Source organism: Talpa europaea, assembly GCF_964194135.1.
Source record: "Talpa europaea genome assembly, chromosome: 12".
NCBI lineage: Eukaryota > Metazoa > Chordata > Mammalia > Eulipotyphla > Talpidae > Talpa > Talpa europaea.
In genome coordinates, this window is record NC_140079.1 from 81368722 (window position 1) to 81440810 (window position 72089).

General features: G+C 42.8%; 3 protein-coding genes across 5 annotated transcripts; all 3 read right to left on the minus strand.

Annotated features, from left to right (window-relative positions):
• Positions 1–7715: 7715 nt before the first annotated feature.
• ZSCAN25 (zinc finger and SCAN domain containing 25) lies at positions 7716–12565 on the minus strand (the record flags this gene model as incomplete). The annotated part of the gene is made up of 4 exons (XM_084251453.1): positions 7716–8487; positions 10142–10233; positions 10823–11024; positions 12179–12565. 4 exons carry the CDS (start codon positions 12563–12565, stop codon positions 8233–8235), a joined length of 936 nt encoding a protein of 311 aa, XP_084107579.1. The 3' UTR covers positions 7716–8232.
• Positions 12566–31783: 19218 nt separating this feature from the next.
• LOC311182582 (uncharacterized protein) lies at positions 31784–34910 on the minus strand (the record flags this gene model as incomplete). Of its 2 annotated transcripts, XM_084251454.1 has the most annotated exons (4): positions 31784–31980; positions 32973–33099; positions 33494–33579; positions 34775–34910. In XM_084251454.1, the coding sequence occupies 4 exons, from the start codon at positions 34908–34910 to the stop codon at positions 31784–31786; spliced, it is 546 nt and encodes a 181-aa protein (XP_084107580.1). The 2 variants fall into 2 exon arrangements, with proteins under 2 accessions (XP_084107580.1, XP_084107581.1); XM_084251455.1 differs by lacking the exons at positions 32973–33099; positions 33494–33579.
• A 15120-nt stretch (positions 34911–50030) lies between these two features.
• ZKSCAN5 (zinc finger with KRAB and SCAN domains 5) lies at positions 50031–65252 on the minus strand (the record flags this gene model as incomplete). 2 transcript variants are annotated; one of them, XM_084251448.1, is made up of 5 exons in its annotated part: positions 50031–50670; positions 55946–56081; positions 56339–56421; positions 60646–60784; positions 64839–65252. In XM_084251448.1, 5 exons carry the CDS (start codon positions 65250–65252, stop codon positions 50051–50053), a joined length of 1392 nt encoding a protein of 463 aa, XP_084107574.1. In that variant the 3' UTR covers positions 50031–50050. The 2 variants fall into 2 exon arrangements, with proteins under 2 accessions (XP_084107574.1, XP_084107575.1); XM_084251449.1 differs by lacking the exons at positions 55946–56081; positions 56339–56421.
• Positions 65253–72089: the final 6837 nt, after the last annotated feature.

The window sequence follows — 72089 nt, forward strand, 5'->3', positions numbered from 1 at the left end:
CTTATGTTACAGGGTGGAGAAGGGATTTGAAATCAGTTTATTTTTTAAGAAACAATAGCTCTTCTATTCCTAGGCTGGGATAAAGTAAGCACTGAATGTATTTAAGCAGTTAGTCAGGCTGCAGACAACATTCATGGCATACATTTTGAGAGCAATTTTTTATTGCAATAGCTCCCTAGGACATACCTTGGGCGGCCAAGTTAGTTAGTTCTGTCGTCACTCAGGGAATAGGAAGAGATTTCTTTTACAAAAACCATACCTCTGGAAATGGCGCCCTCGTCATCACAGCATCAGGCACATGCAGCCAGGCCCTGAAAGTGCACTGCATTACCCCCGTGTGAGGGAACTGCAGACACCTGGCCACATATGACTGCTATAAGGCGAACAAAAGTCCATTTGCCTTGAAGTCCCGGTTTACCCCATTGTCCCAACATAATAGCACTAGCCTTCATTCTCAAAAGGGGTAGATAATATACTAATGTGTTTCAAACATCTGTCATACCAGAAAGCAAAAAAGCTATCAAGACGACTGGGACTGTGTAAAAAGGAGCCCCCTGTCAAGTGTAAGAAGCTCCCACTGTCCAAAAGTGAAATGACCTGCACATTAATAACATCTGCAATAGCTTAACCAATATCAAACATTTAAATCTATAAATGCTTCTTGATTTAAGAAATAACTGAACACTCTCACAGGAAGCAAAACAGTCAGTTCATCATTGTGAAAACAAGTAACTAAAAGGAAAAACCAAGAATTTCCCTTTCTGTCTGAATTGTATCTAAGTGTAATCTGAGAGCTAATGAGTGGAAATCTCTTACAGAAGCATTCCAAAAAATGAAGAATTATTTACAGAAATAATGAAATAATGAATTGAGGCAGCTAACATCATATAAAAACAACCAGTTATCTATGTGTTCTTGCCAAAAAATGTGAGATATGAAACTACTTATACTTCTAGACCTGTTATTTTTTAGTTAATACAGAATGTAGAGATATATTGCGACATCACGGTTATTACCATGCAACATCATCACATTAAAATTATAATGTACAAATAGCAAAATATAACATGTAAGAAACCCTATAGGATAACCGAGCTATTTAAATGAATGAATTTTAAGAGGGAAAAAATGGACAGAAACTATAAATTAGGCTTAGAGAAAGCAACCAATTACAAAGTATAGAGATCTCAACTTGAAGACTTCAGAAAATTATGCAGGTTTTTAAAAATTAATTGGGAAACATGGAATTGTTCATTTTTTTAGGTATGAAACTAATATTGTGATAACAAATATAGGTGATAAATGACATTTGAATAGATATCAAAAATAAGGCCATTATAATTCCATACGAAAACTCTCTTAATTGATACTTTTTGAGGCATTATGCATAAAGTTGGGCCTCAAAGTGAGGGAGCCAAAAAGGAGAAGATGGGGTCTCCCGGGTGGCGCAGTAGGTTGAGTGCAGCACTGTGAAACTGTCTGCAGCCTTTGCAGCATGGGTTCAATTCCCGGCCAGCCAGGGAGAGACCCACATGGCGCGGCAGACCTCTCCTGCCTCGCCCGCTGCTCCCCTCAGTAGTGTATTTCGTTAGTCTGCCTGTTCTGTTCCTCGTCGCTGTGTCTCTGGTGAATTCTCTCACCCTCCCGCGCCTCTGACCTATACCCCGGTTCTTGTATAAATAAATAAAATCTTTAAAAAAAAAAAAAAAAAAAAGGAGGGCCTCCCAGGTGGCGCAGAGGTTGAACACTGGGTTGCAAGGCTGCCCACAGCCTCTGCAGTGCTGGTTCGATTCCCAGCTGCTCCCCGGCCACTGGAGGAGGGTCCCACATGGCGCGCAGACCTCTCCTGCCGCCCGCTGCTCCCCTCAGCAGTGTACTTCGGTCCTTCTGCCTGCTCTGCTCCCTGCTCTGGCTCTGGTGAATTCTCTCACCCTCCTGCGCTTCTGACTGTACCCAGTGCTTGTATAAATAAATAAATAAATCTTGAAAAAAAAAAAAAAAAGGTCTGGCTGCTACTGAAACTTCATCTAAAGAGATTCCAACCAGCTGCAAAATGAGTCCTGTTTTGGTAAGCAAATGATCAAAGAGAATTAAATTCAGGTAAACAAAAGAACTACCAATGAGAGACTCCCGTCCCTTAGTGGTCCCATGCTCCCTGCCTTGCCCTGGAACTCCCAGAGAAGGGCGAACTCTGGCCAAGGCAGCCTCTGCATCCTACAGACCAGAAAGTAGAAGCCAAAGAAAAGCTTCCCACTAGGTTTGGCTATCAGGAGGTTCTAGGACTTTCCTGGCTGGTCTGGGAAGCATAGGAAAAAAAGAACTGATTTGCATCAGAATTTCACATGACTGAGAAGGTGCAGCCCTGGTTAGTGCAGCCTTGTAGGGACAGCTGAGGGGGCATGAGGACCAGGAGGTCATTTGCTAATTCAAAATTAAACACCTTTGTTTTCTGCCAAGAATTGGGTGATAAATTGTGTTTCAAAGTTGACTAAGGAATGCAACTCTCCGGTTAGAATCATTACCATTTATGTTATTTACACAGGAAAATGGAAACAAAAATCCCACTAAAGCAGTATTAAGAGGCGCCACAAGACAATCACATCTTGCAATTATAATACTGTCCACAAAAGACAAGCTACTCAGCAGCTAACATTCAAAGGCAACACTGCAGTAAAGTCCATTCTAGTTAAGCAGTTTCCAAAATTTTAAACAGAAAAGAAACCTTTTAGTAACGGTAAAGTAATATAAGCTTGAACACAGTTACAAATATTGTATCTTCTCATTTTTAGAGAAATGTATTTAAAATGCCTACAAACGTGGTTATTTTTTCTGAATGGACACGCATGCAAAATAGGATGCTCCTAGCGCATCATCTCCGGCTAACATCTAGGACCCCACCCCCTCTCAGATAACAGGGATCTCGAGCACGGAGGACAGACACTATTCAATAACAAGAGGTAGGTGGCAAATGCCTTTTAGGGCAGAAAGTTGACAGGAGCAAGGACAAGGCTCAGATTCCAGGTCCAGAGGGCTCATGGAAGCATCCACAGTTCCATCTCAGGTGGTTCTGAAGAGCAAATACATTCAATGAAATGGAAACTCCAGAATGGCAGAAACTTCCCCTCTATCTTATTCAGAGATGCAGCGAGAGGGTCTGGAAGAGCACATGACACATGCCTGGGTCTTTTAAATATTTGTGGGATGAATCAAGTGAGAAAACAGAGAAAAGCATAATACTGTAAAGTGCCATCAACATAGGGTATTAATATTAGTTCATCTTTCAGACTCGTTGAATTAAACTTTATACAGAATTGAATATTTTTTAAAATACTCTCGTTTATTCAGTGATCAATAGCAAAATATTAATTTCCTAACAGAGGTCTAAACAGTTGTTATGGTACAGAGAAAAATGGAATGGGGAAACTTTACAGATGAGGGTAAACATTACAGAGAAAAAGGAGGGCTACAAATAGAACAAGGCTGCCCGAAAGATCCCAACCAATTGAGAAAGGAGCTGATCCAGCACCCAAGCAGGCAGGGCAACAACTGAGCACAAGAACATTCCCCTGCACAGCACTTACCACAAACGTAACTGAGAACAGATGGTTATCAACGGTTCTGTGCAGGTTCTGTGCTAATTCCCAGGCCCTGAGGGAATGAGGTCTCAGCCATCTCACTCATGGCACTTCCAGGTGTTCAACACTTGTCAACTGGAAGTGGGGGTTAGTGAGAGTTAACAGCCCTCCAGAACAGCCCTTGGGAAAATGAGGTCCAAACTGCCAACATGGAACAAAATTTGGCCTTGACTATCAGACTCTGGAGGTGGGTATGAACATGCCACTGAAGGAGAAATACCTTGACCTGAACTGAAACAGGGTATCTTTCCCCCAAAAGATGGTAAGAGAAACTGTCAGCACCACTTGGGTAAGAGAGAGAGGAAGCTGAGCTCTCCAGAAACTCAGCCAGGTCTTGCTCTTCTCCTGTTTGAGAATGAATGGCAGTAGATTAGGGTGCCTTTCTGTACCTCTTCATGCCTCAACTTCCCCAGGCCCCAAAGCCCTCAGGGAATCCAGATGAATGACATCTCCCTTGAGCTCTCCCTCTACTTGATGGTCCCCCCTCCTCCAGCACCTTCTATTAGTAAAAACAGGTGTTTCCACAGAGCACCCTTACTGCACTGGGGCCTCCTGGCGATGCTGAGTTTTCTGGTGCCGATTGAGGATGGACCTCTGGTTGAAGCTCCTCCCACAAGCTGGGCAGTGGTAAGGCTTCTCCCCAGTGTGAATCCTCTGGTGTCTGACCAGCCGCTCCCCTTTACTGAACCGTTTCCCGCACACCTGGCAACCATAAGGCTTCTCCCCTGTGTGTGCCCGCCTATGCACAGCCAGGTTGGCATTCCTGCTGAAGCTCTTGCCGCACTCGCAGGTGTAGGGCTTCTCCCCGGTGTGCGTCCTCCGGTGCACCTGCAGGTGCTGTCTTCGGCTGAAGCTTTTCCAGCAATCAGCGCACTTGTAGGGCTTCTCCCCAGTATGACTCCTCTGGTGCACCTCAAGGTGGTGCCGCTGACTGAAGGTCTTCCAGCACTCGCTGCACACATAGGGTCTCTTTCCCAGGTGGGTTCTCTGGTGCTTCATAAGGTACTCTCGCAAAGTGAACCCTTTCCCACACTCGACGCAGCCGTAGGATTTCTCCTCTTCATGGGTTCGCTGGTGTCTGACGAGATTTGAGCTCCTACTGAAGCCTTTTCCGCACTCAGGGCACTGAAAAGGCTTCCAGAAGGAGCCATGGGTCTTGAGGTCATCAGGCAAGGGTATGACACCCTGCTGTGGAGGAGGCAGCCCTGGCGTGTTTCCCACAGAGCCACCCGGCTCCGGCTCACAGGTTCTTCCCAGTGCAGGGCTCTGGAGGGCACCTTCCCCAAATCTCTCTGATGTCATTTGAACAAGCGCCCCTTTGAGATCTGCCGGCTGGGTTTTTGCCTCCTTTTCCTTGTTCCCAATTCCTATAGGACAAAGGAGATATAGACTGATTCTGAAGTAGCTCTGAGAGAAAAAGTACCTGGTTAGAACTTGTCTTCTAAGGATATCCCACCAACAACTCCTCCTTCTTCCCTTTAACCAACAAGCTCAATACACTGTGCTTTCACTGGCTCTAAAATCAGGCTTTCCTTTACTTCTTTCCATCTCTGTTATGTACAGAATGTATGTGTTCCTCCCAAATTCAGAGGCTGCAGCTCTAAGTCCCATTTGTGATGCCATTAGGAGGCAGGTAAGTAATTAGGCCCAGTCTTGAGGGTGGATCCTCATGATGGATTTAATGTCCTCATAAGAGGAAGCAGCCAGAGTTCTCTCTGCACGCACCCACAGGTCACGTGAGTATGATCCTTCATGATGGGATAATGTCCTTAGAGGAGGAAGAGAGACACAACTACTCTCCAACACCAGCACCCATGAGAGGACAGGGCAAAGGGGTGGCCACCTGAAGAGACCCTCACCAACTCCGCTGGCACCTTGAGCTTCTCAGTTTTCTGGGTAGTAAGAAATCAATCTTCTTGCTCAAGCCAACTAGTTTATGGCATTTGTCTTCAACCATCTCCATGCCTTTTTACAGAACAGCCTACCAACTGTAATGCCCTCTTAAACTTTGTATTAATTCAGACTTTTATTTCCTTTAGGCCCCAACTCACACCCTGATGACTCTTGCCCCAGGTCTCTTAGGACACATGCATTCACTAGCATTGTTAATTCTGCAAATCATCCGCCTCAGGAGACCTTGTTGTAAATGCTCCTCTACATTCATTGAGATGCTTCCTCTTTGCTAATGATTATAACCTATTCCAGCATTGGTGAAATATCTGCAGTTCTCTGGATCCTCCACCCACTTGCTCAACTGCTGTCTCTGCTCAGGTTGCTCCCTCCACCTAAATTTATTTCTTAATCTGGGGCTCCTGGGAGCCTGGAATGGGAAATGACTCACGGATAAAGCTTAATGACTGTGGATGAAAGCCAGACTGTCACTGACATACTTGCACCATTCAGCCTCTACAATGGCACTGAAATAACTTAGTCCTTCCAGAAGCTCTTCTATAACCACTCTCACACTCTCTCTAAATTAACAGAACAATTGTTGTGAAAGAATAAGAAAAGGAGGAGAAAAGATAAGAGGGAATAGAAAGAGCCAAGAGGGAACTGACAAATGTGCTTAAAAGAACAACACAGCCTTTCAGTCAAGGTCATTTTAAGATAAGAAGAGAACAGATATATTACATGCCTCCTGACTTGATAAAATTTGAAGGGTACAGTAATCACTTCTCATGTGTTTTTCCGTAAACTTTCATAAAGGTTAAAGTGTACAAGACACAAATGTAGAGTTCAAAGAATTTTCATAATGAACAGTCATGTAAGCTGCATCCAGTTCAAGGAACGTTACCAGTCTCCAGAAATCCCTCTCCCACCCCTTCCAGTGACAAATATCCTGTCCCAGGGTAACATGCTACCCAGACTTTTAGCACCATAAAATATCTCTTCCTGCTCTTGAGCATGATGTGACTGATTCATACACCGCCTCTGGCCTCTTCTGCTCAAGATTCACCCAATTGTGCATAGCTGTAGTTACACTACATTCTTTTTCACCGGTGTACAGAACAACACTGTAATATATTACTGATATTCATTTGGGTAGTTTCCAGTTTTGAGCTGGTATGACCAATAAAATTAAAACTAATTGCAATGCATACCTGGACACTGGGAAAACGTGAATATGAGCTAGATATTACACGTAATGGAACCTGTATTTACTGTCTCAGGCTCAATCCCATACAGCTGTCAATGCAAGAACTGCAAGTACAAGGGAATGGAGCTAAGGGAAATGTGAATGAATGTGCTGACTGACTGAAAAGAAATGCTTAACATTTACATAAATAATAAAAAGTATCTAGAACTGCCATATTTATCAAATGTTTAGATTCATTATCTCATTTAATCCTCACGTCATGAGATGGTGGTTTGTATATATCCCCATTTTACAACGAAGGAAACTGAGTCCTAAAAAGGTCAGGTGAGATGCCTAGGGACACAAGGAAGTGGTGAAGTCATGATGGGTTCTCTGTAGGAAGCATGACACTCTCACACCTCTCTCAACATATTTCAAGATGAAAAAAGGCCAGGTGAGTCAGGACTTATGAGTGGTCGGTACACAGCTTACAGCGTGATGAGAAGGGACATGCAGGAACGTAGGAGAGGGGCCTTCCCAGCCACGTTTCTTCTACTCTCCCAGTTATTCTCCCCATTCAGCCCAGAGACTTCCCACACTGCTCTTCATTTGGCTAGTTCCTAGGTGCCTGTAGTGCACCCTGCTGGCTTTCCCAGCTGGGCCCTCACCCTACACTTCCCTTCACACTCCCCTCCCAGTTTCTCTCGCTGCTGCTGCTCTTTCTGTGAATGCCTTTCACAGCAGTGTCCTTTCAGAGTGTCCTGCAGCTCCAAGCCTAGCTGAAGCCCAGATACCACTTGAGACATGCAGGTGATGCTCTGCTTGTTCTTACAGGCCCACACCCATCCCTCCTACTTCTACAACCCTACCGCAGCGACCTTGTGCCACCTGTACCCACACTGCATGCCGAGATTTCACGTTCTTTAGCTCTGCTTTTACACAAAGATACCAACTTGGGACCTGTACACAGGGGGCACTTAATAAACACCTGCTAAGCAAATGACCCAGAGAGCTCAGCTTTTGCTGTTTTTCTCAGGCTCTCAAGTGCTCAGCATGCTTCCATCATGGACAGACCAGGTACCTGGGTAGTCCTAACAAATGACCTGTCTCATCAGAGCCGGAATAGCTACCTCGTGTTTTCTCAGCCACTGTCCTCTCCCTCTCTTGATGAAGAATGCACTAGACATGGGTCTCCCTGGTGGTGCAGGCAGTTGAGTGCCGCACTGTGAAGCTGTCCACAGCCTCTGCAGTGCGGGTTTGATCCCGGCCGGCAGGTGAGAATCCCACATGGCGTGGCAGACCTCTCCTGTCTCGCCCGCTGCTCCCCTCAGCAGTGTATTTCGTCAGTCTGCCTGTTCTGTTCCCCGCTCTGTCTCTGGTGAATCCTCTCATCCTCCTGCGCATCTGGCCTGTACCCCAGCTCTTGCATAAATTAAAAAAAATCTTTAAAAAAAAAAAAAAGAACGCACTAGACAGATGCTTACACCCCTCAGACCATGACCTTTCCTTAGACCCATTTACTCATCTGCACGAAACCACTGTCTTTGTCAATAGCACCAACTTCTGAAATGTGGGACAAGGGCAAGTGTCCTGACCTATAGCTTTCAAAACTCCTCCATTTCTTACCTGTGGGATGGAAACAGTCTTACCTGGATGTGCGATCCCACAGTCCTGTGCTTCCACATATTCCCCAAAGCAGTCTATCTGGGTTGGGGTCACATGTCTCCACTCCTCCTCGGGGAAGGCCAAGGCCATATCTTTAAACGGTCCCAATGCCTGAAACAACAGAAGTTATTTCTTTATAGCAGAAATAGTCTAAAGGCAGGAGAGAACTTAGAGAACAACAGGGAAGAACAGAACAACAAGACAGAGGAATTGGAGTCCCCAGGCCCTTGGTCTTAGGCACAGAGGTGCCTAGCTCTTGAAAATTTAATGACACGTAACAGATTTGTTTGAGTCTTTGCAAGTTTGAGTCTCTGCTGCTGGCACTTAGCTTGTAGCTAAAACCACAGAATCCAATTTCCACTTTTCAATAACCTCTGCTCAATCCTCAAGCTCATTAGAGCCTGGAGCTGCTGTCTATCCCCCAATCTAGAATTTTCTCTCAGAGACCAGGAAACATTCAAGCAATCCCTGTCGTAAGAATGATGCCCCATTAAAATACAGGCTTTGTTAAAAAAAAAAAAAAAAAAATACAGGCTTTGTCATTCACCACACCATAAAGAACTATTGCAGCAGTGGGAGGATCTGACCAATTTAAAAATGCTACTGTCCAATCAAAAAAGATAAACACATGCAATTTGCAGCAACATGGATGGAGCTGGAAGGGATCATGCTCAGTGAAATAAGCCAGAAAGAAAAAGAAAAATACTCGATGGTCTCGCTCATAGCAGGAATCTAGAAAACCTAAATAAGGGACCAGGAAAAAGAGTAACTATAAAAAGGAAAAAATCAAAATCAACAAACAACTATGAACCAGAGACACACTGGGGGCAGGGGAGGGGGGGAGGAACGAAGGGATTGGAGTCAAAAAATAAGGGGGTTGCAATTGTATGGGGAATATAAAAATAAAATTTAAAATAAATAAATAAATATAAAATAAAAATAAATAAATAAATACAAAATTAAAAATTCAAAGAAATACTGAAAAAAAAAATGCTGCTGTCATTCTGTATCTTCTTTAAACGGCACCCTTGGAAAACAGGAAAAGGAAGTGACACAGGCATCAAATTTTGTCCAATTACTGTTTAAACTAGATCAGACCTGACTCACTTCTTGTTTCTGCCAAGTGACAGCTTTCCTTCTATAAGGATTGCTTTCCAAAAGGTTGACGCACTGGAAATTCACATCTCCCTAGTAACACTCAGCATCCCATGATATGGCAAGAGAGCCCCTTCAAGGCTTTAGTTGTACTGTTTATGGCAGGCTAGGAAGTACTAACAAGACCAAAACTCCTGGTGTGGTCAGAGCAGGGGCCAGAGAAACCAATCTGCTCAGCAACCCCCGGAACCCCCACTTGAGCCGGCTATATTCCTGCTGATATGGCAGGAAGAGGAGGTACAAAGGAAGAAGAGCAGGAGGAGTCATAGAAGTACTGGCCAACCACCACAGCCTAGTTCACACCTACAGGGTTTCTATCAGAAACGTCTTCCTCCTCACAATTATAACACTGAGTCAATTTAAAAAAAATTTCAAGACTAATACAACTGACCGGATTGAGCCTTACACCTAAACCCAAAGGCATAAGGCTCAATTCAAATTAACAATGGAATGGTAAAGTGAAGAAAACAAAGCTGTCATGTTCACAGAATAAGAAAAATAAAGTGATTTAACTTTGGGGATGGCACTCTGTTGTGCAGAGAAATCCATGGGAGAGTGACTCTCATTCAAACAATGTTATGATTCACAGAAGGGCAGAAGCACAGCTCACCTGGGATCCAGTTGTGAGGAACCCAGCTGCCATCTCTTGGTCTCTGGTGTTCACTGCAGGGAGTCCAGGACCAGCTTGAAGAATAGGCAGAGCTGAGCAGGGGAATAAAGCATGAGAAGGATTAGTGCTGTTGTACAGTTAGCACGTTCAGAGATGTCCACTGCCTGAACAGAAGCCCAAGAGTGGTAAGAAGACTCCAGACAGACAGGGGCACAGGTACATCCTAACCTGTTCTCAGCTGGGAAGATGGCCTCAACCCAATATGCCTTGTCCCTTCAAGGTTATGCAAGCCCCTAGTCACACTATGGGCATAATCCCTTTTGAGATTCAGTAACACAATAGTCACAGATGATTTTTAGGGATATGGTTTGTCTGACCCCTTAAAAAATATCCCTATACATCAATTACATATAGCTTAGAGATTTCTGAAAGGGATTTAAGGGAAAGGAGAAAAGAAGATATGAGAACATGATCTTCCCTGCAGAAATCAGGAAGTCAAGCTACAGAAAACAATGTCACTTCATCTGTTTCCTACTGAGGTCAAGGAAGTAGCCAGGAAAATTCAGAATTACACCTTGGAGGTAACTTAGCTATCAATTGCTGATTTTGTAAAAGGAAGTGGAGGGGGAAGGCAAAATGCATCATTTCCTAGATTCTTGCTTGGGTACTGCTGCAGCTTACCCTGCTCCGGGAAGGCCTGTGTCCCATCTCCAGGGTCTTGACTGAGTTGCTCCTCAGTGCCTTGGTCTAGGCCTTGAACTCCTTCTCCGTGAGGCATCCCCCATTCAGGCTTGACCTCCACTGGCCCCAGATGGCCACTTGGTTCCCAAGGGGTTCTGCAAAGTGTTACTTCCTCCTGGTCGCCCTGCATGTGGCATGGAACCTATGAACAGTCCCCAACACCTATTAGAATATGGCCTGGGGAAGGCTGTTATAAAGGAAATTAAATCCTAAAAAGAAAGCCAAGAAAAGAACCATTCCAGCTACAAGACAGAGGATGAAAAAGCTGGCTCAGTTCTTCCCAGGCTATCAGTGAGAAGGTAAAAAGGAAGTTAAGCTCACTTTATCAGGTTCTCAGCAACTTCTATGTGTCCATGCCTTTTACAAGGGCTCCATTCTGTCTGCCTCAATACTGATCAATTGTAAAATGAATATCAGAGCATCTAAATATTATTTTGTTGAGATTTTGCTCTAAAACACTCACTGCTAGAAAAAAAATCCCCAGTTACAGAAGCTGAAATAAAAAACACAAAATGCAGTGAAGTAGCGGAGAGAAAAACACGCCCTAAAAATAGGAAGAAAAGTCAAAAGGACTCACAATGCAACTTATTCACAAAAACAAGGCAATTCCTGACCCACTTCTTAATTCTTGAGTTGGAAGTTTAAAAAAAAACAAAAACAACTCTCCTGGGATTATACAAGAAGTCAGGGTAACTGCAGTGGGGAAAAAAACTGAAGAATGATTGTTATTTGCAAGCAAAACAGTAACATTTGGTGATGCACTCTCAATCTCCAGCCAACATCCAGCAGGGAGCAGCAGAGATATGGGCAGAGTCCCCAGGAAGCAGCTGAGACACAGTTACTTGGTGTGACCAGAACAATACCACAGAATCACTGGAGCATAGGAGCTGACATGCAGATGTGGAAACAGCACTGTCACGGACAGCTCTTCCAAGTAAGAATATTCACCAAGTGGAATTCCCTGCATTTCCACACATTTCTGCCCAAAGAACGAGTCTACTGGGGACCTTGAAGTCGATTACATCTGCTCTCCTTGGCAGGTTCACAGAAACATGACAGGTCTCTGCGCTGATGACCAAAGAGAAGCTAAAGGCCCTTCCACAGATTTTGCATCTTCCCTGGGAATGGCTTTTCTTGCTGAATATGCCACTGCCCTTCAAAAATTACCTCAAGGAGTCTGGGAGCAGAGGAAGGAGATTCTACGCCACATCTACTGCTTCCTTAAATCTTCCAATTTGTTAAATCTTCCCTTCCCACACCAACAAAATAAGACCCCAATACCCCCTTCTCACCCACCGCCTTGGCCTCCAATGCTCTCTCTGTGAAGTCCTCCACCATGGCGACCAGGGCCTTGCCACTTTCCAGGCCATGCTCTCGAATCCAAGCATAGAACTCCCGGGGTAGGATGGTCAGGAACTGCTCCAGGACCAGCAGCTCCAGGATCTGCTCCTTAGTGTGCAGCTCAGGCCTCAGCCATTGGCGACAGAGCTCCTGGAGTTCCCTGAGGGCTTCATGTGGACCAGCTGCCTCTTGGTAGCGGAACTGCCGAAACCTCAGACGAAAAGACTCAGGGCTATGGTCCTCCCTTCCCTTGCCCCAGGGCAACTCTTTCTCCAGTTTTACCACAGGAACACCCAACTGCTGTTGAGGATCTTCTGCCATCCCTGGACGCTCTTTAAGCATCTTCAAGTTCCCTCACAGAAGACTGAAGATCTGTTGGGAAGATAAGACAGACAATGATGGCAGCACAAATGAGACAAAAAAAAAAAAGAGTCAGTCCATCCCAGTTCTATCTCTGTAGCAATGAAAAGTTTGCTGGAGCACATAGTAATAAGGTACCTTTAAAAAACTGAACATAGGGCCTCCCTGGTGGCGCAAGGGGTTAAGCATTGCACTATGAAGCAATCAGCAGCCTCTGCAGCACAAGTTTGATCCTGGGGCCAGCCAGGGAGAAACCCACATGGCGAGGCAGACCTCTCCTATCTCGCCCACTGCTCCCCTCAGCAGTGTATTTCAGTCAATCTGCCTGTTCTGTTCCCCACTCTGTCTCTGGATCCTCTTACCCCCTGCATCTCTGGCCTGTACCCCAGCTCTTGTATGCACATACATTCTGAAAAGCATGTCAATTCAACTCAATAAATATATGCGCACCACTTATTATGTGCGGAGGGGAAATTGAAAATATATAGCTTCCACCCACAAATAACATACGATCTCATGAGGGAGCTAATCCTATCGTCAGAAAATAATGTAAGATGGGTTATAATTAGGTCGATCACAAGAGCTCACCCTTCTAACACTAAAGGAAATATACATTGAATACATACATATATGCCAAGCCCACAGAAACAAGAAATAGGTAACAAGATAAGCAAGGCCCTTACTATTTCATACTCATATACTAGCACAGAAGACAGAAAAAATCAAATGTAAGCAAACAAAATTATAAATAGAGAAAAATTCCAGTAAGTTAACAAGTAGGGTATTAATATGGGATGATCTACTTAAAGATTTTTCTGAAGAGCTAAGACCCAAAGGATGAGAAACAGCCAAACATTCAAAGCGCATTCCAAGCAAAAGTTTTAAAGCTAGAAATTACTCTGCAAGCCTGTCAAAGCCAAAGCACAGAGCAGCTTCAGTAGAGGGAGGGAGGGAAATGGTTGCACAAGAGGAGGCAGAAGTAGGCAAAAACAAATTATTCAGAAACCAATTATGAACATTACTCTTATTTATTTCAGTAAGAAGCTACATATTTTGCAAAGGTTAATTCTGCCTGTTGATTAACAATAGAGACTAGATTAGAGGGGATAAGAAGGCAAGTAGCACTTACAGGGGTCCAAGCAGGAGATGATAGGGGCTTAAATAAGGGTAGTGGCAAAGTAGCCAAGTCAAGACTTTTTTTCTTTTTCTTTTTGGTAGGTAAAACCAATAGACTTGCTGGCTTGGATGTGAGGATGTATTCAACCTAAAGAAAACAGAGCAACTATTATCATAATAGATTGAAGACTTTGTAACTGGCAAAGGTTTGACCATTTAGAAAGCAGATAAACACTTCCATTTAAAACTTACAATTATTTCCGTGAGTACTACTCCCCCTACTTTTCACATGGAGACCGAAGATATAAGCAGTTAAATGCTGGCCACGATCTACCTCCTGAAAAATGTGGTGTAGATGAGAAAAATGGGAAATCAAAGGGAGAAAGAAAGATTAATGAGGTTCAAGTACTGATGAGAAAGAAAAGGCAAGTACTAGACTGGAGGATGAGTACTATTTAATTGCTGGGGTGAAGAAACTTAGACTGGGAGGACATGTTACGGAGCAGCCCCGATATAAAACCCCTCTCCCTGTCCTGTAACAGACAGACCTGAAGTCCAAAGACAGGCAGGGACTTGGGTTTTAGAGAGGGATCACCCTAAATCGAACAGAGAATGAGGGAAGCCCAAAAATGCTGCTTAATGTTCTACCGGTATTTGTGTATTTATCTACCCTTCCTAAACCTATTTTACATTTTCCATCGACTCATTTTCTCTGCCGCATCAACGGAGATTTTGCCTTCAAAACTTTCCAACTATTGCATTAATTGCCTGCGTTACTGAATCCATCGCACTGTAGTGGGATACGTCCCCGTCTACCGGATTCCCTGAATGAGGTCCTCATTCAATCTTTTAATGCTGGCTCTTGACAATTAGGCTATTCTTTAAATGAGTGTTGTACGTCTCGCTCTAAAAAGACTACTTTCACTTTCCAGAGGGTTCTGCTGCAATTCAAGGTCTCAGGTGGGTGGACACCCAGCTTTAAGCCAAGCCTGGCCGAGCGGGATCAGCCTCGCTCCTACCTGAGCCTACCGCTGCGTGGCCCCACGTCCCGACCCCGAGGGCCTCGGCGCAGCGGGAGGCAGCTCCGGGGAGACACGCCGCCCGCACGTCCAGCTCTGACGCCGCCCAGACCCGCAGCGGCCCCACAGCCCAGCTCCGGGCCCCGGTCCACCCCGCCAGCAGCCTGCCGCAGCCCAGACCCGGCTCTCCGACCCGCGCCGAACTGCCGTGCCCTCGACTGGCCGGAAATGGGTTGCAGACGCTGTCAGACAGGTGCGCCAGAAAAGGACGTTTCCGTTTCCTCTCTAGGACGCTTGGAGGTCAGTACGTCTCTATGGTCGCTTGTCCAGGCCGACTCAAACGAGCAGGCTGCCGCGAGGAGCTCTTCCGCCGCCAGCTGTTCCCCTTAGGCCGCTCGGCCGGTGGCAACTTCCACCTCCCTTCCTGCTCTCCCCTGTGGGAAGGCTCTTCCAGACCCAGTGCGTCGCTCAAGGGGCTGTGGAGCCCAGTGGGTCAATCAACATGTGTTTATTCCAGTCCCCGTGGGGCCCCGTGCACGGCGTAGGGACCAAGGGCTTCGGAGAGGAGCACCAGCATTAGGAACTCACCTAAGAACGCGGGGCCTGCAGCCGGTGTGGGAGGGGTGGAGGAACGGGCACCTGAACTCAGATTTGAAGGTGGACCCAAAAGGTAGGTAAGAGAGCCCCCAGCAGAGGGAGCAGGACCAGCGCAGTGCGTGGCGGGGAATTGATGCATGCCCGAAACCAAGGCCAAATGGTTAAATTGCCTTCAGACCAGAACAGCACAAGAGAAAGAAAAAACGTATCTTTCCCTGAGACTTGCTTTTACTCACACATCAAAGCCTGGAGGCTTTTAGACTAACCTTAAGCTGTGCTCCAAGGCCAGGTGAATTTTCCTTGTAAGGCCTAGCCAAATGAACTTCAGCCAAGTCCACATTTCTTTGCCCCTACCCCACTCCTCAGGCAATAGAATTGAAATCCATTGTTTTCAACCCCAGCCCCCACATAAAGTGCAACATTGCTGACCACAAGAGGAGTGATTTGAGAACTTTTCTCCTGTCTTTTCGGTAGGTGTCTACTCACATAAACTTTCTCTGTTCCAAGAACCAGTGTTTCAGTGATTTGGTCTTAACTGTACGATGGACACAACGTGGGGAATTGGGTAACACTGCCACATTAGAGTAGCTCAAACTACAGGGTGGGAGGTGTGTTGTCCTGCCCACAGTTCAAGGCTGCAAGGACCCCTCTATGTAAGTTGCCCTTAAAAAACTTTAAATGTGATAAAATTTGTTGCACATGGTAAAGTGAAGAATCACATCTGAACTGGTTACACTAAGTTGCCAGTAGAAAAGCAGAATTTTGCGAGGTCAATATGTTCCAACTGCTGCAGGCAACCCACACACTCCTATTTAATTATCCCACTGTTATTAACAGAATGAAACAAATAGACTCCAGAATAGCAGAGCCAGAATCTTGGTAACAGGCATGATTACTGTTAGCATGACTCCAACTCATGTTAAAATGAGTTTGAATTCCCTCCTCAGCGTGAAGGGATGGACAGCTGGGGGTGGGACAAAGAGACAGATGTGGAAGGCCTAGGTATTTTAGAATCTACCGTTGGGTTAAACAAGTGGTCCTCCAGTGGGGACCGTTGTGCCCCCCACCCCTTAACAAAGAGGATATTTGGCAGTGCCAGGAGATAATTTTGGTTGGCACAACTAAGGAGGTAGTGGTGCAGCTGGCATCTAATGGGCAGAAGAGAGCTGAGGTGCTATTAACTTTCCTGCAAGAAACAGGAGAGCCCCCACAATGGAAATTATCCAGCCCAAAAGGTCAGTAGTACCAAGTCTGAGGGACACTGGGTCAAAGAGCTTACATGGATGGTCTGACCCATCTTCCCCCAAGTGACTTTTCCTCTCCTACTACCAGAGATAGGCCCGAAGTCTCCTGGGGTCACCTCTTTAATGCAGGCAGTTGAGGTGGCAACTTTGCTGATAATGTACTCAGGACTGCCAGCCACAATTTTGAGGAAATGTGCATAAATATGAGCATGGAGGGTTGTGAAGACCCTCTAGGCCATGTTTTGCAAGGAATTTTGGAAGGTCAGGAGGATGCCTACGCTCTACCCAAAAGGTGCTGTTTGTATGAGCTCATGACAGCCCTGAGAGGTGGCTAAGCCCTACAGGCTAGTGCAGGATCCCCTCCCACCCTAGAAATAAACTTTGATGCTGACACACTTGCTCCTGACTCTGGTGGTCAACATGACATTGGCCCCCTTTCAGCCACCTACTTTCCTTTCACTGCAGGTGAGTGAAGACTCAGTGAATATGCCCTTACAGAATGTGCCCTGTCATCTCTGCCCCCAAGCAGTCCTCTGTCCCCACCTCCATCCCTCCTTACTGGATAGAGGCTGAAGCTTCCAACATTTGACATGGAAGCAGTTCGCAAACAGGCCACGGAAAAATATTCCTCGGACCCATTGTGCTCAAGTTGCACCCAGAAGGGAAAGATGGAGAGCAGCAATATGAACAAGTAGCCCAGGGAGTTCAAGGCGGGGGCTATGGCCCAGGTGAACTCTTATGTCCTGTCCTCTAAAGTCAGCATCACCTGTGCAAGGGAAAAGTGAGTGTGAACAAAGAGGAATCTTCACTAAATCTCCACAGCCTGAGATGAGGTCTGCAGAAATGTGTTTTTTTTTTAAAGATTTATTTATACAAGAACTGGGGTACAGGCCAGAGGCGTGGGAGGGTGAGAGGATTCACCAGAGACAGAGTGGGGAGCAGAACAGGCAGACAACCGAAATACACTGCTGAGGGGAGCAGAGGGCACAACAGGAGAGGTCTGCTGCACCATGTGGGATTCTCACTGGCCAGCTGTGAATCGGACCGGTGCTACAGAGGCTGCGGACAGCTTCACAGCACAGTGCTCAACCAGCTGCGCCACCGTGGAGGCCCAGTCTGCAGAAATGTTAACCCCTCAGTGAGGCTCTGAAAATGTCGATTTCTTTGTTCCAATAAACTTTACAGTGTATAGACCTCTTCAGTAGACTTTAAAAATGCATAAGGGCTTCCCATGTAGCCTAGGGGTTAAGTCTCAGCGCTATCAGTGCTATGGCCTGAATTCGATCCCCAGCCAAGGAGCTAACCCACCTTTCCAGCAAAGCTCACTTTGGTCCCATCCACTCCATGCCACCCCAGCCACCAGCCATCAAATATTCCCTTCACAAAAATGAACATGCACTTATTGGATACCCCATGCCCAAGTGTGGCCACTCTGCTCCCCCATTCTGACATACTAAGAAGTACAGACTAAATTCAGTGGACACACTGAACTAACATGAATGAATATTTTAGGAAGGCAATATGGCCACTTCTTGTAAAGACTAGCAGGGAGCCTGTGGTAAGGGCCTATGCCTCTCATCTAAAATCTGATTCCTTTCAGGCCTCCCTGGTGGCGCAGGGGGTTAAGACACAACCTATGAAGCTGTCCTCAGCCACTGCAGCATGAATTCGTTCCTCTGGTCCGCCAGGGAGCAACACACATGGCGCAGCAGTGTACTTCGGTCAATCTGCCTGTTCTGTTCCCCACTCTGTCTCTGGTGAATCCTCTCACCCCTCATACCTCTGGCCTGTACTACAGCTCTTGCATGCATAAATAAATAAATCTTAAAAAAAAAATAAAATCTGATTCCTTTCTTCCTCTAAAGTTTTCAAGGCCAAATTCATACATCTTTCCAAGGCTTCCTGGGCCACTGTCCAGTTCACAGGACTCTTCTTACATTGTTAATTGTCCCAGAGTCTCTCTTAGTCAACTATTGCAACTTAACTCTAAGCCTATTGGTGGGTGGGAGGTTTTCTTTCAACTTAATCTCAGCACCTCATAACAACTACTTTACAAATACTTGTTGAGTTAAAAATTAGCCTGAACACATAATTAGAAGGCCAAATGAATGAAGGAACCCCCGTCCCAACAAAGGCCATCTCAAAGTCATTTATGAGATTATCTAAACCTTTGTCCCCAATTAGATTATTCAAGTCCATTTTTTTAACATACCAGATAATAATGAGATGGCAATGAAATTAAAATGTGGATATTTCTAGTTTAACCTCATTCTCCATCAGCAGGTGGCTGACTTGTCTATTGTATTTCACAGGCAAGATACTCTCTTGCAGTTCTGACTTTTAGTGGAAAATATATCTTCCCTAATGATAACGGGGCCTTCCTGGTGGCACAAGGGGTTAAGATGCAACCTGTGAAGCTATCTGCAGCCACTGCAGCACGAGTTCGATCCCCAGCAAGGGAGCTTCCCACATGGTGCAGCAGACTTCTCCTGACTCGCCACTGATCCCCTCAGCAGTGTATTTTGGTCAGTCTGCTCTGTTCCTACTCTGTCTCTGCTGAATCCTTTCACCCGCTACACCTCTGGCCTGTACTCCAGTTCTTGTATGTATAAATAAATAAATCTTTTTTTAAAAGGGAGGGGGAGCTTGGCTAGGGTGACAGGAGGAATCTGCTCTTTTCCTGGTATTTGGGGGTATGGGTCACTCTTAATTAGGTTCATTCATTTGTTTATTTACACAGCATTTACTGAGCTGCTCCAAGAGCCAAGAAGTTTAACAGATGCTGGAATGACAGATCTTCAAGACAGCGCTATGACAGTGTTGCTGCTGGTCAACAGTCAAAGGAAACATTAATCACAGGCTTTATATATACTAGAGTTTTGGCTAAACAAAAAAGTAGTTTTGCACCCAGACAATTCTAAGTGTAAGACTAAAGTATCTATCTGATCCAGGGCCGCGGCTGAAGGACAAAATATAGATGAAGATTAACCAGCGAAGTCAGCCCCTCGCCCTTGCTGTCCTGCTGTTGGGAGAGGGACACGGGCTCCCGGGACATCTGCTCAGGCAACTCCTCCATGACGTGGTCCAAACCCCGGAGCTGCTCCAAGGCCAAGGGCTTCTTTTAAAATGTCTTCTGAGGGGCAAACGAGGTGGTGCAGGGGTTGAGTCTCCGCACTATCCCAGTCACTGCAGCACGAGTTCAATCCCCTGCCAGGGAGATGGTGCAGCAGACCTCTCCAGTTGTGCTCACTGCTCCCCTCAGCAGTGTATTTCAGTCAGTCTGCCTGTTCTGCTATCCACTCTGTCTCTGGTGAATCCTCTCACCCTCCACACCTCTGGCCTGTGTCCCAGTTTTTGTATGCATAAATAAATAAAAAATCTTTTTAAAAACTGTCTTCTGAACACCACACAAAAGAGGGCAATCATTTAAGGAAAGTCAGGGAGAAGGCACTGATAAGGGGGAAAGCGTAGGTAACACTTTCTCACGAGAGGCTCCCAATCTAGAAGGTATTAGAAGCCTTATTACCCTTGGAGGCTGGCTGGGCGCGGCCGTTGGGGAGCAGCCAGGTTAAGAGCTTCGAGAGGCTGCCGTGGAAGCGGGCGCCGCTCCCGGACCGCAATCCAAGGCAGGGCGGCCCCAACACTAGCGGGGTCCTGTGCCTCACCCAGGGCGCCGGGCGCCGTCGCACCCTTGAGCCCGACTCCGCCGCCGCACAGAGAGTCTCCCATCGCGACGGCCGGGCTACCCACCCCTTCTCCCGTGGGGCCCGGGATCGCTGAAGCCCGACACTCACTCGCTCAAAACGCGCTGCTGTATGGACTCCGGCCTCCCACAGACAAAACTGGAAAATACTAGGGTCCCAGGTCGTGCGCTTCCGGGTCCCATCTAGGAGCTCGGAGGCCAAATCTCTATTGAGGGTTCTCTAGGAGCCACTGGGGAGCCGGGGCCCAGAAGGAGTGGGGCTGGGGTCGTCAATCAGCGTTTGTCCTTCCCCAAGGATGGCTTGAAAGACTATATACCAGACTTCTGTTTGCACATCGTCTCTAAGTGACCTGGGATCTAAATTAGGTTCCTGCTTCCTCATCTTCACTATTCCTTGGACACCCCATTTGCCTACAGCGCTGTCTCCTTCCCTATTTTGCCACACACTTCCATCTCCCTGCTTGTCGATCACAAGGTCAGGCAGACCCTGCCCCCCATTCAGCCAGTCTGCTCCATCTCTTCAACCCAGTCCCTCCAGGTCTTGCTTGGCACATGTAAACAAGCAGGGGGAATTGCCACCGGTGGACTGAAAGAGGAAGCCTTAGAAAAAGGGGCAAGATAATCAGGCTATTGCGCCTTGGGTATGGATTTGTCAGAAGCACATTTGATATGTTGAAACAGGAAAAGAGGTGAAGCAAATGAACTGTTCATAAGGGGAGTTCCATACTAAACTCGTAAATAACAGCTACTTGTTAGGAGCACTTACCTGAGCATCTCTTTAATCTTCACTAGCCCATGAAGTTGGTACCTTTTCTCTTACATGCCAGAAACTGCAGTTCGTAATTAAATGCAGTATTTGAACCCTGGCCCACTCAAACTAGCGCCCCTGTTCAGCTGCAACCAAGAAGTCAGTGGAGGAGCCTGGGTGGAAATTTGTAATATGGGCACCTATAGAAGACAGGCACCTGTAATCATGTCCAAATTATAAGTTCATAAACATGAAATACAACCGGCTAATCATTTTCTCAATGTGAAGAGAGTGAATGGGCTGAGTCAGCAAAATTTTAAATTTCGTCTTTATTTTCTTGTTGATCCGATAGGGCACCATCTATTTGAAAGTATTCTTACAGTCTTGAATTAAACACTAGTTCCCCTGTGCACTCATATGTTAATGCCATATCATACAAATGTTAGAAGTGTCTGGTTCCATGAACTCTAGCAGGGAGCTCTTACTACAGTCAAGGATGCCTGATGATTCCTCTATCATCAGAGAAAGTTCTCCAAACCCAGGGACAATGCTATAATCTTGCACTGCAAAATGCCTTCTCATTAATTCCCTTTTTCAGATTTTATACTAAATCCTTATTTATAACTTTGAGCACTTATGACCAGTACCTTTTGTATCATTAAATTTTCATGCTATTATTCTTTTCTATTGTATAGGCAAGAAAACTAGTGAGGTTAACTTCCACTTAATCAGGAAATAGTTAAGTTTAAGCCATTGTTTTGACAACTACTGAAAACTGTTTATTCAGTGGATGGTTTGATTCTCATTTGATTAGGTGAACTGTTTCCACTGGTTAGCACTGAGTATCATAAAGCCTGGCAATTTGTATTAGTGAATGAATGGAAGGGTGAATGAACTTACATGTTTAGAAATGGGAATCCCATTGTGCCTTGCAGAGATTACACCTTATGGGCCTCCTTTAAATTCCCTTCTTGCACTTCCTCAGTCAACAAATTGAAGGAAGGCATTCCTCCAGAGTTCATTAATTGATTAACTTGAAAAGGCCATACTCTCTCATCCACAAGCTTTCTGCCATATTCTTTTGCCTGAATTAATCTCCATGTTCCTCTTTCAATACCTTTCCAGGATATCGCCATCTACTCAAGCCAAAAATCTAGGAACCTAACTTGATTTTCCAATTACCATTTAGCTCTGCTGTTATAATCAGAGGTGACAGTAAATCTTGGTAAAATAAATTCACCAGTAAGTTCTAGCCAGCAGAAACAATTAAAATTACATTTGGGGAACTAAAAAATGAAAATGTAAATATACTGATGGGGGAAGGGGTATCCTGACAGGAAATAGAAATTTGGGAGCTTTGAATAGTGGTTTACCATTGTCAAAACTGTTTCAAGGAAGAGAATCTTATTAACTCTCAAAAGACAAGAGGATATTTTCTCCTAGTACCCCACACATCTGTGGGAGCATTTAGGATCATGCTGCAAACTGATGACAGTGAATCACTGGGGATATAACAGAATAAAGAGCTATCAAAGAAAACTCTGGGTTCTGGGATGTGTCTAATATATCATGATGGAAAGCTTTGGATGCAAACAGATCTTTGATTTACTTTACCATTAATTTACATATGACTAACAGGTTCAAGCTCTCTACACCTCAGTTCCTCTTTAAAATGGAGAAAGTTCCCTTGAAGAGTTGTGAGGATTAAGTTTTAATATGTATAGATATACATGGGCATGTAGACAAGACAAATAGTTAGATCTTCCTCAAAGATTATACTTCTTCCCTTCCTGAATCCTCCAGACTAAAAAGACTAAGAACACAAACTCATGTTACATTGGACAATTAAAGAGTGGCAAGTTTAAAGGGGTAAATTACTTGCCTTCCAGAACTGTTCCTCGTTTAAATGTGTTTACTTAAAAAACACATTCTTTCCAATGAAACCTTAAACTTTTTACTCCTATTTTATGCACTAAACCATCCTAATCAAATAACCTTTTAAATCCTAAATATTCATACTTTGTTTCAGAAGTATGTAGAAGAGCAAATTTTTTGTGATCAGTACAAAGGAGATTGACTGATTCACTCTTCTGAAGGTTTCTGGGAGGAACTGAGTTGTAGCCAGGAAGGTAATTCCAGCACTTTTAAATGCCCTGGCTGTGGTCTTCAGATTTTATTTAAAACAGATTCTCATAGTATCAAACACTTTTATTCAAGTGTTTTATTCAAGTGTACAAAAGCACATTCCTAAACCAAATGCATACATGTGATTTTTACATATTCTGCTATTTAGGGATTATGTAATCCTGTTTCATAATCACTGCAGATGACCATCAATCTCTCTATATGTTAGGGTATACACATTCATAGATTGGAGAATTTTTCATTTGCTTTTACATTTAGATCAATTCCATTTAGATTCTTACCTTGCCCTGATAAGATCCTATGCTTGCTGATGGCTAAGAGGTAACATACAGTGGTAGACTATCCTAGAGGTTAGCCCTAAGAGACTTAAAGTGAACAATAAATTTTCATGTATTTTTTTAAGGGTCCCTAATGATTATAACATCTGAATATGAAGGCCTCAATTGCTGAAATGACAATCAGAATTTTTAATAACAAATATCTTATTCACAAAATGTTATGAAGCTTAAGATGGAGAATAGAATAAGATGCTTTCACATTATTTGAAGAATAAACTCTTGCTTGGTGATATAACAGCGACCCTGAACTCTGAAACCAGTATCCATGGTCACGTTTATCAATCAATAAAACCACGTTCTTTTATATGGCCATGTTCTTTTAGATGGTCTTACATATGGAATATAGACTCTAGTAATATACAAAAAAAAAAAAAAAGATGATAAACCAACAATTATACAATGCTCCCATACTGTCCTGGGTTGATGAGGGGACACTGGGGGTAGAAACCAGATACAAAGCAACCACAACAGTTTACAATTTTACCAGAAAAAACTCTCTTGAAATACTCCTAGAGATGTTCCGTGAGAACAACATCTGTGTTGGAAGGCTATAGTTCCTTAGTGATATTTTTTGATTCTTTAGTGTGTTCTTTGATTTGCCCTATCAAAACCAGAGCTAAGCATTTTGTAAGCCTTCAGTGGAAATATATAAATCACATCTAAACTAAAAAATATTCTAAACATAGACATGCAGAGTAGGTGCTAAATGTAGCTTGGCCACCTGGAGTCTAATTAAAAGATTCCCTGGTGACCTTATCATATCTTTTAGATGCCAGTGGATCGAGAGAAGGCAGCTAAGAACTTGGGCATTATTTGAATAAGTCTAGCTGCATGCCACAAACACAGTGGAGCTAAAATCCCTCATAATCATGGAGGGACAGGATGTGGAAATCCAATTCCTCTAAAAGATGTTTCACTTTAGAAGATATCAGAACATCTTTATCAAGGACAGGAAACTTGTTGATGAAAAGCTTAAAACTAGGAAACTATCACTTGAAGGTACTTAATGAATGAAGAAATCAACAGGAATCCAAGTTTCAGGCTAATATGGAACAGAAAGTAAGAGACCTCAGCAAAGATTAGGCCTACGAGTCTGTTTTGGAGAGAAGTTGGCCTCAGAACAGAAAAAAATTAGCTACTTTTCCAGAGTTATGTTTTAACAATTTGGTGTATTAATGATAGCTTAGGGAAGCAGTGACCAACAGAACCAATTTCAGGATAAAATAAAAATGTTTATAGGCCATATTAAAATAAAAATAGCTTGAGTTCCATAAATAAAATATACATAACTACTTACAACACCTATCATATTAAATAAAAGAATATCATGGGAAGACAGCAATGCATTCTCCAAGTCACTCCTCAGAATAGGTTCTTCTGCAATGAAAAAGACTGGTACTATATATTAGCAATTTCATATACAAATAATCAGCCATAATCTGCAATAATTGATATCAAGCATGAAATGGTGATACACTTTTTCACTTGCATCATATCAGATTCTGGTCTAGTGTGGAAACTCTGATGGTGAAAAAGACTTGAATTTCTACTGAAAGATATGTCACATTTATACACTCAAATGACTTCTTGGGTATAGATTTTTTGATACTCAATGACTTAGAATATGACTGAATCTTCCCACACACATACATATTCATAGGCTTTCTGCATGAAATGAATCTGATGAACAAGACTGTTTGGTGGCTTTCTCACATTCATTATAATGGAATTTTATTCCAGTATGAATTCTCCAATGGTGACTAAGGTATGAAAATAGCATGAAACGTTTACCACATTCAGTATATTCATGGGTTTTTTCATTGTTATTGGCTTGCAGGTATTAAGCGTTTAACACTAATAGCTTTCCTACATTCATCATCACATTCTGAGAAATGGTTTCCCTCTGGTATGGAGTCTCTGATGCTGAAAAGTTTGAGCTAAGAGCAAAGACTTTATCACACTCAGTTACAGACATAATTTTTCTCTGCTGTGAATGCTCAGATGTTAAATGAGGCCTGAACTTGACTAAATGTCTTCCCACGTTCAATACATTCATAAGGTTTCTCTTTGGTATGAGTTCTTTGATGTTTAACAAAGTGTGCTCTCTGACTGAGGTTCTTTTCCCATGCATCACAATCAAAGGCTTTTTCTCTAGTGAGGACTTCTTGTTGCAGGACAAGATCTGAGCTATGATCGAAACTTTCCTCATAATCATTACACTCACAGGATTTCTCTCTCCTATGAATTTTGTGATGCTGAATAAGGCATGCGGTTTGTCTGAAGGCTTTTCCACATTCATTACATTCATGTGGTTTCTCTCCTGTGTGAATTCTTTGATGCTGAATAAGATGGGAATTCAATCTGAAGTCTTTTCCACATTCATTACATGTAAAGGGCTTTTCTTTGAGACGAAATCCTTGATGTTTGATAAAGGTTGGTCCACATTCACTGTATTCATTGGACTTCTCTTCACAGTGGGCCTTTTGATGCTCAGATAGGTATGAGGTCCGACAGAAGTCACTGCCACGTACAGCACACTTATCAGGCATCTCTCTGTGAATTCGCTGATGCTGAGTCAGGTGTACACTACGACTGAAGACTCTTTCACAATGGCTACATTTAAAAGATTTTGCTCTAGTATGCATTCTCTTATGCTGAATTATGCCGGAGCGCTGACTACAGGATTTATCAGATGCTTCATGGGATTTATCAGATGCTTCACATTTATAGGGTTTTTCTCTAATATGTATTCTTTTATGTCGACTAAGACTTGAGCTCTGACTGAAAGATTTTTCACATTCCTTACATTTGTAAGGTTTCTCTCTAGTATGAATTCTCTGATGTCTAGAAAGGGCTGAGCTCTGATGGAAGACTTTCTCACATGCATCACATTTATAGGATTTCTCACTGGTAGGAATGCTCTCACATTTATTCAGGGGGGAAAGATCCATTAAGCTTTCTTTATATTCACTACTCTGAAAATCCTGTGTTAGATTTATTTTTCCATGTTTATCAGCAGCTGAATTCTGGTTGAGGCTCACGTCATACTTATCAATATCATCAATATTCTGTATCCTAAGAACTCTCTGATCAGTATCAAGGGAAGAGTCCAGACTGAAGCTTTTTTCAGAGTCATGATATTCACTGTTCTTCTCACTGGTGAAAGTTTTCTTGCTAATTGTTATTTGCCTAAATTCTCTCTCCAGGAAAAGAAATTTTCTTAGAATTTCCTGAAGCCTTTCTAATCTGTCCTCGGATTTATATACTTCTATAGTCTCAGGAACTTGGGCAATATCCTTTTTGAGTCTTCCTACTCTCACTTTGTATGACTGTACTTCTTCCGAAATTTTCTGCTTAGGAATCAACAGCTTGTTCTCTTCTCTGGTCTCTCCATCTGATTCAATATATAAATAGAAAATGCAAATGTAATCTGCAAATGTACCCTGTGCTTAGAAAAAGAAAACTGAGGGGGAAAAACTAAATAATCTAACATCTACCAGGATCAAAGAAGTTTATTTACTCTGAAACACAGCCACAAAATCTCAACAGCTTATGTATGGGCAAGAACAGGAGCAGCGAGGTAGTATCCAAATCATTCAGGGTGTGGTAGAAACAAAGGGCATGTTCAACAGGGTAGGAAAATAAGCAATTAAGGTATTACAAAAGCAGTAATAGGGAAGCAGTTCAAAAGAATTAGATCAGTAACTTGACCTAATATAACTTATAAAACAAGGGACAAAATAAATATTAAAACTTAAAGGAAAAGAAAGGAGCTCTCCAACTCGGGGGAATAGACAGAGCTCTTTATTCTGACTGCCAAAGCAGTTAAAACTTGGGTCAACAACTTAATTATACTTCGCTAATTCCATCTGTTGATTCTGCCTTACTCACCTGAGCAGGTATCTCTTAAGACTTCTCTATTCTTAGTTTCCAGATCAAAGACCTGTAGATCTTGTTCCAGCTGGAAGATCCCATCAGGCTTGGAAATTGGAAATCCTGCTCATAGAGAAGGAAATGGGATGTGGCAATTTATCCCCAGATACTTTAACAGCCACCTTTTTTTTTTTTTTAAAATAGTTAATGGAGAGAGAAAATAAATTCTTAGAAGACATTAGAAAGGCCTGGAGAGTGAGGAAGGCAAAGATCCTCTATGAGGAGCTCATATTTATACTCTAGAAAGAGGTGTGTGAACAGGTAAGTTGATGACTTTTGAGAGAAGTGTTCACTTAAACATTATTCAGAAAAGGGAATTTGTGCATGGGTGTGTGACTGTCCTCACAGAAATTATTACCATTACTCTTTATCTGCTGCCTATCGATCAATCTTTGTATAAGACCAGGTCTACAAAGATTAGATCTGGTCAAATTAAGGTCACCAAAATATAACTGCTGGGCTGGAGAAAGGTGAAAACTCACTTGTGAACACTAAGCGAAACTGTAGCAACAGAATTAGTGAGAACTGAATAAATTGGTCCAAGGGCCAATCTCCAGAAAAAATCGGTTTAAAGTACACATGAGGAAACAAATAATAATATACCACATCCTTGCCCATTAGGAGCTTACTTTTGTTTAGTCAACATTATAGAGTGCCTCCTATATGAAATATGCAAAGATGAAGAGTTGAGGCAGATAAGGTGCATCCCCCCCACCCCCCGCCTCCCAGGGACCTTAAACTCTAACTGCAGAGACATATAAACTAACTGAAATATGATACAGTGAAGAAAGGACAATACAAGTGCTTCTTCACAAAAACTGGTCTTTCTTTGGTTTGGATAATGGACTGCTGGGATCTAATCTCTTTTAAAGCAAAAGCAAAGGGAAGTTTGTTTTTGAAAGGGCAGAACTATTATGGTACCAAAGGGGCAATTTTTATACATGTTCAGCCCAGAAAGATTCTACCAGCACACAAACAAGGTCTAGTTCAAGCCACATCTCCAAAAGCCTTTCTCTTCATTTAAATGCCTATAAAACTACTCCTCTTATCCTGACATATTACTGCATAAGAGTTTATAGATTTTTTTAAAAATTGGTTTCAGGTATTATCATCTCTATTGTATTTATAAACTCTTTTGAGAACCAGTGACCATGTGTCTTGTATCTCACATTTCTTTGGATTCATTCATGTAAGAGCTGCTCAATCTTGTGTCCCAGATAGCCAGTATTTTTAAATTGGGCCTGAAAAAACACAATGATCCACAGCTGCCTACCTGGAATTCCCTGTGAGGGAGATTAGGGAATATGAAAGCCATTTATTGTGTTTCTAACTTCCTGTTGGGTATTAATAGAGTCAATTCTCCTTTTGGACACATATTAAGTTAAGGTTCTCCGTAAAAAGTAAAATAGTTTCACAGGTTTGAACATAATTTAAAATTTTTAACTCTGATATATTAAGGTGTTTCTAAATATTTGATAATGAAACAAATACTGGTTATTTACTATGTATCTATACTTAAACACAAGCATAACAAAAATATTTTCATTTGGGACAAAGGATTTGACTTATGTTTAAGGTAATATAGAAAGGTATAAGAAAATCTCTAGCAGACAGAGATACAAGACTGCAGTTTAGAAATAAAATCACCTGTATCATCAAAATATTAAGCTAAGATTTACTAAAGAATTTGGTAGGTATGCTAAGATCTTTACAAGCTTTCACTCACTTAATACTCACCATAACTTAAGAAGCAGGAACTATTATAGTGCCCATTTTACAAATGGGAAAATTACTATTCAGAAAGGTTAAATAAATTGCCCAAAGTCATAATATCTGTAGAAGTTAGGGCTCAAGTTTCTTTCAGACTTTGAAAAATGTACTAGTGAAAAAATAATGATCAAGAATAAAATCTATCTCATCCTCCAACATAGGTACACAAAGAAAACAGCAGGCCAAACATATTAACAGAGTAAAAGATGAAAATAATAAAAAGAATAGAGAAACAGTGACTAGAACAATTTATAGACAGCCAAGATTCAACAGATTTGGAATCACTGACATTTTAATAAAAAGGAATCATTTAGTATCAAAGATCATAAGAGATCATTTAGTAGCAAAGAAATCAAAATCTTTTTATAACAAAAATCCAAACTCCTAAGGAAACAATCTGAGCAAGATTCAATTTGAGAAAAATCCACTATAAAGGAATAATTTGAACACTCCTGAAATTTTCATTTGTATTAAAAAATTTGGTCTATCATTGCATCATTTGCTATTTTTTTCCCACACCAGGTACTTAGAAACATAATCTAATTTAATCCTTGGCCACTCCAGAAAGGTAGACATTATTTTTCAAGTCTTATAGATGAAGAAAACAAGTGTCATTTTAAACAATTTGCTCAGTGTATCACAACTAGTAAGGAAAACTCAAGTCTGATTTCACAGTTTATATTCTTCCCAAGCTATTGTACTAAGGGTCACAGAAAGCATTAAGGTAGACTTTTCTTGCCATTGACTTGACTGTCTTTTTCCTAAATTTACAGAAAAAACTCTATGCTTTCAAAATATGCCTGTGCTTCAATTTTTCCTTACCTAAAAATGACCTTTACCTCATTTGGCTTGTTGCCTGTACCAGAATTATGCTAAGATTTTAGCTATCTGGAATCTTCATGACTTTCTTCCTGGTCCTTAATATAAATACACATACACACAAAAATATCTCCTTAACAACTCATTCTTGTGTAGATAGCTACTATAACAACATATTTCTAGACAATTTTACTTCTTGAATGCATGTTCTTTCTGCTTCCAAACTGTACAACCTAGTGCTTGCCTATCCAATTTATCTGTCATTTTGAATTGTTATCAGGTACAAACCCATACAAATATAAAAAACACCGCAAGTAGAGGAACTAAGTCTCCTAAAGCACAAGTGAAAAAGATTATGGGTGAGCTTCAGAGTCAGATCTGAGTTCCAACTCTAGCTCTTGATGTTGAACAAGATTACCCAACTTTCCTGAGCCTCAGGTCTGAAATACAATACCTGCTCAGAGGTTTGTGGTGTTAAATGAGGTACATACCACTATAGTACATAGTAACATAGTAAATAGTTATGGCAATAAAAGGCATTCTATGCAAAATCACTTCTGGCCTCATAATATATCAACTTCAAAAAGTAGGAGGCATGGGCCAAACATTCCTAATTTATGAACTCACTTATCATTAGCTAGGATTTTGGTAAGCATGTTTCCAATACTGTCATCTAAGTGGGCCTCTGCCACATTCTTCCATGTGAACTGCAATCCAGAATCCAGTCCCTTTCCCCATCTTAATCTTCAGTATTGAGTCACAGATAATGCCCTTTTGGGTATGACCTCAAGTAGTAATTCACTCATTGTCAATGCTAAGTAAGGAACTAAATTATAAAGTCCTTATTTCACAAAACATTAAGCTAAATTAGCAAGTAAAGAAACTTAAATTTTAGATGGAATTTGCTGAATCCACAAATATAGAAAATGACTTCCCAAGAACTGTAAAAATAATTACTAAGGAGATGTTGTTGACTCGTTGCAATAGCAAGTTGAGGAGGGTTTCTTGTATGCATTCGTACCCGATATGTGCGTGTGCATGTGGATATCCTGTTGTGTGCAGAAATGACTGAGGAACTGGGATAAAATTCAGCCTAACAGCAAGCTATGCTATTAGGTTGATTAAAGTTTCTTTACTCCAAAAAGTAGACAGGTTATAACTGTTGGAACTTATGTAATTATTAGGTAAAATTAACAATAGTTTACAATTACATATCATTTTACATTTTACAAAGCTATTAAATATACATTCAATTTGATACCCTGAAATAAAGAAACTGAACTCTTGCCCTCCCATTTCCCCTCCATGAAGGACAGAACTAAGGAACTGTTGACCAGGAAAAGTTATATAAATCCATCAATCTGTACAGCACCACAAAGAATAAGGGAGATGAAGGTAAAACCCTGGAGATAGGCACAAGGAGGGAAGAAGACTAGAATGATAAACATGAGACCAGGGGTCACAGAAGAGTCAGGCAACAGAAGGGGCAGGTCGTGTTCACCACTGAAAAGGAGGGGCACGGCGTATGTTCCACATTCTAAAATAACATGAAAGGGTCATAACTGAAGAGCTGAAGTTGAACTCAGGTTTCTCAGAGCACGAGGAGATGACCATGACTTCTGAATGAACTGGGTTCAAAATGCATCTGGTTTCAATGGAGGGCTTCCCTGGCCCTTTAGAAATTTAACAAAGGTCATTTGAGCAGCTGCACTTTCACATACTGGTAGCATCCTGAGGAGCATCTATTCCATCAATCAAGTTTAATATCTTACAATCGAGGAAAAGGAGTTTCCGAGCAGGGGCGAGCAATATCGATGGGAAGTCGATACCTGGGCCATCTCTTGGAGATTCCTGCTGAAAGGACTGCAAGTGTTTCTCCAGAGAAAGCACTTGCCTGGGTATGACTCAGGGCCGGGCAGGAATTCACATTATGAATCCGGGAGGTGGGAAGGCGGAGAAGTATGCCTATAAAGATCAAAGAGCCAGGAATGGAAAACACACTAAAAACCTTCCCAGTGGGCAGGCTGCCTCCCCACAGATAAGACCTTGCTAATTCTGAATATAATCAAGAAGATAAGGCACACCCTAGATGCCAGCAGCATAGACAACAGGGAGACAGAGTGCACGCGCGCACACACAGAAGAGCACAAGTGCACTGTGATTACACACGTACATAAAAAGAGCAAAAACAGAGAAAGGCAAAAAATGGAAGAGGAACAATGCTCACATCAAGGGGGTTACCACAACCCCCACTGATGCTTCTCTGCAGACTATAGGTTGCCCAATCTCAGCTGCCTACTATACCAAGCAAATGACAAAGGAGAGACCTGGTTAAGAATTTACCCCACCGCAGTGTGAGGACAGTATCTGAGACTTCTGTTGCTTTGGGTGAGGTTATTTAGGATTTCCATCTGGGTGACTCACTGAAATGTACTCACAGTGAGTCATGCCTTTAACATGAAATCTCTCAAATTCTGCCTGCTTGGAGACGAACACAGGGATCTTTAGATCCCAAAACAAGAATTCAGCCTTTCTTTTAAAAAGACCTTTCTTCTTCCTAGGAAAATGGGAAACTCTCAGATACATGAATACTGCAATGCCAGGAAGGAAAGTATCTGTGGGTTGGTAGGTCCCAGAGTCTCTCTTTTTAAAAAAGGAAAAGACAGGGAAGGCAAGAACTTAGGCAAAGCACAAGCAAGTTCCCATCTTCTACCCGGGAACAGTTGTCCCACAAAAGCAGGAATCACTGGCTGAGGGTAAGGAGTAGAATGTCTCTTCTTGAGACTCCCAAAGGAAACCCACTCCCAGAGATGACCTTAAAGTTGAAGGATTCAGATGTCCTAAAACCTGGAATCTGAACCACACTCAACTTTCTCAGAGATCTCACACCAACTCAGAAACAAGGAAGTAAAGAAACCCTAACAAGGAAACTGAATAATAAGAAAGACAGTCCTTACCCAGTGAGACCACGTTCCCATAATTCTCTAACATCACTTCTCTGTAGAGATCCCTCTGAACAGGATCCAGGCATCCCCATTCCTCTCGAGTAAGGTGCACAGTCACATCCTCGAATGTCACAAACTCCTGAAATAACACAGCCTGGCTGCTCTATGGAATGAGGCCACTATAGCATCACTGCCAAAGAATGAAGGAGATGATACAAAGAAGGTATCCAGTATGCATTTATGGTGGGGAGGAGGGAGAACAAGTTAGAACTTAGGGAGGACATTCCATAACCCTTTTGCATCTAAGAAGTGCCCATCATAGTGTTATGGATAAAGAAAGAACAGTGTTTGCTGGTGGTGCTGGGGAGATGGAAAGGTTGTTTGTGTGAAGTCCAGGTCTCTGATGAGGATCAATTGCCAAACTGGGGTCTGCTATTGAAAAAATTCCAGGCAGGGTTTTACAGATGGGATGAGGGCCACACTAAATTAGCAGCGATATTCCCTGAGGAAAATCAGAGGGTTCCTCAGCTCACCTGGTACCTGGCTGTCAGAAGCGCAGCTGCCTGGTCTCCTGGGCTTCCCTCATGGGGAAGAGCAGGCACCTGGGGAACAGGTGGAGCTGAAGGAGGAGAAAGGAGCGAAGAGTGAGAGCAGTCCTTCCCCAGGGCTCCCTTACAGAACAGGGAGTCAGTGGGATGCTTTCTCACAGAAACACTCTAGTAAAATCAATAAATGTTATCAGCTATTGAATGTGTCTACTCTGCTCCTTCTCAGCATTTGCATGCCCTCCTTACACATGTTCAAATCCATGACATAGTATTATGAAATCTCATTATTTCACTTTATCCTTAGTATCTGACATTCCTTCTATCAAAGGGGTAAGCACTATACCTGTTTTGTAGATGGGCAAAGCATAAAGACTTGTAGTGACTTGTCCACGGTCATGGTTATTTTATGTACTTCTGACCCATTCCCAGACACTGCTCTGTAAACTTCATTAAGCCTTTCCCTTTTGAATGAGGACTGTCTCTGCAACCAGTGCATATGGTCCCTAAGAACAAGGAATGGTCATCTGTTTCCTCACAATCCTTTCCACACTCCCACAATGCCCAATAGCACTTTAAACACTGTGGCACTCAATCTGTGTTGCTGACACACAAGTTATTTCAGGCACTGCGGGTAGCTACAAAGAATTTATGGCAAGGAGCTTACAAAAGGTAGTACAAAGCATAAAGTACAAGACAGATCAACCTACCTATATGATACACAAAAACCTATATGATACACAAAAATGTTGTTATACGGTTCATATGTGTATGTATACACACTTACAGGCTTGTGCTCAACCTAGGAATTAAAAGGTTGTTTTCAAAATTCGATTAGTCACAAACACTGCAGTTGCATCAGAACGGCAGGTGGCAAAGCTCACAACATCCTCAAAGAGAAAAGAAACTAACTGAAGGGAATGGGGGAGGGAGCAGCCCTACATCTAAGAGGAAGTGAAAGCAAGGCAAGGACTGTGAGATGTGGTAAAAGCAACCTATCTTACAAATGACTCTGGATGTGGTAACTAGAGTGAAGTAAAGGTTGTAAGAAGTAAAAACAGCCAGAGCAGAGTAACTACCACTCTACTAATTAAAGAAAGGTTGTCCCTATTAAAGGGGCCCAGCCCAAAACTGCAGTGAGTCATATATGTCTCTCCCTTTTGGGGCCATCTACTTCTACTTACTAAAGTTCCTGGCCTCTCTCACACCAGGCCCAAAAGCCCTTCTGTACTCCCATTCTCCTGAATATAAGTATTCTCTCTGCCTTACCCCCAGTGAGTCCCTGTTCCATGTCGGTATCCTGTAAGAGCTGAGGTTCTGGGGACAGACCCTCAGAGTGTGTGTCCAAAGCTTGAAACTGGATGCCTGGTGATCCTGCTGCTTCCTGGGCTGAAATTTCCTCCATCCCTGTTCTGGAAGACGATGAACATCACTGCAGAGTGAGATTAGGAGAAATTATTGTAATACGTTAAAATAACCCATTATTTATAACCTCACACTTCACAAAGTAGCTTATGCAATGTAGATACTCAACAAAAATAGTTGATATGATGAACCAACCAAATTAACAGAAAGAAAAATGGGTTATTTGTCAGTTTCAAATAGTCAAGAACCAAATCATATAGCCCAAGTATGCAGATTTACCTAAACTCCATTAATTCAGAATTTGCAGTGTTTCAAAAACTGTATCAAGACAGTACAAATAGTGTAAAGATTTCTGTGAAGTCTAAAATATTTGCTATTTACGAGCTTCTTTTAAAGCTTAAGTTTGTACCCCAAAAAATATACTAGTTATGGTTATTTTTATTAATTTCCTTTTTTTAAAAAAAGGAGGGCCTTTAGGTAACACTATGTCGGCCCACTGCGAATTACTAAGTGGCCCGGACTAATAACAGAACCCCTCTTCTGGGGTCAGACCCTCGCTAACACAGACTAGGTGGGCAGGCCTTTTCCCACAATCCTGACAATAACCCTGGGAGGACCTGAGACGCAAACAGGTTTGAGTGGCGTCCTTCAAACCCAAAGCCGCGACCGGGCTGCGTCGCCTTGCACACCCTCAGAACGGGCCCTGGCGCCGGGTCCTCAGAAGGCCTCGCCGGGCACTGCCCTCCTCCCACTTCCTCCCACTGTCTCTAAAGACACGACCCCGAAAGGGCGAGGCGGGCCTCTGAGACCCAGCTCACCCGGGCCGCGGTCGCGGGTCTGACGCGGCGCCTCTCAGCCGTCTGGGCGTCGGGGCGAGCGCTGACTGAAAGAGAAACAGGCCCTCGAACCCCGGCGGCCGCGCGCTGCTGGGGAGGAGAACCACCAGTTGCCCGGCCGGGCGCCGCCTCTTCCTCCTCCCGGGGAGGCAAAACAAGCGGCGTCCCCACCGCGACCCCAGAACGGCTTCTGGCGACTCACCCGAGAGGAGAGGCGGGCCGGTGGCCGTCCCGTCGCGGACTCTCGCAGGCTGGGTCGCCAGGGCCTTCCCGAGGTCGCTCTAGATCGCTCGGAGGCCGGCGCTTCTCGGTGGCATTTCCGGAGGTGGAGTCCGACGGCCGGGGCGGGGGGCGGGCCCGAGGGAGGGCCCCGGATGAAGCCGAGGCGTGGGAGCCGCGCGTGCGCTTTCTCCACGTCCTGCTCCCGCCTCATTTCCCCACCTGCTGGCCCCGCTGGCCCGTAGTCGGTGTGTCAGTAATGACCGCACTTGGGAAAGCTCCCCTCCTGGCCCCTCCCTGGCGCCGGTAGACCCTCGAGACTCCCCACAGGGTGATTGCCTGCCCAAGTGGGTGCGTGTCGTGGGCTGCAGACCTAGTGATACGACTTCTGTGAACAGGTCTGTCAGGCTAGGGTTGAAGTGAAGTGCTTTGGTGATAGGAAGTCGTGGGATCTGAAGCTATTAAGGTCCTTGGGGAAAGATGGGGCGTAGAGCAACTTGCAGTGGAATAAAGAAGCAGACTGAAAGAGAGCTGCATTCCTGAACTGTGATGGGTAAAGCTTGGTGCAGGTGGACAGCAGCGTTGGAAAGGGCAGCTGTGGCTCATCATATTTTTCAGGCCCAATTTTAAAATACTGGCTATCTTGGACACAAGAGTGGCACTAAATTAGTAGCTTTTAAGTAAATGAACAGACTCCACTAATTGCTGATACAAGAAACAGCACCTTGTAACTTAGAGGAGCTGTCCAGGATACAGTTTATGCACTGATGTGCATGAAACACTAATATATATGGTATTGTGTCTCCAATGGAGAGGTTACATGGATAGGAACCAAGGAATTGAGACAGGAGTGACTCCTATTACTATCATATCCAGTAACCCAGTGGTGCAATTTATGCTTCCTATCTCCAAACCTACAGGCTGCTGGGTTGCGGTCCTGATTCTAAGAAAAAACAGTTCTTCTTAAGATATACTTAATACACACCACACATTGACTGGCCCTAAGTGTCCCACTGTACTGGAACTGAGAATATCACGTCTTTGACTTTCTCATACCAGTAGATCAGTAGACAAAGAATAGAGTCCCCACAGTCCCTACCAAACACACTACATAATTTTAAAAAATTAAAAAAACAAAAACAGCCGATTGCATTCAAGAACCTATTTTTCTGAATACTTTAAGCACTTGAATGTGGGAATGGGAGTGGTGTTAGGGGAGAAGGGCAACTTTAGACATAGAAGAAAATATAATGCATAACAATGTGCTTAGAGATGACTTGGAACACTGAAAGGGAATATGAAAAAGTATGTGGATATGTGGAGGAAGACATTCTGAGAATGTGCTGTCTTCAAGAAGAACCATTGGTTAGCAAGCCAGCCCATGATAAAGGAAGAAAGTGGATTATTGGAAAGAGTCGTGGGACAAAAAACTAAAGAACTACAAAAAGAAAGAAGTTGTGGAAAGTAGACAAAAAGCAATGACCACCTCCGCAAGGTCAAACCTCCTGAGGAACAGAACATTATTCAAGACTTGGAAGGCTGTTCAGAATATCACCTCATCCCTGGTAGCTGCTGTAGCAAAGGGTGTTCCTTTTGTAAGCCTTTCTATTGTGCCCAGATCTGGCTCAGAACTTGAGTCATGTCACAGCCACCCAAGATCTGTTACTGTTTTGTAATAGGTAGTATCTTTGTCTATTGATAATGTAGTGGTAAAGGCTGTCATTTTTTTTTAAAGATTTATTTATGCATAGAAGAACTGGGGTACAGGCCAGAGGTGTGGGAGGTGAGAGAATTCACCAGAGACAGAGTGGGGAGCAGAACAGGCAGATTGATAGAAATACACTGCTGAGGGGAGCAGTGAGTGAGTCAGGAGTTGTCTGCTGTTCCATGTAGGTAGCTCGCTGGCCCGGGTTTGAACTCATGCTGCAGTGGCTGCGGATAGCTTCATAGGTTGCGTCTTAACCCCTTGCGCCACCAGAGAGGCCCAAAAGCTGTAATTATTGTGATAACATTTTGCCAGTAAAAAATGTCCCAAATTAGATACACTGTAGTAATTCCACTATTGTTATTTTGAAAACTACCTGGAAGCATTAGTCAAACTCAAAACCTCTGTCTAGTATGGAAATAATATCTGTTGCCCGTAGATCAGATATTTGAAATTACTGCCCCTTTCAAGTGTTAGAGTCCCCAGAGAAGCAACCACTTCCGTTTTGTAAACTATTCATCCTTGACTTCACTTTGATGTACCACTGTACCGATCTTTGTTTCACTTTCTCTGCTGCAGATACACAATCGCTAAGTATTATTATTGATAATAATTAGAAGTATTATGATTACTGCTGTCAATAAGAAAAATGTGAAAAACGCGTAAGTATCTGAGCAGGATGGTATCAAGGAAAACCTAAACCCCACTTTCCCGGATGGGGAGAGGTGAATATTGGAAAGAGACTCCCCAAAGTCAGACCCAGCGATTGGGGAACTGGGACTCGAAGTCCACTAGCATACCTAGAAAGAACCCCGAAGCGCACCCGGGTCCTGGAAGGTGGGCGTTGACGTGCTTCTGGCTTTTGTGACAGTCTCCGGGATCTGGCGAGCTGAGATGTCGGGTCCAAGCTCCCTGTCCTTCCTTTCGTATCACCTCCCTTTTCTATCCCAGCACCCCCAGACTTTTCCAGTGTTCACTGTGAGACGTGGGTCCTGCCAGAAGCACGGGCAGGGCAGAGGTGGATGTGTCCAACTGTGCTCCGCGACACCCCTCGCCATGGCCACCCCCTAACAGCATGGAGGAGGGTACGTGTCCCCGGCCTTCGCTCCAGCCTTCGCCTTAGGATGTGCGGTCCCCCAACAGAGATAGCCCCAGATCTGAGCGGGAAGGGAACCACTTGGACTGGCCTGTGCTAGATGCCTTTGACACTTGGGAGAGGTGGTTTGCGTGGCCCTTCTTGTTCTCGTTTTTCACCCCAGAGGGTCATTCGCTCCAAAATGACCCTCGTTTAATTGCTGTGCACCCCAACTCCCTGTTGTCTCTGTTTACTTTCCTTCTGATGAGGATCTTCCTCCCCCAACCCCCTTGATTCCTAGGGAACCTGAGGTGTAAAATCAGGACGACCCAAGAGCACCAAGCTCCACGAACTTTTTTAAATGGACAAGTTTAGGATTTACAAGTTTGCAGAACATCTACTTACACCCACCATCACTGATGATAGTGATTAAGAGTGTTTGAACCCTAGTAAATAAAGTGATTTGGATGCAGTAGGTAAATATTACATACACCACATTTAACTTTCGGTTTCTGAACTTTCTAGGGCTTTTTTTAAAGGTGTAATTTCAGACATTAAGTCGGTTTTTCATTTGTGGGAGGTAAAGGTGCTTAGATTGCCTTGGAGTGGTGAGTAGTAAAGGCTTTTGATACTGTGAAAAAGTGCTGTGGGCCATTAAGAGAGTAGTCACCGGTGCTCTTTCTGCCACTGATGAGCAGAATGATCTTGGACAAAATACTACCAAGTCTCAAATTTCCCTCAGAGTATAATAGATTATCTCAAAGGACACTTCCAACTTGGAAATTCATTTGTAGAGTGACATAAAATCCAACAAGGCCAAAGCTGATGGCCCATCTCCATTTCCTGCAATGCCACCAGTATACAGAAAGATACCTTCATTATTAAGAGATTGTTAAGTGGCAGGGGACTAAGGAAAACACTTATACAGGCTGATGGTAAGTAAATCATATGCAAACAATCAGATGTGGACAATGCATTGTAAGCAGATCAATGGGTCCTTTGCTGAAGGAATAGGTTGATTACAAAGTCTTATGGGAGAAATATAAGTAAATTACTCTTGGACATAAAATTTATTTCTGAATTTAAAACTGCAGCTATGAAATTCCTCCCACTCTCACTCGGATGTTTCATAAATAATCTGATATTGCAATATAGTGAAATCTCTTCATTATAAATGATATGTATGCCTTTTCTGCATTTGCTGAGCTTTCTATAAATGGGCAGAAATGTTAATATTGTATTCAGTAAACAAATACATTTTTTAATATGGATTGCCACAAATTCTGTTAAGGGACATGAGTGACAATGAGAGCAAAAGACAATCTATTCTTGAGGGTGCTGAGATCATTCAAGAAAGCTAAAATAAAAGCCAGTTTTTCTACTACTTCTTGCCCAGAATATGAGCAGGAAAACCCTCTAGGAGAGCCTGTCTGGGTCAGGGAGGAGTGACTGGGCCCCTGACCTTAGCCCTGCATCTCTGAAGGGCCATTTTGATTCTTACTGCCACCGTAATGGATGGCTCATCCCACCTTTAAAACTGACCCAGATGTCAAAAAATAAGATTCCTTTTCTTCAGTTTTATTAAAAAACCTGAAATGGTATGGCATATTCAGAAACTATCACTGAAATGTATAAAGAAAATATAGTTGGAAAACAAAGATAAGAATGTCAACTCAAATGACGATAAAACAATATAAATGCTAAAGATGGGGAGAAAAGTAAAACTAGGACCATCAGGAAAGATAAAATGGATTTCGGTATTTTTAAAATATAAATACAAGTTTTAATTCCACCCCCACCTGCGCCCCAATGGATCATCACATACACCCTACTGTGCTGACCACTTTTTAGAGTGGCCAGATCACTTTTTAGTGATCAGATGGCAGTGTAGCTGCACAGTTAGGACCCTGGACTTCAGACTTGGATTGAGTATTGGTGCTGCTCCACTGACTTTATAGTGTTAGAAATGTTATTTAATCTTTCTTAGCTATTTTTCACCCGTAAAATGGGAATCTTAATCATTAGATTAACATTGATGTTTTATGAGTTGTGTAAGCAATGTACAAAAACCTCTTGGCACACAGCCTACATGAATCAGCTGATAAATTAAGAACTATACCTCTTAGTGATAACACAATATCTCGTCGAATCTATACGATTGCAAAACATTTAGAAGCGAAACTTATTGCACGGTTATAATCTGGTATAGATTTTGTAATCCAACTTGATGAGAGCACTGATATTCCAGTTGTGCAACACTCTTGGTTTATGTCAGATATGTGTGGCAAGATGATTTTTTTATAGAGGATCTTTTGTGTTGTTTAAACTTTTTTTTTTTCTAAGATGTATTTATTTATGCATATAAGAGCTGGGGTACAGGCCAGAGATGCAGGGGGTGAGAGGATTCACCAGAGACAGAGTGGGGGAACAGAACAGGCAGAATGACTGAAATACACTGCTGAGGGGACCAGGTGGCGAGACAGGAGAGGTCTGCTTCACCATGTGGGTTTCTTTTGTGCTGCAGAACTTGTGCTGCAGAGGCTGTGGATTGCTTCATAGTGCGGTGCTTAACCCCTTGCACCACTAGGGAGGCCCTGTGTTGTTTAAACTTAAATTCACATGTAACTGAACTAGATTTATTTACTGCATTAGAAAAGTGCATTGTTGGTCAATATAAATTAAACTGGAAAAACTGGAAAGGAATTACAAGTGATGGAGCAGCAAATATGACTGGAAAAATTAGCAGAGTTATTGAAAAATTGTTAGAAGCAACCCATAGCGGTACTCTTTGGAACCACTGTTTTATTCATCAAGAAGTTTTGGCATCCAAAGACATTCCACCAAGTCTAATGGATGTATTTTAAAAATGCAGTTAAAATTTTATTAAAGGAAGCTCATTGAACGGCCGACTTCTTGAAATATTTTGTTTAGAGATTGGAGTGAACCACGCCCACTTACTATTTCTTTTCTTTTTTTTTTTTAATTTTCAAAAAAAATTTTTTTTTTAGAAGCATTTTATTTATTTGTTTGTTTGTTTGTTTATACATGCACTGGGTACAGTCAGAAGCGCGGGAGGGTGAGAGAATTCACCAGAGCCAGAGCGGGGAGCAGAGCAGGCAGAAGGACCAAAGTACACTGCTGAGGGGAGCAGCGGGCGGCAGGAGAGGTCTGCGCGCCATGTGGGACCCTCCTCTGGTGGCTGGGGAGCAGCCGGGGATCAAACTGGCGCTGCAGAGGCTGTGGGCAGCTTCGCAACCCAGCGCTCAACTGCTGCGCCACCGGGGAGGCCCCCCACTTACTATTTCATGCAGAAGTTGGGTGGCTGTCTCAAGGAAACGTATTGGGCAGAGTATATGAACTCAGGAATGAAATTTACATTTTTCTTATTGAAAATCAATCTCATTTGGCAACTGTTTTTGAAGATGACATTTGGGTAACAAAATTGGCATATTTAAGTGATATTTTTGGCATTCTTAATGAATTAAATTTGAAGATACAGGGGGAAAGCAATAATATATTTCACTATCTTGTGCGTATTCTTGGGTTCCAAAAGACATTATTGCTGTGGCAAGCAAGACTTAAAAAATAATCAGCCTAGGGCCTCCCTGGTGTCACAGTGGGTTGAGCACAGCGCTGTGAGGCTGTCCGCAGCCTCTGCAGCACAGGTTCCATTCCTGGCCGGCCAGGGAGAAACCCACATGGCGTGGCAGGCTTCTCCTGTCTCGCCCGCTGCTCCCCTCAGCAGTGTTTTAGGTCGTTCTGCCTGTTCTACTCCCTGCTCTGTCTCTGGTGAATTCTCTTGCCCTCCCATGCTGCTGGCCTGTACCCCAGTTCTTGTATAAATAAATAAATAAATCTTTAAAAAAAAAAATAACCAGCCTTTCTACAATATGTTCCCTACATTGTTGCAACACATTGAAGAGAATATTGCTGATCAAGACTGCTTAAAAGAAATAAGGTTAGGGCCTCTCTGGTGGTGCAAGGGGTTATAAGACGCAACCTATGAAGCAATCCGCAGCCTCTGCAGCACAAGTTCAATCCCCAGCCAGGGAGCTACCCACATGGCCCAGCAGACCTCTCCTGACTCGTCTGCTGCTCCCCTCAGCAGTGTGTTTCAGTCAGGTCTGTCCTGTTCTCCACTCTGTCTCTGGTGAATCCTTTCACCCCCACACCTCTGGCCTGTACCACAGCTCTTGTATGTATAAATAAATAAATAAATCTTTTTTTAAAAATCAGGTTAGAGATAATGTTGCATCTCACTTCCTTGTCTCAAACTTTTCACCATTGCTTCCCAGAAGAGAAATTTGAATTCTTAAAGGAAAATAGTTGGATAAAAGATCCATTTGCTTTTCAAACCCCAGAATCAATAATTGAGTTAAACTTGATACCCACAGAAGAGAATGAATTATTGCAACTTACTTTGTCATTCACGCTGAATATTTATTATAAGACACTAAGTTAATCAGCATTTTGGATTAAGATTAAAGATGAATTTCCATTGCTAAGTAAAAAGAGTATATTGCTATTATTAGCATTCACAACTATCTATTTGTGTGAATTAGGATTTTCAATATTTTTTTTTAAAAGATTTATTTATTTATTTATTTATACAAGCACTGGGTACAGTCAGCAGCGCGGGAGGGTGAGAGGATTCACCAGAGCCAGAGCGGGGAACAGAACAGGCAGACTGATGAAGTACACTGCTGAGGGGAGCAGCAGGCATGGCAGGAGAGGTCTGAGCACCATGTGGGACCCTCGCCAGTGGCCAGGGATCAAACCAGCGTTGCAGAGGCTGCGGGCAGCTTCGCAGCCCAGTGCTCAATGGCTGCGCCACCAGGGGAGGCCCCAGATTTTCAATATTGACACAATTAAAAGCAAAGCAAAGCAATCAGTTCAATAGTGCTCCTGACATGTGTAGCCTTGTCTTCTGTGTTCCTAACTGGAATGAACTTATGAACAGGCAGGCACACCCCTACACTAAATATCACCTTTACAAAATTTTGGTTTTGTACTTTCTAGGTTTTTTTTTTGTATATTGTAGTTCAATATTAATAAAACTATAGCTGGAATTTACTAGGTTTCATTTCCATATAGCATTGGTTCATGAAACTTGTTTTAGTTTCATAGATGTGTGTATAGGGTAATAATGTAAAATATATTCCTGTGAGTTAAAATAATCTTGACAATTTTACACACACATCTGTTACCTGACCCCTGCCGCTGCCTTGCTTCTTCCTTTTAGGCAGAACCCCTTCAAGTTCAGTTATTCACCATCTATGTATGGGTGAGCTTTTCCCTCTGTTATAATTACTAGAAGCAAAACTTGATGCTAATCATGATTTTACATCCTCCTCTTATTTAAGCATGGATGTGTGTCTTAATTTTGGCTAAATAGTGAGATGTGTAGGGCGGTCTATTGGGTAATTCTATTGGGGTAATTCTCTTGCTCTCAAAAAAGAGACACAAGAGAGAAGGTAGTGGTCTAGTTAATAATTCTCCTTAAAACACCTTAAAAACACTGGCCAACTAGGGTAGCAAAACTGAAAGCCATAGGCAGGATCTACAAAACCAGGTGATGGTATCTCTGACACAAAACTAACAGAGTCTTAAGTAATGTAAAAGGAAGCAGAGAAAGCAAGAGGCATCTGAAAGACCTGAGAACTGCAAAATAATCTCAAGCATTCATGCAAAATTTTAGTGGGCTATATTGAGAACAACTGAAAATGGGGGAAATAGACTTCAATAAAGGCTGTGTTAAAGTCTGAGTCCTGTGAAATAGAATCGAAGCTAAGACAGGGAAAAGAGAGCCCAATTCTATCTTAGCCTTCTCGATGATTGCTTTATTTGGCTTCCTCTACTCAGAATCAAGATCTTTTTGGCTCCTCATTGGTGACAACTGACCTTTGGTCAAGTATGCACAAGCACCATTCTTTGGCTGGGAATTTAGGGTTTACTTACGAAGCCGTCATTCTCAATTAAGTCTTGGACCTGATAACCCCTAGCTCTGTGATTATCGGCAGGAGACACGAATTTCTTTAAACAATATCAAGGAAGCCCCTCAACGCACTTAGTGTTAAGTTGGTGGTTATTTGTGCTGTTTTCATTTTCTCCCTTCAAGGAATCAGAGCTTAGCAAGAGCTACCCGCATCCATATAGCCCTTATGTTCATTTCCCCACAAACCTTACACAAGTCAGTACATTCCTTCCACATGTCCCATCCCAGTTTACCACAGAGAATGTCACAACTGAACAGCCACCACACACCGGGGGCTATCAATAGCAGCCTTGTCCACAGTCTATTCTGATAGTCAGCTGTCGAGGACCACTTACACACCAAATGTCTTTGTAGAGGCTGAGCCAAACAGAACCATGTGATTTGCTAAGGGCATGCCCTTCACGGGCAGGAAAGAAACAGGAGACCATAGGGCAAGAGCAGAGCATGGATGTTGCCTCAGATAGCCTAGCTATGACCTGATACTTGGAGGGAGGGTTATAGCGCTTCCTCCTTATCAATCAGTTGAGATGACTGGGTGGGTGTGGAGGCAGGTCCTGGGTGAGGCAAGCCCCCATCATCTGAAGAGGTCTCTAGTGTCTCAAGAGCAACTAGGGGATGGGCATGCCAGCTTGGCAAAACGCATCTGCACAGGGACCAGCATACAACAGACACAGTCAGTGAGTATTTACTGAATGTTTATTATAAGCCAGGCAGTCAGCAGAAGCAGGACTTCAGCAGCACCCAGAGTACCCTCCCTCTTTCTAGCAAACAGGCCCAAGTCATCCTTCCTCAACAACTCCATTCCACCAGGCAGGGCTAACCAGACCATGACCTCCCTGCTCCCAATTACCATTCACTTTTAATTCAGCTGCAACTCCAACTGAAACTCATTCTACCTGCTATTATCTATAGGAGAGATCTGTGTCCAGGGTGACTGGGAACGGGTACACACATACTGCTTAGACCAAGATTCAACTTGGTCCAATTCCTTCTATGGACATAACTGCCCTCATTCTTGTGGGTAACAGAATTAGAAACCAATCTACAGTTTGGCCATTTTCTATACTCCCCTAAGGTTAGTCCTCTTTCTCTTCCCTTGATAAATGCATTCTTTCTACCAGCTAACCCTGATGGTACGAGAATCGAAACAAAAACAATGTGGAACATGTTTTAAGAAGTTGTAGATTGAGTAAGGCAGCAGGAACATAGACCATTCAGTCTCTGAACCCCAACTCTGACAAAATATATAAATACCTTAAGTCAATTTCTTCTCACAGAGTTTAATACTCAAGATGGAACAATAACAGGAGCATTATAGTACTGGGATAATCATTTTTAGAAAAAGGTTCATTGCTGAGGTACCAAAACAGACGTCATGCTGAAGAGTTCTCTCTCTCTCCCCCACTGTGCTTGTCCCTGAATAGATAAGCTATCAAACAAGGTGGAAACTACAAATAAAGCTTATTTAAATCTATTGCATTCACACGGCATCCCACAGAGTCAATGTTCCGAGCTTCAAATGAAGAATGAGTGCCATCCAAAGGCTCTCCCGTGTCTAGATTTTCAAACGCAAAGATGGTAAACAAAAGAATTTCTCAATGGTGAAACAGAGATCTATTTGTTGTGGATTCTCCAGTGTTTCTAAAGCTGAATTCAAACTGAAGGATTTCGACCTGTCTGTGAGTTTGATGGTATAAGTTGGGAAAAAAGGCTTGAGGTTGTTATTACATTCTTTACAGGAGCAGGGTTTCTCTTCAGGAAGGCTTCTCTAAAATCGAGTAAGAGCTGTTCTACAACAGAAACATCTACACACTTAAGGTATTTATGGGCTCTGTCCTCTCATGACTTCGTAGATGTTTAAAGAGGCTGCAACTCCAACTGAAACTCATTCCGCATTCTTTACACTGAAAGGGTTTCTCACCAGTATGGATTCTTTGATGTTGATTAAGATGTGACTTCAGAGTAAAGGCTCTGCCACATTCATTACACTGATGTGACTTCACGTTGGAATAGGTTTTTTGATATTGTTTTATGTGGGAACAGTGGCTAACATTTTCTCTACATATATCACATTTATAGGTTTTCTCTGCAGTATGAGTTCGGTAGTGCTGAATAAGGTCTGAACTATAACTAAAGGTTTTGCCACATATATCACACTTATAAGGCTGCTCTTGTAACTCAATCTTCTTATCTTCCATCACTGTTAGGTTCCAACTATATGCTTCCTCACAAATGCCATTTTTTTCATTTTTCTGACCCATGTGGAGTACCTGATGTTCAATTAGACTAACATATTGGAAAAATATTTCTCCACATTCATGACATTGATGAGATTTCTCTCTAGAGTGGAGTCTCAGGTGCCCAGCCAGGTGTGAACGCCTCCCAAAGCCTTTCCCACACTCATTACACTTAAAGGGTCTCTCCCCACTATGCACACTCTGATGTTGAACAAGATGGGACCTCACTCTAAAAGCTTTCCCACATAAATGACAGGTATAGGGTTTCTCACCAGTGTGGACTCGTTGATGTTGAGTTAGGTGCACACGTTGATTGTAGCTCTTCCCACATTCATCACACCTAAATGGCTTTTCTCCAGTGTGGATTCGCTGATGTTGAATAAGATGTGCACTCTGAATAAAGCTTTTTCCACACTCATTACACTTATGTGGCCTCTCTCCTGTGGAGGACTTTTTGTGGGCATATGTGACATCATTGAAATTGAGTCTCTTTGAGGAGGGTTGTCCCAGTATCTCTTTCATGGGAATGCCCTGCTTTCTATCCAACTTGTCTTGTTCATGGCCTTCTCCAAAATCTTGAGAAACATTTCTTTGGATTCTCCCTGATAGGTTCAAGTCTTCTGAAAATTCTGAAATTTTCTTCTTCATATTCAATTTTGTAGTCTTACTTCTTTTGTCACTGCCTGAAGAAATAAAGAGAAAATGCAAATGCCATTAGTTCTTTTAAAGAAAGAAAAACAAGCTGTCAGGAAAAGGGTTAATCAGATAAAACTATGATGCAAAAGGAGTGACAAAGAGGGTGCATGTACTCGGTGCTAAGAGTGAAAAGAACCTTTTGGTATTTGTCCTGTGCAAAAAAACAAGACAAAGAAGAGGCTTGCTCAAGAGGGTAATGAGAATGAATGAGGTTAGGCAACCACAGGGCTTAGGAAACACTTTTATTAGATAGAAAGGAGAGAAAGTAGGAGCAGAGGCAGGAAGTATGGAGGGGATCTTAACACATGATTTAGGCAGACAGAACAAAAATACATGACTGGATGGGGAGAGCTGACAAAACTGGAAGAATGGGAAACAGGATTATAAAGATATGGAGCTGGAAGAATACCTGATTAGGAAGTAGAAAAAGAGAAATGAGCCAGTAAAAATATTGTCAAGGTAGGTAATATATTAATCTTGGCTCTCTTCAGTCTTGGTCAACACTCAACTTTCAGTTTCCTTCCTTTGGGAATTCTTACCTTCGGTGCTGTCCTCTATGCCCAACAGGCCATTAACTCCACAAGGGCATGGACTATATATGCTCTTTTTATGGCTGTAACCCAAGTACCTAGCATAAGAGGCTCTCAACAAATACAGCTAGATGAACACACAATGTATACTTCCTCTGATCAGAAAATGGGGGGAGGTAGGTGAGTATAATCAGGAAACCAGTTATCCAAACAATTTCAGGGAAGCTATAACAAAGATACTATTTACAGAGACTGCTTTCCAAGCCCAGAGTGCTGTTGGATGAATATCCCCTCATGAAAAGTCACCAACTAGGATGGGCTAGAACTGGCTAAGGAGGTAACTCAGCTTATTCCAGAACTAAAGACATTATGAACTTCATAAACTTCTATTCCATGATGGAAGAGGTGGCAATTGTCTATTGAGGCAAATGACAAGCTGAGCTTGAGGACATCAAAGATAGCATTTAAAAAGAAATATGCTTGGGGGGGTGGGGGGCGGGAGGGGAGGGATTGGGATCAGAACGGGGGGGTTGCAATTGTATGGGGAATATAAAAATAAAATGTATTATTTATAAAAAATAAAAAAATAAAAAGAAATATGCTGGCTAGTTTTAAAGTTATCTGAAGAATATTAATAAGAACCTTTAAGTTCACAGCAGTTTATCGTCATCTCATCCTTATACAATTGAACAGATTTTAAAAAAATAAACAAGCAGGAAACTTAATCTTATAATCAAATTGATGAAAATGAATATATAGCACAGAATTCTCTTCTGCTTACTCAATTTTTTAAAAAAGAACTTTTGGTAACTCTGGAAGAAATTTAGCAAAACAAACTCTCATATCTGGTGGGATTGTTTTATTTATTTATTTATTTTTTTATTAAGGCATGTTTTATTTATTTGTTTGTTTGTTTGTTTGTTTTATACATGCACTGGGTACAGTCAGAAGCGCGGGAGGGTGAGAGAATTCACCAGAGCCAGAGCGGGGAGCAGAGCAGGCAGAAGGACCGAAGGACACTGCTGAGGGGAGCAGCGGGCGGCAGGAGAGGTCTGCGCGCCATGTGGGACCCTCCTCCGGCGGCCGGGGAGCAGCCGGGGATCGAACCGGCGCCGCGGAGGCCGCGGGCAGCTTCGCAACCCAGCGCTCAACCGCTGCGCCACCGGGGAGGCCCTGGTGGGATTGTTTTAAAAAGCAATTTGGTAGTAATGTATCAAGTGTTTTTGGCCTTTCCTCACTTGTGGGCTTCTAAGGAAATAGAAAAAGGTACTAACCACAGTTTCAGGACAAAAGAGAAAAAATTAGAAGTTCAACTGGGTAACAGTTGAGTAAATGATGTCTCCACACAGCAGGTTGTCAAAATAACAAAAAGGAGGGCTGAGGGCATCGGGCAATGAGTATGTGTAATATTATCTCATAGCACCCTAAGAGACAAAATGTAAAAAAGGCTTATGAAAATACAATAACAACAGTTCTATTATGATGGTGGGATTTTAGATGATTTTTTTAATCTCCCACTTTTTCCTTTAAACTTCCTGCACTATTATTTTATTGTATCAAAAAGAACATAAGAGAACCAAACTCCTCATGTTCTACAATAGAAAGTCAATGGACAATGTTAAACAACAGCAGTGTTATTTAGAAATACAGAATTATCTGAAGAACTGATGAGAAGGCTGAAAGCGGATGCCTCTGGGGAAAGGCAAGGGGGTGGGGGGAATAGTGTAGAGGGCATAGGGTATTGCTATTCATATGAGAACTACTGGATAAACAACAGACTGTAATCTTTGCCCCTTCCCACTGCTTCCAGTATCACAACTCATCCTGCCCATTATTCTAAGCTAATAAAACAACTTTTGCCTCTGTTTATTCTCAGAGTACAAACTCTCAACACATACATCTTTGGGATTTCTCTCTGAAGTGGCGTTTCAGGTGCTCAATCAGATGGGAGTGCCGCCCGAAGTTTTTGCCACACTCAGTGCATCCGTACGGTCTCTCTCCACTGTGCACGCTGTGATGCTGGACGAGGTGGGAGCTTACACGGAAGGCTTTTCCGCACACCTGACATTTATAGGGTTTCTCACCAGTGTGGACTCGCTGATGCTGGGTAAGGTGTACACGCTGATTATAGCTTTTCCCACATTCACCACACTTAAATGGTTTTTCTCCAGTATGGATTCGCCGATGTTGAATGAAGTTTGAGGCTTGAAGGAAAAATTTACCACAATCATTACATTTGTGACCTCTCTCACCACTTGGGTTTTGCTTACGGTCATTGTCTGTGATGGCACCAAGATCTCTTTTCTGGGAAGGGTTCTGCCTTGATTTCCCCACAGTGGGGGTTACCTGCCACCTTTCAACGAGGCCATGAAGGCCACTAACTTCTCCAAACTCTTGACTGTGGGGAACATTTCCATCAGTGCTTCCTGATGTCATCCAGTGCGATTCAGCTTCATCAGAAATCTGCTTCACTATGAGTTCCATATTGTCATTCCCAGACTCATAATCTGAAAAAATAGAAGTACTTTTTAGAAGAAAAACAGAAGAAAAATCAGGTATTCCCTGGATTACAAAAACAAAGTGCCTGCAGAGTACAGGGTAATGCAATGAAACCAGCATATACTAGGAATGCATGACTTTGACTACAATACAGGGAGGGGTAAAAAATACTTAAGCAGGAAACTGAGGCAAGTTAGGGAAGGAAGAGTTGGCAAGAAAGATTCAATGAATGAGATTGGGAGAGCAGTCATTCTACTTCATGAGGGTGATTATCTTCCAAGTATAGTACTTACATACAGTATCTGTGAAAACCTGATCAATATTCAATATTGTCAAATTTGATATTGGGTTATGAAGCTAACCCAGTCTTTACTTTCCTCTTCCTATTTATTCATAGCCTGGAGGAAAAAAGATGATCTTTCCAGCTTTATCACTCCTTAAAGAATCTCAGTTTGGTGAGGGACACAGGTGAGTATAGCACTTTTTCTATACCCAGAGAAGAGCCCACTATCTACTAGGCAAGAGTTAGGTTCACAGGGCCTCCCTGGTGGTGCAGGGGGTTGTAAATCTCAGCACTATGAAACTATCCGCAGCCTCTGCAGTAGGAGTTCAATCCCCAGCCAGGGAGCAGACCCACAAGGCAGAGCAGACCTCTCCTGTCTCACCCGCTGCTCCCCTCAGCAGTGTATTTCAGTCAATCTGCCTGTTCTGCTCCCCACTCTGTCTCTGGTGAATCCTCTCACCCCCCGCACCTTTGGCCTACACCTCAGTTCCTGTATGCATAAAAAAATAAAATAAATCTTAAAAGAAAAAAGAGGTTCACAATAGTCATTGATGGATACAGATAAAGATCCACAGGAGAGCTGTGTCACCTGCATAACTGAATCAGCAACATATATTTCACTCAAGACACTGACATTTAATATGATTTGTAGAGAGAAATTTTCAGTAATTCAAAAATATAGAGGCTATTATTTTTTTTTAAAGTAAAGAATTAAAAAAAAAATTATTCATGCATACAAGAACTGGGGTACAGGCTAACGGTGGGGGGGTGGTGAGAGGATTCACCAGAGACAGAGTAGAGAACAGAACAGGCAGACTGACTGAAATAAACTGCTGAAGGGAGCAGCGGGCGAGTCAGGAGAGGTCTGCTGTGCCATGTGGTTAGCTCCCGGGTGTGGGGTCAAACTTGTGCTGAGTGGCTGCAGATAGCTTTGTAGGTTGCGTCTTAACCCCTTGCACCACCAGGAAGGCCCCATAGAGACTATTTTTTTTTTTTTCTTTATTTGTTTGCTTGTTTGTTTTTTTTTTTTTGTTTTGTTTATACATGCACTGGGCACAGTCAGAGGCGCGGGAGGGTGAGAGAATTCACCAGAGCCAGAGCGGGGAGCAGAGCAGGCAGAAGGACCGAAGTACACTGCTGAGGGGAGCAGCGGGCGGCAGGAGAGGTCTGCGCGCCATGTGGGACCCTCCTCCGGTGGCCGAGGAGCAGCCGGGGATTGAACCGGCGCCGCAGAGGCCGCGGGCAGCCTCGCAACCCAGCGCTCTACCGCTGCGCCACCGGGGAGGCCCGAGACTATTATTTTTTAAATGTGAGAGAAATCATGGCTCACTAAGAACTTCTTAATAAGAGTGTTTTTGCCCAAAGAAAAATTACTTCCAAATATTACATAATTACAGTACTAAGAACTAACATTTGTGAAATACTTACCTTAAGTACTCAGTACTTCACAGTTTTATTCCTTACAACGACCCTCTGAGGTAGACACTATTACTCTCCTTCTTTGACATGAAGACAACTCACACCATCAAGACAACTTAAATTTACCTTACAACTATGTTTACTTAATTCTTTCCTTAAAAAGAATGCAGAATGTATACCATTTCAACATGGAAACAAACAAATACATAAACCAAAAAAACAAATCACAAGATAAGGCTTTTTACATGTTCTCCTCTTCCATTTAACTAGGCAGATAATCCCAGCTATTACAAAAATTTTCTCTTTTATTCATGTTTGCTATGCTCACACATATTATTAGAAGTTGTGCCCATTCAACAAGTCAAACAAGCTTGTGGCTTTTTCCCAGAGGTGAATTAGAAAATTAGTCCAGTGCACCTCCCTGAGGCTACTGACAATTGCTCTCTCCCACAGAAGGTGATTAGACAACTTCTTATACCAGTTGGCTACAGATTTGCGTTTTCCTCTTTCCCCTTCTCTCAGAGTTCATGAAAAGTTTTCTGTTGCATCTACTGGTTTACCTGTCTATCTGGCAGAGTACTGTGCTCCCTTATCAATGCTATATCCTGCTGCTGGGTAAGGTACTAGGAGCAGGGGAGTATAAAACACCCAATCAGGCAGATTTGGTACTTCAACAAATCTTCAACCTCCCTAGTGTTCTGCCTGACCTTCTAAGGTTGACTGGTTTCCCCATTCATTTTTCCAAACAGCTTCATCATAACATCTCCACCATGATCTCCAACATACATCATTGAATTTAAAAATACTATAGTATATGTGGTATACTATCATTTTTGCACAAACTTGTATATACCTAAGACTATATCTAGAGACACAATCAACAAACGTAATAGATATTGCCTCTGTGAAGGAAACTCAGAGGTGGTAACTCACTTTTCACTTTATACCCATTTACACTATTTTATTTACTTATTTATTTGTTTGTCTGTTTATTTATTTATTTTTAACCATGTGTGGGCATACCTTTTTTTAAAACCAAAGTTCTCCACTGCACCCAAGTGTCTACTCACCACCTCGTCACTCAACAGATGGCTTTATTGCCTATTTCACGGAAATCAAAGCTATCTGATCAAGAACTCCTGGAACATGCTGTAACCACAAACTTAAATCTGGGGCAGGCTTATTCTTTCATCCTCCCCCTCGTCTCATCATGAAAGAGGAGTCTGTTTCTCTCCCTAGCCATGGTCAATCCTTTCCACAGGACTCTAGAAAACAGGGTTGTCCTGTTTTCCAGGGCCTTCCTTGCACTGATTATCCACTCTTCCTTGCCTGCCCCACCATTGCAACTCTTTCTCTACTAGTTCTTTACCAGTAGCATTTACATATGCTCAGGACTTTCCCCAATAATAAGAGAACATACAAAAATCATCCATCAGCCTGGTACTCTTTCAATGAACAGTCCTTTTTGCCTTCCTCTTCAACAGAGAATGTTCTTGACAGTTTATCTAGAAGAGCTTTCTTGAACTCCTCATCTTTGCAATCTTAAAGAAATTGTCTTTTGTTTCCCAATATCCTAGTCACTCCATTGAAGACTCCAAGATTCATTTATTCATTTTTTTTTAATCTTGTATCTAAAACTGATGAATACCTTTTAAATCTTGACCTTTTCTGACACTATCAGGAACCCGCAGGCATGAGGATCGTCTAACGTGACCTTCCCAAAGAAGGCAGAAACCACTGAAAGTATTGTTAATGTGGAAGTGTACACTGCAGTTGTAAAAATGTTGCAATGAAGAGATGGATAATAAGGAGAAAAATCAGAAAGAATTTTAAATTGTTTGGAAAAGAACTATGCCAAGTGCTGAAACTTAAACTCATTAAACACCTGTAAAGTCATTGAAGATACATGATACTAACAAGTATTGAAATTTGACAAGCATTGGAAATTAATTTAAAAAGAAAATGAAAAAATTGTCTTAAATGTAATACTTATACTACTGTAAGTAATTCCTTGAGATGAAAGAATACCAAAAACAGATAAACAATCAGGCATGTACAAATAAATCAAAGAAAAAGAAATATATAACAATAGTAATGAAGGGAATGAAAATTTCTAAAAAGCAGGAATCAGTTTCACACATTTTAAATAGAAGTCTGTGAGTGAACTAAAAATCTTAGACAACATAGACTGGTAAAATGCTTTTCGAAAGAAATTTGGCAGTATATACGTACCCCACCTAAAATTTACCAGTGTGCCTGATATATGGTTCTTCAAAAAGAATTCATTCAAAAGAAGCTAACAGCCTTAAGTTCCAACATGTTCCCCAGAGTGCTCAAATTTTTATGCTCTGGCAGCACAAACAAATATTAGTTTCCAAGAGCAGAGCTTAGTTAACCACAGGTTCAAAACCTCATATGGGATACAAAATTCAAGGGATATGACATGCAAAATGTAGTTGCCAACAAGGCAAACATCATAAAATAGATACTATTGGGCCTCCCTGCTGACGCAAGGGGTTAAATGCCACACTATAGAGCAATCTGCAGCCTCTGCAATGTGAGTTCGATCCCCGGCTGGCCAAGATGCAACCCACATGGCAAGGCAGATCTTTCCTGTCTCGCCTGCTGCTTCCCTCAGCAGTGTATTTTGGTGGATCTGCCTGTTCTGCTCCCTGCTCTGTTTCTGGTGAATCCTCTCACCCCAACCCCCCACGCCTCTGGCCTGTACCCAGCTCTTGTATGCCTAAATAAATAAATCTTAAAAAAAAAAAAAAAAGAAGTCTGAAAAAAAATAGATACTAGTGATTAGAGAATTTTAATGAATAACCAGCCATTCATGCATTAGGAGAAAGGAAAAGAATCAATGCTATTGAGGTACGGCAGTAACTATTATAATATTCTAACAGTTATTCAGTGAAGTATGAGATGCTTTCACAAAGGAGAATTACTCAGTTAAGAACTATTTAGGGCCTCCCCTGGTGGCGCAGCGGTTGAGCGCTGGGCTGCGAAGCTACCCGCAGCCTCTGCAGCGCCGGTTCGATCCCCAGCTGCCAGTGAGAGTCCCACATGGCACTCAGACCTCTCCTACCGTGCCCGCTGCTCCCCTCAGCAGTGTATTTCAGTCCATCTGCCTGTTCTGTTCCCCGCTCTGGCTCTAGTGAATTCTCTCACCCTCCTGTGCTTCTAACTGTACCCAGTGCTTGTATAAATAAATAAATAAATCTTCAAAAAAAAACCAAAAAACTATTTAACACAGCAAGGAAGAGAGGACTAAAACTACTACAAACTTGTTAAAATCTAAAGCTGTCACTCTTAAGTGCTTTTAGAGCAATAAAAAGATGGCACGCTGGATTGCAAATACTACCTGCAAACACTATGTCTTCAATCATACCCTTATCATAATGGAAATAATCAGAATAAGCTGAATAAGAAAACAAAAAAAGAACACTGATTTACAAATTCACAGAAAAAATGAAAGCAAATTCATAGCAATGGGAAACATGATTCTCTAGGATGTGCTAGTAATGTTCTTTAAAACAAAATTAAGATGTCCTAATCAATTTGGATGAAATCATTCTTACCCATGGAAGTAATACTCCCATAATTCTCCTTCCTGTCACCCCTATAGAGGGACTTCGGGGACTGGTCCAAATGTTCCCATTCCTCCAGGATGAAGGATACAGCCACATCAGCCACATCTTCAATTTTCACCAATTTCTGAAACATGAGATTGCTACTAAATTCCCACTCCCTATGTACATCTTCGGAGTTAGAGAAGATCTAGGAACATTAAAGAAAGAAATAGCGGCAGGGACCATGCTTCAGAGAGAACAGGTTTGTACAGGGAAAAGGCATTTAAGTACAAACCCACAATGGTCCTGGCCTCTGGCTAAAGAGACAGAACTCTGATAGATTCAGGGTTAAGGCAAGAATAGATATGGGTCCTCACGGCAGGCACAGGGACGCCAGCTCACCTGGGACCCAGCTGAGAGGAGTGAGGCAGTCAGCTCCTGGCTGTCCTTCAGGGGAAGGGAAGAAACTTGGAGAGCAGGAAGGGCTGGGGGAGGATAAAAAGAGGTGTCAGTGAGAATCTCAGGTGTCATTGCCATCATGTTCTGCCAATGCTCAAGAATCCACAAAGGTGATCTGTGCATCAAAGCCAAGTTCTTCTGCTTGACTGAAGATTATATTCTGGGCCCTGCCAATCCTACCTTTCCTCCCCTAAACTAGGCTAATCCCTGACTGTGGATTGTGTCATTACTCTGGAAGGATGTGCTCTGCTATATCAAGATCAAATCTAGTCATATCAAAGAATACCCAAGTCACACATCTTCCATGAAGCTGAAGTATTCCCTAGAGCCCAGGTGTCTCAAGTTTTAAGGTACAAACCAATTTCCATGGGAGGAGGTATTTTGGTACAAGGCAGATTCTCACTAAGCTGGTCTGCCATGGGCCCCATATTTTGCATTCCTAACAAGCTCCGAGTGATGCTAGTGCTGCTACTCCTTGGAATATGCTTTGATAAGCTAGACCTTAGTCCATATTCTCTCCCTTCAAGGAATTACTATGGTAGGTTTATAGTTAGTCAGTTAATATCAAGTCTATTCTGTGTTTTATAGGAATAAGTAGATGAAACAATGCTTGCTTTCAAATACTTTACTATTGGGGAGGGCAGACATGAAAGCCTTATTTCCAGCATAGAGAAGAGAGTATTAAAACAAAGTTCAGGGACCTCCCTGGTGGTGCAAGGGGTTAAGATGCAACCTATGAAGCTGTCCACTGCCACCGCAGCAGAAGTTCGATCCCCAGCTGGCCAGGATGCTACCCACATGGCACAGCAGACCTCTCCTGCCTCACCCGCTGCTCCCTTCAGCAGTGTGTTTCAGTCAATCTGTTCCCCACTCTGTTTCTGGTGAATCCTCTCAACCCCCCACCCCCACCTCTGGCCTGTACCCCAGCTCTTGTATGCATAAATAAATAAATCTTTAAAAAAAAAAAAAGAAAAGAAAGTTCACATAAAAAAAGAGGGAGGGCCCCTGGAGTGGAGAGGGCAGGGTGGGAGCATCAGGAAAACCCACTGGGAGTCTGGGAAGGAGGGGCAGGGCAGTGAAGAGAGAGCTTTCTAAGCAGAGTGAATTGCATATGTGACACCTGAAGGTTCTGATCTCTAGGTTCTGGTGACCATCTAATCATGTGCCATTGCCTCTGCTTGTTCTTTGTCTGATACCCATGGTGCATGGGGATCTCACTGCCTATGTGCCCAGACTTGGGCAGATCCACCTGGTACTAATCATTAACTCAACAGCTTAGACCTTGCTATGGTCTCCTCTGTCCTAGAGATACATGTGCATATGTAGGTGTTTATCTCCAACAACTAGGAAATAATAAGCAATGATGAAAAAATAAGAAAAAACAAGAGGAGTTGGTTAGAAAAGAAAGCCAAAAGCTGAGAAGAGAACTGAAACAGGGAGCATGGTTACAGAATGAAAACAGGACTTGAAGAAAGCGATGAATGTAGTCGTGTCCGAGCAAACCACAATTCTGTTGAAATAAAGAAACTGGCAGGGTCTGGATAACAGGGCAGAGCAGAGCAGATAAGCAGGAGCAAGGAACAGAAGAAAATAGTAGTAGCCTGATCTGATGGGACTCTGAAGATGGATGGAAGATGACAGTGATTTCAGGCCAGGACACCGTGTGTGGGAGAATCTGGTGGTAGAGCAAAGGCAGGACAACTCAGAATGGAATGAAAGTGTAGATTCAGAGCCTGATTGCTTTGGTTAAAATCCCAGCTGACGCATAAAAGCTCTGTGATCTTGGAGAAATTATTTAACAATTTTAGGTGCAGTTATTTTCTAAAAGAGGGTAATGATAATCCCAACTCCATGGGGTGATAGTGAGCATTCACCCATAGCACGCCAACCAGGTCTGCTATACACAATTTTGGTCTCTTTTTCAAACAGTATATTTTTAAGGACTGGAACTGCATGACTTTTGTTTTTTTTAGAGGTGTTCTGAAGATCAAAAAGGATATTTATTTTAGTATTGTTATTTTATCTTGTAATTTCTACACGGATCATTGGACCCTTTTATAAACCTAGAATATATTTTGGGATCTGAATGATCTTATTTTTCCTGTACCTTGGAAGATTTTTCTATTTCATCATCCTTGGAATTAATTTCACTTTTATTAATCATTTTTCACTTAATTACTACCAACAATGCCACAAAAAAAACTTTAAAAAACAAAAAAGTGGGAAAATAAAGAAAACAGGATCATAAAAGAGAGAAGTTGATCTTCATTCTTCACTATTATCAAATATTAAGTACATTGCCCAGAATACTACAACATCTTCAAGAAGGTATATGACCCACTTTTAATTTTCATTGAGCAAAGTTGAGAATTCAGAGTTTTTAATTTTTCACCCATATCAGTAAAGGGACTCAAATCTGCAGAGGAAGACACTTGATTCTACTAGAAGAATGAGAAGATGATTAGAATGAGAGCATGAGCAACACAATCTCTAATGGCAATGATGAAACTGAAAGCTTAAGGGAAATCTTAGATTGAATTTGCAAATGATCATATCCTAGAAGAATTTTCTTAAATTCAGTACTAATAATGAAGACTCGCTCTCTAATTTCAAAAAGGAAACAGGACATTCTCTTTCAGAGTGTCATTCAACAAGAACAATTTATTTTGCAACAAGATTCTGGAACATGCCATTTTGCTCTAAGGACAATATCCATTTTGAGAAATGGACAGTACTATGTGGCAGTATTCTTTCATCTCTTCTGACGTTTGCATTATCAAAATTTGCTTGCCTACACAAAAGTTTATTATTAAAATTTCTTGAAGTTATTTTTCCTATCCTTTGATTCTTATGTATTCAGAAAATTACTTAAAAAAAAAAAAAAAAAAAAAAAAAGGCCAGGGCCTCCCTGGTAGTGCAGGGGGTTAAGCACTGCACTATGAAGCAATCCACAGCCTCTGCAGCATGAGTTCAATCCCTGGCCAGCCAGAAAGAAACCCACATGGTGCAGCAGACCTCTCCTGTCTCACCCGCTGTTCGCCTCAGCAGTGCATTTCAGTCAGTCTGCCTGTTGTTCTATTTCCCACTCTGTCTCTGGTGAGTCCTCTCGCCACCCCCGCATCTCTGACCTGTACCCCAGCTCTTATATGCATAAATAAATAAATCGTTAAAAAAAAGTGGCCCACTGGATCCAGATGGTGAATGGTGAAGACTATTTTTCCTGGTACACTGAGTGATTTGAACACTAAATGAGTTCAAACAGGTAAAGCACTTGGATGGTTCCTGACACCTGTTTCCTGACAAACTAGTTAACTAGCTAACTAATTTATCTGACTAGTTAACTAACTAGTCAGCTACTTACCTACCTAGTCAAATAACTAGATAACTACCTAACTAGCTGACTAACTAGTTAACTAATTAGCTAAATAGCTGACTAGGTAGAGAGAGAGAACAAATGTTCTAAAGGTCATTGTAAAGCTACTTCAAATAAGATTTCAAGGTGCACGACTCAACAGCCAGAAATGAATGCAATGAGAAACCAGAGAACATTTTACATAAGCATGAAGACAACAAAATCTATGATAGCGGTGGAACTGTTGTACAATCATTATGACACTTTTGAAAAAGACTTCTGTCAATCTTTTAAGAATGTTGGTGTTTGGGCCTCCCCAGTGGCGCAGTGGTTGAGCGCTGGGTTGTGAAGCTGCCCGCAGACTCTGCGGTGCTGGTTCGATCCCCAGCTGCTCCCCGGCCACCGGAGGAGGGTCCTACGTGGCGCGCAGACCTCTCCTGCCGCCCACTGCTCCCCTCAGCAGTGTACTTCGGTCCTTCTGCCTGCTCTGCTCCCCGCTCTGGCTCTGGTGAATTCTCTCACCCTCCCGCGCTTCTGACTGTACCCAGTGCATGTATAAACAAAACAAACAAATAAACAAACAAACAAACAAATAAATAAATAACATGCCTCTATAAAAAAAATAAATCTTTAAAAAAAAAAAAAGAATGTTGGTGTTTACAGTTATCATCCGTATTATAGTTTTTGACTACAACTGTAGTATAGTTCCCAGCCATTCTACAGCTGACCTCTCTTAACACCAGATTCCAGTGTAAGTTCCCAGTCCTTCCTAACCTCCAGATCTGATTGCAGAGAGGCTGCCCAGTCCAGAGTCTCTCTCTTACAGATATTGCTTACCCCCATGGCCATGGCGCCCTCTCTCTAGCCACATCTGTTCCACTGACTCGCTGATTCTCACCATTATCCTCTAGAAGATGAGGTTTCTGTGACTCTTGTTCAGGCTGGATGTCCACAGACAGGAGCGGGTGAGTGAAGGCCTCCTGCACCGGCCCGGGCGGTACCATCTTCTGAGGAAGCACTTCAGGACATGCCACAATCTACCAAGTACAACCACACCAATCAGCACGTTACAAAGAAGGCCATGAAAAATTCAGCAATTTCACACTATTTTTTCATTCATTCCTTTACGAAATAATGCAAGTGCACCTACAATGAGACAGGCACTGATGATACAGTGGACTTAGTAAACATGATTTACATTTAGTTGGAGAAGACTTTCATTAAACACAACATAAATAAATACATAATTACAAATCATGTTGATGACAGAAGAGACGAAAGGTGATATCGGGAGACAGTACAGATTGGGTGGCCTTCTTTAGATTGGGTGGCCAGGAAAGGCATTTCTAAGGAAGTATTACTTAAGTATAATAATACCTAAAAGAGGACAAGCAGCCAGCTGGAGTAAAGCAGGAAGTGTCCCAGGCAGAGAAATAACATAAACAAAGACCCTCAGGTAGAAAGAGAGGGTGTCTGGTACACTCAAGGAATTGTAAAAATGCCCATGTGGGTCAAGTTTGGTGAAGGAGAGAAGTGAGAAAGGAGATTGAAAAGGTTGAAATAGGATTCAGAAAGTCATGCTTGGTTCCCTAGCAGACCAGGTTAAAGCAGGACAGATTGACACCAATACCCAAGTTACTTCATACCTGGCTGCCATGTTCCACCTTTCCATTCTTGAGTCTTGTTCAACCCTAGGCTACAACTACTCTGCCACAACCAGTCTCTAAAATCTGCCTGTTCTGGAAGGTACTAGCACAGCAGCATCCTAGCAGGTAATAAGACCCTGCATTGAGATAGAACTGCCACCCTCTCTCCTCACCTCTCCCTTATGCTTCAAAGCACTTTAAAATTTAACACTCTCAGTACTGGCAAATGTGGTAGAGGAGTTACATTAGAAGGCAATTGCAAAACAGTGGTGGCAAACATCACTCTGCACGGAAGAGTGTGTGCCCTCGTGGACCTGCTCAGAAAAAGAGCTAAGATCAAGCCAAGTATGTCAAAGGACCCTTGGGCACCCAAGAAGAAAAGGAGCCCTTGAGGCTCACTGAGACCAGGACAGTGAAACCAGGGAGGAGCAAAGAATAAAGTCTGAGAAAAGACATGCCAGAAACAAGAACTGCTGGAGTTAAAGCTGAGGAACAACATAGGAGACACGAAAAGCACACAGAGAGAACAGAAAGCAACGTAAACTGTGGAGGCACTTGAGGAAAATCCCCTCTGTGGGTCTTAAATCCCTGTCTACCACTAAGAAATAGTTTTTCTACATCCTTCCAAGGATGGACTGCATAACACAAGGAGTGGAAAATGCATAAGATCTGTAGCAAATCTATTTTAAAAGTTCTTTTTGTTTTAAACTATGCTTTTGAGGGCCTCCCTGGTGGCGCAGGGGTTAAGACGCAACCTATGAAGCAATCCGCAGCCGGCCGGATGAGTTCGATTCCTGGCCGGCCAGGGAGAAACCCACATGGCGGGACAGACCTCTTCTGTCTCGCCCACTGCTCCCCTCAGCAGTGTACCTCAGTCTATCTGCCTGTTCTGTTTCCCACTCTGCCTCTGGTGAATCCTCTCACCCCTGCATCTCTGGCCTGTACCACAATTCTTGTATAAAAATAAACAAATCTTTAAAAAAAATAAACTATGCTTTTGAATAGTCATTACTATAAAAAAAAGCAGGGAATAGTCTGTTAATTCATGTTCCAAGTTAGGTTAAAAAACTGAATAACTGGACATCACAATGAACCGTCACATCCTGTCCTGGCAGAAGTGACAGAAAGATTCCAAATTCTGTCTGCAGGACAGTCATTTGGTCCCTCTGCAGGTCTGGTCATGGGTCAGCAGCAACTCCCTCTGCTGCCACCTGCATTGTGGTGTGGACTGAGCTAAACCAGCTGAAGGGACTGAGGATGTTCCCCTCACACAAAAGTGAAGAATAATGAGACAAGTACCTTAGGGAAGTACAATAGCTCTAGAGATAGGGAAAATTTTGAACTAGCTTCAAACTCTTGTAGACCTATGATTCCATGATTTCAATTCTTTGCTATAAAAAACAAATTAATGTTGAAGAAATTGTGAGCCTAGAAGCAAGAGGAAGATAGAGGATCAGGTTAAAATGAGTAAGAAAGAACAAGCGGTAGCAACATAAAGATACCGATCATCCCTAAACTGACATATGATTTAATGCAATTTCAACAAAAATATCAGCAGGATTTTTAGGGTGGTGGAAACTAAAAAGCAATTCTAAAGCTCCAAGAAAAAAGAAAATATTGCAGAAGGGTAGCCCCGTCAAATAGCAAAACATTTTACAGAATTCAAATTATTAAAATACTGATAAAAATAGAAAATAAAGATGTGAAATGGACCCAAATACATGCAAAATTCTTATCTATAAAGGTGGCATTTTAGTCAGAAAGGGGAAAAATTTAGAAGTTGTGGGGCCTCAATGGTGGTGCAAGGGATTAAGAGCAAACTTTGAAGCTGTCCACAGCCACTGCCACAGAGTTCGATTCCTGGCTGGGGAACTACCCACATGGTGAAGCAGACCTCTCCTGACTCACCCGCTGCTCCCCTCAACAGTGTATTTCAGTCAATTCGCCTGTTCTGTTATCCAGTCTGTCTCTGGTGAATCCTTTCAACCCCCACCCCACACTTCTGTCCTGTACCCCAGTTCTTATATGCATAAATAAATAAATCTTTTTTTAAAAAATTTAGAAGTTGCAACTTCTAAATAGGCAAATGCATAGATATTTGGGAAAAAGTTACAATCATATTAAACCTCCTATACCAATATAAAATCCAAATGATTGATCATTTGAAAGAATTTTTTTTTAAAAAAAAGGAGACAAGTTTTTCATAATGTTATAGTGGAGAAGGTCTTTGTAAGTATGGCACAAAACCCAAACACCATAAAAGATTTTAAATGATTGCATTTTTTTAAAACCCTGCAAAGCAAAAGTTTCCATAAGCAAAGACAAACAACTGAAAAAATGTTTAGAACAGATAACACACTTGATCTTAGCCAAAAGGCCAAGAAGCAATACAACTGGAAAAAAAAATAACACAACGCAGATGATAGACACATCGCTTATTTTTTGTAACAGGTGATGTAAAAAGACAATTAAGAAAAAAGGATATACACATGGCCTTTTAAAATATGTAAAATATACACTGTGGTCAAACTGACTCATAATAAGAGAATTGCGTATTACAATTGCACAGAAATGGAATAGTGCATCTTTCCAATTGGCAACAAAGAGTTTGATAATATCAAGTTATCAAGCTGTGAGTAAAAAAACCTTCTCTCATACATTATTGTTGGGAATATAAATTGGTATAACCTCTACAGTGTGCTATCTGTCAAAAGTGCAAATGAATCTGGCCTTTAAGTCAACAACTTGACTTCCAAGCATTCATTGTATAATTAATGATGTAGAGGAGATTCACTGGAGCAAAGTTTGTTGTAGTAAAAATTCAGAAACAATCTAAAATGAACAACTTAAATGGCCTTCAATAGGAGTCAAATAAATACTGGTATATTCATACAATGGAGTAATACAGTGGCAAAGAGTGAGATAGTTCTATTTGCACTGATATGAAAAAAACAAGATATAAGAAAAGAGCAAGAGGCAGGAGTGCACAGTGATTTGAAAACATCTTTTCTTAAAAAGTATGTCGTATACATATAATTTAATATATACAGAATACAGTATATCTCTGTAAGGATATACAAGTATCACCTAACAATGGTTGCCTTTTGTGAGGAGAATAAGGCAGCTGGGGAGTTAGGGATGAGAGGTAAACTTACTTTTCATTATAACCTTATGTACCTTTTGAATTTTGTATCATGTCATTCAAAAAATAAACATAGTAATTTTAAAAATAAATAAAATCGCAGATTGTCTTCTCCAGGTTAACACACTGGGTACTGCTTCTCTTTGCTGGAGTGGCAGGAAATCTCCACAGTGTACCTAATCCCAGGAGAACAAAAGAATAGAATGAAGCACCAGAGTGCTAAAGATTTCACCCCCTGCTCAGCAGCTCCTTAACTCTCTTCTGCTCCTTCCTCATTGTTCTTAAGTCTCCGATTCCACTCACCTGTTGTCTGCGTTCCTCTAGTTCTCTCTGTATATTTTCTACCACTGCCACAGCCTCTTCTCCACTTTCTGGGTGATGTTCTCTCACCCAGGTCTGAAACTCTTCAGGCAGGATGGTCAGGAACTGCTCCAGGACCAGCAGCTCCAGGATCTGCTCCTTGGTGTGCAACTCCGGCCTCAGCCACTCACAGCAGAGCACCCGGAGCTGGCTGAGTGCCTCCCGGGGGCCAGATGCCTCATGGTACTGGAAGTGCTTGAAACGCTGGTAAAAAGTCTCAAACATGGGCGGACTGTACTCCTGCATCCAGGTGCAGTCTTCTTCTTCCACCTTCACTATTAGAAGGTCGTCTTGCTCTTGTGAGATCTCAGCTGGAGGGTCTAAGTCTATAACTTCCCCAGATCCTGTCATTATCATTCCAACTTAGAGGGATGTCTCTCCAGGTTAGCTCTATCACACCGATGAAATCTGTTATCCGTTCTTTAAATTCTTCTGAAGGTCACTTTCATTAGTGCCCAACCTACTGATATATTAGAAATTATTATTAGCAAAGAGATGACAACAGAGGTCATCTATACTAAAAGCGACCTCTCAATAGACTAGTTTACTTGGAAATAAAGATCACAAAACAGCTATCACTCCACCCATAAAATAATTACTAACAGAGAATAGTTCCAACATTTAAAAAACGGTAAAGGAAAACTATAAAAAATCTGACACCGGTCCTAATCAAACAAAATCTTAATGGTGAAGAACATTAAATGTCATATAAATAGTAAGATAAAACTTACTAACTAGTCCTGAAGCAGCCGCTCCTTCTTACTACCATAAGCCAAACTTAAGTCAGAACAGGGGTCAAAAACATTACCACGGTCAAAATTAGTCCTGTCCTTCAAGCCACAAGAGCTTGACAAATCAACGGGAGATTTCATTGGTCCCGAAGAGAAGACAATTTTAAGTACGGATTTGGACGTGGATTCCTCGGAATCACTCCTGACCTGGAGACACCAGGACCGGCCCGATCAAGGTTAGGGGCAGGACCCCCATCGGGACCCCAAACCCAAACCCTTTCATCCAGGCCCCAGCCGCGGGGAGCTTCTCCTTGGAAGCTCCCGCAGTCAAGGGTGGGAAGATGGGTTTTTAACCAACGGCGAGAAAACCGAAGCCTACACTTCGCAACACTTCCTCGCCGGAAGTAAGCAAGTCCAAGCTTTCCCAGTCCAACCGGGTTGAACCATAAATCCCAGCCCGGGAGCACTTCCGAGTCCTCTCTAGGAATCCCGGAGGTCCTCGCCTCGCCACAGGCGGGAAGTGCCCACCCAGGCCCCGCCCCGGAGGCGCCACCAGCCAATCGGCGGGGAGATGGGGAGCCGACCCCGATCCCGGTCCTGCTCGAGTAACTCGGCCGTTCCCCGCCCACCGTCGCTGCGGGCGCGACGGCGCGGGCTGAGAAAAGGGTGCCACTCTCTAGCCCACCCCGCCCCGAAGCCACTGAGACCGCGCCTTCCTTTCCCTTGGAGTGGAGCGGGGAGCCGGGCTTTAGATGCCCACCGTTGCTAAGGCGACAGGTGCTAATGTCTGATTGGCCGTGGAACTTGCGCGCCCTCACCCCCCAAGGCTCTGCGCCCCAATTCGAAGTAGGTCTGCCTGAGAGCCCACAACCCCTCACTTCTCTTTAATTTTTGATCCTGCTGTGTCCTCACCGGAATTAGCGCCACTCTCCGCATCTTGTCTCCAGACACACCCACCTCTTTGCCACCGCGTCAGCGCCCGGGGCCGAAATTCCCAACGTCAGACGCGCCAGTCTCTGGAACTAGCGGTTAGCGGAACTACATCTCCCAGAGTGCACCGCGCGGGCCACACCCTCTAGCCAATAGAAGCGCGGGTCTCTTTGCAGCCTCGGTCTCTTGGACCTATCAGAATGAAGGACAGCGCGGAAACCTTTCCCCCGGCGTCGCTGGCGCCCCTAGCTCGTAGGCGGTGTGTGCGGGAGCCTGTAGTCCTCCGAGGGAGACCCGCGCGGAAATTGGTAACCCTGCTGAGAGATACAGGTCGACACAGGGCTTCTCCGGCCGAGAAGTTTCCATTCTTAATAATTTTAAATCTGTTTACGAGAGTTAGTATTGCCTGTAACCCTTCGCGAAAATGAGGCTCGCCGACTCCACTTTGCATCTAAAGCTCGAATGCCCCGGGAAGAGTTAACGTTGTAGAGTAGGGGGTGAAATTTCACTCAAATGAGGGACGTGGTTCTAAGTATGTCTTGCCAGTGCTGTGTTCTACCTAATGAGAATGAAGAAATTTAGGAAATCGCCTCTTATCTCCAGAGAGGCCTTCAGCAGGAGTGGCTTATTTTGACACTAAGGTATATTTGGTGTATTTTAGTATTTGAATAAATTCACTTTTTTGCATTTAGAACTGTGCAGAGTTTCACATCGTATACTTAAGAGTTACAATCGCATGTGATAGAGTTTTTGGGCCAAGTCAAATCATAAAATATTTTTAAATAAAAATTTTTAAAAATAACCACAATTACAATTTGTCGTTTATTCCTGTTGCAAGTTGTTTTAAGACAGTTTCAAATGCTTTGGAACAATATCCCTTCCAATGGAGCCTCAGTCTTTCTAGGCTTTCCCCTGGGATACAACTTCTTCATATCGTCATCTTCACATCCTGTCACAAAATACTTGAGTGTCTTAGTAGCAGAGAACTGCAACGCAGATAACAAAAGATAGTGTGTATGCTCAGAATATCTATGTGTACTCAACATTTAACTGTGTTGTACTGGTCAGAAAGGTTCAACTGATCACTGCTTCTCAAAATTAAGTGAATACACAGATCACTTGGGGGGGTTCTTTGAAAATGCAGATTCTGCATCAGGAGGTGTGGAATAAAGCTTGAAATTCTGCATTTCTAAGCAATGTAATCCTTTCTCCTGTGGGTGTGTGCATACCTTGGCTTGGTTGCGCAGCAGAAGACAATGAAAGAAAATAATATTTTAAAAAGAGCTTTCCTTGGACAAGATGAAATTATCATGCTGCCCAACACCTGATTAAAAGTGCTTCATGAAATTTTTTCATGACTGTGCCAGTATTTAAAAGTGAAGGAGAGGGAGTAAATGATAGAACAGAGGAATTAGGCTTAGAATAGACCAAAATCCTTGGCAACTTTCAATAGCTAAGCGTGAGGGGTTTGCAAAGGAGCTGGGTGCAGCAAACCCTAATGTTGGAGGGGCTGATAGAAACTGTGTGCCACATAGTGCCTGAAAATTTACCTAAACCATGTTTGAATTAAAATATACCTTCAGTTCTTCCTCTCCTCTGTGAAGTCTTTCAATGCACTGCCCCCATCAGGCACAACTGATTATCACCAAATCTGGGTATACAGGTGTACACAGTCTACATCTTACTTACCACACCTTCCTGTAAGAATTTAAGTTTCTGCTCTCTTAGGAACGGGCAACTTGAGGACAGGCACCATGTCTTCTTTCCAGTTTTGTGTCTGTAGTATCAGGCCCGATGCTTTGGCATGTAGAAAATATGTTCTAAACCTTTCTTTCATAAATGAATACCTACATGGGTAATTGTTTACCATTCTTTGTAAAGTCGAACCTTTAATTTTCCCTAAAACAAAATTTACAAAACTTTGTCCACAAACTATGTGTTAAAGGACGACATTCAATTTTTATAAGAACCGTATCCTTTAGTTCTGTAACAGGAAGGACTATAAACTCCACGAGGCAAACACATCCAGAGTAGCAGAGGGCTAGGACAGCAAACCACAGAGATGTGTCTCAATCCTCCGAGGAGCCTAGAGAGACCCCGGAAATACCCGGGAGGGGTGGGCTTGGTAGGGAGTCGGAGACGCACTTCCGGCCTCGGCTGGGTTTTGTTTTTTGTTTTCTTTCTTTTTTTTTTTTTGGTCTGTGGTAAAAGCGGGGTGTCTGAGAAATAGCTGCGGGTGTGGGGAGCACGGAGCGGGGCCGTGTACTGGGATCCGACAGTCACAGTCACGCGCCCCTGCTTTGGGAAGGGCCGATGAATTCCTTAGCGATTTGCAGGGTTTGCAGTCTTCCCACCTGAACGTAAAACTCCTTGAAAGTCAGCACGTTGAGCAGAAACATGAGTTCGATCTTGACCTCAAGTCAAGGCAATGATGTTGAGGCGGAGACCTGGATGGTGGCTACGAGGTCCAGGGTCTCCGCGCAGCCTTTGCATGATGGGCTTTTGATAGTGAAAATGGAGGAAGACTCCCCCGGAGGTCTGGAGTCTGACCCAGCCCCAAGCTGTCAAGATCCCGAAACTTCTCGGCGGAATTTTAGGAGGTTCCGTTACCAGGAGGTGGCTGGACCTGAAGAGGCGCTGAGGCGGCTCAGGGAGCTTTGTCGAGGGTGGTTGAGACCTGAGATGCACTCGAAAGAGCAGATCGTGGAGCTGCTGGTGCTGGAGCAGTTCCTCACCATCCTGCCCCAGGAGCTCCAGGCCTGGGTGCGGAAGCACTGCCCCGAGAGCGGGGAGGACGCTGCGGCCGTGGTCCGAGCTCTTCAGAGACCGCTTGATGGGCCTTCACCCCAGGTGAGGAATGAAGGTGTGCTGGTGGTGATAATGTGCATGGCCGTGAGTTTCAGGCGTTCTTTCCTTTGTGTGAACTTTAGGATGTACGTGTAGTGACACGCACAGTGACAAGATTCGCCCAGGAGAAGATCCTAGTGATATAGACCTCTCGAATATGGAGTATTGTTCACTCTTCGTAAGACACCCTCTTGTCTAACTTGGTAATTTGGAAAAGAAGTCAGGGCTTCTGTCCTTAAATGATTTGTGCTAGAACAGCAATTCCCCCATGGCATTGAATACAGTTTTACTTTTTAACTACTTGACAGCTTCAGCTTTTCACAATTGATAATGATACTCTATGAAGCCTGGAAATGGAGTTAATAATTGATCATGACTACATGATGAAACTCCATGAAAATCCCAATAGTATGGGGTCAGGGAGCTACCATAGGTGAATACACCCACCTATCTGGATGGTAGCACACTCCCAAACTAGCGGTGCCTGTGCTGAAGTTCCTGCACTTGGAACCCTCCCAGATCTTACCCTATGTATCTCTTCATCTTGTATCTTTTATCATATCCTTTATGATAAAACAGTAAGCCTAAATTAGTGTTTCCCCAAGTTCTGTGAGCTGTTACAGCAAATAATCTGTGGGGGGAGAGGAAGAGGGACATGGGAACCTCCATTTGTAGCTAAGTTGAGCAGAAATGGGTAACCTGGGACCTGCTACTTATAATTAGCATCTGAAAGGGCGGACAGTCTTGTGGGACTGAGCTTTTAAGCTGTGCGATCTGATGCTATCTCCAGCTAGATACTGTCAGAATTAATTATAGGACACCCAGCTGGCATTGCAGAATTGCTTGGTGGAGGGAAAACCCTTGCACATTGGTGACCAGAAGTGTCAGACATGAAGCATTCTGTGTCAATAGTAAAGGAGAAACATAGAGAAGTGAGTTGATGTCTACTGGGGTACTTTTAAATTTTTCACTCTACAAACATCACCTGGCGTTCCACAGAGAATTTGCACTGGGGGTCGCCTTCACCAAAAGCAGATTCAATATAATTACAATTATTATAATGCTGTAAACTTTAAATATTCAGTGAGGGACAGCCAGTGTATCTTACCCTATACTTTTTATTTCCTATTATTTCATCCCATTTAGCTGCTACAAACTAAATAAGGCTAGTTAACTAGTTTTAGGCATCTTTTGTGGTTATATCTTTTGTGGTTATATAATTTGGGTTTTGTCCAAATTATCTGTCCAAACATTGTCTGTGAGCCATAAAGGTATAATGGGTGATTTTGTTATTCATCACAACCCCTTTAAATACCAGCTATTTGTTACTGAGGTGACTTTTGGAAAGCCACTAAGGCTGGGGGCTGGTTGCCAGGAGAACCAATCTTGAGTAGAGGATTGGAACTTACATCCCCACCCCCAGACCTCCAGGCCATCAATGGCCAATGGTTTAATCAGTCATACCTGTGTGGGGGAGCCTGTAAAAAGTCCTGAATTACAAAGTTGGTGGAGATGCCAGGGGAGCAGCATATGCTCTAAGAGCAAGTAGTTAAGTCCCTGCCCCTTCCCACACACCTTGTTCTATGCTTCTGTCTGGCTGTTCTGAATTACAGCCATTGACGACAAGCTGGTCATCAAGTGAGTAAACTGTCCTGAGTTCTGGAGACACTCTAGCAAATTATTCAACTCACGGAGGAGATCAGAGGTTTCAACCTCTGATGTATATAGCTGGTCAGTCAGAAGCCCAGGTGAGAACCTGGATTTGTGATTAGCATCTGAAATGAGAGCAGTCTTGGAGGACTGAGCCCTTAACCTGATGCCATCTCAAGTAGGTAGTGTCACTGTAGGATACCCACTAGTGTCACAGAATTGCTTGATAAATGGAAAACTCACAGATCTGATGTGTCACAGAATTGCTTGATAAATGGAAAACTCACAGATCTGATGTGAGAAGGGAAGTGTGGTGATGGACATTCAGAGTATTGAGAGCAGAGGGGTCATACAGGAGTCTGCCTTTCCATTACAAAGAGACAGGAGAGACTCCGGAGAAATAAACTTCATTATACACAGTCCTAGAGACAGGAGGCCTGATGGGCCTTGCAGAGTCTCATGGAAAGACACCAGCGCGGCCAAGGTGCAGATGACAGGAAGAAGGGGAAGATTTAGGCCAGAGCCTGTTGTGGTTTGGAAGGGAAAGGTAAGGCAGGACAGGGTGAATAGGACTGGCTAGTCTGAATAATTTCAGCAAGCTGTAAATTTCAGGGGTGTTTCTAGCCTCCCAGTTCCTGGCCCTGGATGATCAAGGCTGAGGAGTGTCAGTTACCTCTTGGGTGCTTGGCCAAATCGAGGTGGTCTAGGATCTGAATGAACCCACCTCTGAGCGGAGCCCTTTGCTCTGAGAATTGGCTAGCATTAAAAGGCGCAGTCTCCCCAGCCAGACGGGTTTTTTTTTTTTAAATAAAGATATCGAGAAGATTTAAAAATACATTCCCCTTCCCTGTCAATGAGCCAGAGAGCCTTGGGGTCAGATTGTAACCCATCACTGGAAGTGAGACAGCCATCTCCCTTTGCTAGTTTTAGAATCTTCCTTTTCTAAGAACTCTGCCTTTAACGTCTATAATTTAAAGTCACATTTAAATCAGCCATCTCAAAAGATCATCTGAATTATCTTATTTTGCACTGGTCA